General features: G+C 24.6%; 9 protein-coding genes across 9 annotated transcripts; 3 read left to right on the top strand and 6 right to left on the bottom strand.

Moving 5' to 3' along the window:
- Positions 1 to 2,534: 2,534 nt before the first annotated feature.
- Positions 2,535 to 4,060, bottom strand: OCT59_011869 (uncharacterized protein; the record flags this gene model as incomplete). The annotated part of the gene is made up of 8 exons (XM_025323541.2): positions 2,535 to 2,545; positions 2,619 to 2,663; positions 2,733 to 2,777; positions 2,849 to 2,893; positions 2,964 to 3,008; positions 3,097 to 3,392; positions 3,947 to 3,964; positions 4,056 to 4,060. The coding sequence occupies 8 exons, from the start codon at positions 4,058 to 4,060 to the stop codon at positions 2,535 to 2,537; spliced, it is 510 nt and encodes a 169-aa protein (XP_025175652.2).
- Positions 4,061 to 14,304: 10,244 nt separating this feature from the next.
- Positions 14,305 to 15,642, bottom strand: OCT59_011868 (uncharacterized protein; the record flags this gene model as incomplete). The annotated part of the gene is made up of 4 exons (XM_066134077.1): positions 14,305 to 14,651; positions 15,087 to 15,198; positions 15,275 to 15,491; positions 15,560 to 15,642. 4 exons carry the CDS (start codon positions 15,640 to 15,642, stop codon positions 14,305 to 14,307), a joined length of 759 nt encoding a protein of 252 aa, XP_065989376.1.
- Positions 15,643 to 32,552: 16,910 nt separating this feature from the next.
- On the top strand, positions 32,553 to 33,954 carry OCT59_011867 (uncharacterized protein; the record flags this gene model as incomplete). Its single annotated transcript, XM_025318613.2, has 4 exons — positions 32,553 to 32,807; positions 32,902 to 33,008; positions 33,078 to 33,212; positions 33,297 to 33,954. The coding sequence occupies 4 exons, from the start codon at positions 32,553 to 32,555 to the stop codon at positions 33,823 to 33,825; spliced, it is 1,026 nt and encodes a 341-aa protein (XP_025175659.2). The 3' UTR covers positions 33,826 to 33,954.
- Positions 33,955 to 36,114: 2,160 nt separating this feature from the next.
- OCT59_011866 (uncharacterized protein) lies at positions 36,115 to 38,242 on the bottom strand (the record flags this gene model as incomplete). Its single annotated transcript, XM_066134076.1, has 13 exons — positions 36,115 to 36,162; positions 36,256 to 36,309; positions 36,454 to 36,459; positions 36,570 to 36,669; positions 36,752 to 36,776; positions 36,865 to 36,886; positions 37,082 to 37,114; positions 37,207 to 37,231; positions 37,310 to 37,341; positions 37,435 to 37,507; positions 37,724 to 37,846; positions 37,920 to 38,044; positions 38,219 to 38,242. 13 exons carry the CDS (start codon positions 38,240 to 38,242, stop codon positions 36,115 to 36,117), a joined length of 690 nt encoding a protein of 229 aa, XP_065989375.1.
- Positions 38,243 to 45,869: 7,627 nt separating this feature from the next.
- Positions 45,870 to 48,244, top strand: OCT59_011865 (uncharacterized protein; the record flags this gene model as incomplete). The annotated part of the gene is made up of 4 exons (XM_066134075.1): positions 45,870 to 46,955; positions 47,048 to 47,628; positions 47,716 to 47,739; positions 47,827 to 48,244. The coding sequence occupies 4 exons, from the start codon at positions 45,870 to 45,872 to the stop codon at positions 48,242 to 48,244; spliced, it is 2,109 nt and encodes a 702-aa protein (XP_065989374.1).
- Positions 48,245 to 50,169: 1,925 nt separating this feature from the next.
- OCT59_011864 (uncharacterized protein) lies at positions 50,170 to 50,814 on the bottom strand (the record flags this gene model as incomplete). Its single annotated transcript, XM_025326546.2, has 2 exons — positions 50,170 to 50,630; positions 50,733 to 50,814. 2 exons carry the CDS (start codon positions 50,812 to 50,814, stop codon positions 50,170 to 50,172), a joined length of 543 nt encoding a protein of 180 aa, XP_025175661.2.
- A 5,218-nt stretch (positions 50,815 to 56,032) lies between these two features.
- OCT59_011863 (uncharacterized protein) lies at positions 56,033 to 56,344 on the bottom strand (the record flags this gene model as incomplete). The annotated part of the gene is made up of 1 exon (XM_066134074.1): positions 56,033 to 56,344. One exon carries the CDS (start codon positions 56,342 to 56,344, stop codon positions 56,033 to 56,035), a length of 312 nt encoding a protein of 103 aa, XP_065989373.1.
- Positions 56,345 to 61,542: 5,198 nt separating this feature from the next.
- Positions 61,543 to 63,759, top strand: OCT59_011862 (uncharacterized protein; the record flags this gene model as incomplete). The annotated part of the gene is made up of 4 exons (XM_025311040.1): positions 61,543 to 62,490; positions 62,580 to 63,169; positions 63,246 to 63,269; positions 63,357 to 63,759. The coding sequence occupies 4 exons, from the start codon at positions 61,543 to 61,545 to the stop codon at positions 63,757 to 63,759; spliced, it is 1,965 nt and encodes a 654-aa protein (XP_025175662.1).
- A 5,573-nt stretch (positions 63,760 to 69,332) lies between these two features.
- Positions 69,333 to 71,886, bottom strand: OCT59_011861 (uncharacterized protein; the record flags this gene model as incomplete). The annotated part of the gene is made up of 7 exons (XM_066134073.1): positions 69,333 to 69,409; positions 69,499 to 69,569; positions 69,652 to 69,694; positions 69,759 to 69,926; positions 70,146 to 70,375; positions 70,452 to 70,654; positions 70,759 to 71,886. The coding sequence occupies 7 exons, from the start codon at positions 71,884 to 71,886 to the stop codon at positions 69,333 to 69,335; spliced, it is 1,920 nt and encodes a 639-aa protein (XP_065989372.1).
- Between the last annotated feature and the right edge of the window lie 203 nt (positions 71,887 to 72,089).

The raw sequence follows: 72,089 nt of genomic DNA, 5'->3' as shown, positions 1-72,089 counted from the left end.
ACAAAAAGAAATGATGAGAGACAAAAAGAAATGATGAGAGACAAAAAGAAATGATGAGAGACAAAAAGAAATGATGAGAGACAAAAAGAAATGATGAGAGACAAAAAGAAATGATGAGAGACAAAAAGAAATGATGAGAGACAAAAAGAAATGATGAGAGACAAAAAGAAATGATGAGAGACAAAAAGAAATGATGAGAGACAAAAAGAAATGATGAGAGACAAAAAGAAATGATGAGAGACAAAAAGAAATGATGAGAGACAAAAAGAAATGATGAGAGACAAAAAGAAATGATGAGAGACAAAAAGAAATGATGAGAGACAAAAAGAAATGATGAGAGACAAAAAGGTGTGATGAGAGACAAAGAGGAGTGATGGGAGACGAAAAGGTGTGATGAGAGACAAAGAGGAGTGATGGGAGACGAAAGGAAGTGATGAGAGACAAAAAGAAATGTTGAGAAACAAAAAGGAGTGATGAGAGACAAAACGAAGTGATGGGAGACAAAAAGGAGTGATGGGAAACGAAAGGAAGTGATGAGAGACAAAAAAAATGATGGGAAGTAAACAGGAGAGAAAAAAAAAATAATGGAAAATGAAAAAATGTAATAGAAATAATGGGAGACGAATAATGAGAAGTAATATGAGATGAAAAATAATGAGACAAAAAATAAAAAAAATGATCATGATAGGAAGTTGGATAATGATAGGAAACCAAGTTAGTGCTCCTAACGGATCAAGTCGGGTCAGGTTTTGAAGATATACCCAACCCGACCAAAGTGAAAAAGTCTTGATTCTAAACCCAACCGTTCAACCGGATATCCTGGATCTAAACCCGAATTTTCAAAGGAAAAAAAAATGAGCGACACCATATTTTTGGCATTATAATGAAACCTTAATGAAATTATAATAGATTTAATAGATTTGTAATATTATGAAGCTTTGTTATCATTCATTTATTATAATTAATTAGTATTTGTTCAATAACTCGGGTCAATCGGGTCAGGTCATGTGGGTCACCGGGTCATAAAAATTATTAAATCTGAAGTCAGATCAGGTCACATGACCCAGGTTGACCCATTCCGTTAGAAGCACTAAACCAAGTAAAAAATAAACCATAAAGTAAGAAACGAAATATAAGATAAAAACGAAATAAAAAAAATTAAATAAAAAATAAAAAAAAACATACCTTTAGAACTGAAAGAACTAAAATATCTAAAAAAAAATGAAATAAAATTAGTGAAAAACGAAATATGAAACAGAAACAAAATAAACAAAATAAAAAAATGAGTAAGAAATGAAACGTAAAGTGAAAAACAACTAAAACAACTGAACCTTAATTGCAAAACTGGAAGGAACCAAGGAAATGAATCTATACTGAAAATGAGATTCGATAAATAAATAAACATGATGTGATCATGTGGCAAATATAAGGAGTAACGTAAAATATTTACCAAAAAAATTTACCTTCCGTTTATTTTATTTTATTTTATTTTATGTGAAGTTGGCAAGATCATCAAAAGAACATAGTTCGATACAAAGAAAGAATGTTCAACATATAACCTATCATCCGCCAAAATTTACCTTCCGTCCTTCCGTACCTTATATAAGAGAAGTAACGTAATAGATCATGTGACTTTACGTTACTTACTTTGTCAATTTCCATTACTTACTTTCTATATATTCATTAATTATGGTATACAAAACTTACATTAATCGCTGTAATTATACCAATTTTATCTGTTATCATTTAAACATATGCTGGTTTATCTTCAAATTTAATCAATTAATGTCATCATTTCACATTATATATTATTTTAAGAGCAGCAGTTTCTAAAGAACTTTCAAACCAATGTAATAGTATTAAGTCTACAAGCATGTAAGTTAATAGGCACCAAATGTTAATAAATATTCCAATTGTAAAATATCAGCAAGTTAATTTTTAAATTTACAATAATAAATCTTTTTTTGCATTAAAATCCGAATTATATTCATTCCAAATAATTTTATTCTTTATATTTTCAAAATTTAAATTGTTATTTATTTAATCAATGAATACAAATCTATATATAATTAAATATGAAGTCATTATGATTTAAAATTCTACCTAACATAATTTTTATAAAAAAAAATTTTGCAATTCAAATAATTATAAAAAAGCAAAAAAAAAAAATTAGTTGATTATCTATCTCCCTGGATTTTAAGAAAGCCGATGTTATGCAGAATTTTAAATCATAATGGCAAATTTTTTTTTTAAAAAAAAATAATAATAATTTTATAATTAAACTCGGCAACGGCAGCAAAAAAACTAAAAAGGATATATATAATTATAATTTTATTCTATTTTAGTTTTTTTTCTTTCACTCTCAGATTCGTTATTTTGACTTAAGAAATAATTTTTTCTTTTGCTTCCTGATTCGCTATTTTGACCTAAGAAAAAAAAAAGATTATATTAATTACGAACGAAAAAAACATGAAGTTATTATGCAGAAATTAATATTTACTATCTTCATTATCGTACAATCGATAAATATTGATTTATGAAGGTTCTATTTAATAAATTAAGACTTATTTTTAGTATTTATAAACTAATATTTTTAAAGTTATAAGTGTAATATTTACCATTCTCATTAATATTCAACTGAGAAATATTGATTTGACAAGATTCTATTGAAACTTTATTGTTAGTATTATAAACTAATATTTTTAAAGTTACAGTATAAGTGTAATATTTACCATTATCGTTAATATTCAATTGAGAAATATTGATTTGACAAGATTCTATTTAATAAATTGAAACTTTGTTATTAGTATTTTATAAATATTTTTGATGTTATAAGTGGAATATTTACCATTTTCATTAATATTTAATTGAGAAATGTTGATTTGCAAAGATTCTATTTAATGAATTGATCTTTATTGTTAGTATTTTGTATATTAAAGTCATTACATAAGTAAGTTATTTACCGCTCGTATTAATATTCAATTGAGAAAAGTTAAGTTGTAAAGATTCTATTTAATAAATTGAAGATTATTATTATTGTAATCATACTTCTAATTATATTTAAAAAGTAACAGTTAACAAATACTTAATTAATACCTGAATATTCCTTGCTTATTATGTTATCATTTTGTTCATAATAATCATCGGAATTTTTTGGTTTAGGTAGATTATTAAAATCGAGTAACCTACTTGTATAAATAGCTTCTGAATGCGTATTATATGATATCCCTAAATCAGATGAAGGTATAATGCTATTTAATGAATTTTCATTTATTTCATCTGCTTCCTTAATTTGTGTTTGTAACTCTTCATTTGATCCATTTTGCCATCTTCGTAAAATATTATTTATTTCTTTTGTTATTGGCCGTTCTGATGGATTGGCATCTAAGCACCTTTTAATTAAATGTACAATTAACTGTGGTACTTTAATATTAAATCTCGGTCTTAGACCTTGGCAAATTTTTATTGCCAAATTTTTATCATGGCCTAAATCATAATATGGAGGTAATCCAGAAATCACTTCATACATTATTATACCAAAACTATAAATATCAGCAGCTTTGGTATAATTTTTTCCTCTTAAAATTTCAGGGGCTATATAAGGCAAAACACCATATATGTTGTTTTTTACGTTTTCTAATGCATTATAATTTGCAGGTTTACATAGTCCCATATCAGTTATAGCAGTTTTATATTTAAACTTTAATATATTTCCAATATGCAAATCTCGATGAATTAATTCCTTTTCATGAATACATTCAAGTCCATTTGTAATATGTCGTAAATAATCGAACTTTTTATTCCAAGTAAGCTTTTTATATTCTTTATCTAAATAATTTCGTAAACTTCCATCTTCTGCATAATCTAAAACCATTATATAATTTTTCGTTTTTGGATCTTGTGTTATCCCATAAAATCCAACAATCGCAAAATTTTCCATTCCTACCTTATTATGTAATATAATCTATGTGTATGTAATATTATAAATATTTTAGTAAAACTAATAATTTAAATTTTATGACCATAAATAATAAATTAAATTAATCAGGTAATACCTCATTAATAAATTCTGATGCAATATTTTTTGAATTATCCAAACTTTTCAGAGCTACCAATATATCATTGCTAATTCTTTTCCAGTTTTTATTTAAATCATCCCAATCAGTTATAAATCCATCATTTAAATATGCTCTGTATACCTTGCCAAACCCACCTTTTGCAATATATTCAATATCATAAAATCTATCATAAGGTATCCATTCCAATGCTTCCTTTACATCTTTATGAGCTGATAACTGAGTATTTTGAATAAATTTATCAATATCATCATTTCCACTAGTCCAATCTAGGAATTTCTGTTGAAAGCGAATTGAATTACATATTTTATTGCACTCTTTACATTTATTATTCAAAACAATCATATAATTTTTTGTTTCTGAACCCCAAGTTATTCCATAAAGTTCATGTTCAATTTTAATCTACAAATGTAATAATATATTAAAAAAAGTAAAATATTTATAATTTTGTTATGTACTAATTAACTGAAAATTATACCTTATTTATAAATTCTAATGTAAGAATATTTGGAGTATTTAAACTCTTCAAATTTACAAACATATTGCATCCTTCTCTTATCCAATTTTGATTTTTATTATCCCAATATAAAATATATCCATCAGTCCGATTTGCTCTATAAATTTTACCAAATTCATCTTTTGCAATATATTTAATATCATGAAATCTATTATAAGGTATCCATTCTAATGCTTCCCTTACATCTTCATGAGCTGATAACTGAGTATTTTGAATAAATTTATCAATATCATCATTTCCACTAGTCCAATCTATGAATTTCTGTTGAAAGCGAATTGAATTACATATTTTATTGCACTTTTTACATCTATTATTTAAAACCATCATATAATTTTTTGTTTCTGGATCCCAAGTAATTCCATAAAATTCATGTTCAATTTTAATCTACAAATGTAATAATATATTTAAAAAGTAAAATATTTATAATTTTGTTATGTAATTAACTGAAAATTATACCTTATTTATAAATTCTAATGTAAGAATATTTGGAGTATTTAAACTCTTCAAATTCACAAACATATTGCATCCTTCTCTTATCCAATTTTGATTTTTATTATCCCAATACCAAATATATCCATCAGTCCGATTTGCTCTATAAATTTTACCAAATTCATCTTTTGCAATATATTTAATATCATGAAATCTATTATAAGGTATCCATTCTAATGCTTCCCTTACATCCTCATGAGCTGATAACTGAGTATTTTGAATAAATTTATCAATATCATCATTTTCACTAGTCCAATCTTTGAATTTCTTTTGAAAGAAAATTGAATTACATATTTTATTGCACTTTTTACATTTATTATTTAAAACCATCATATAATTTTTTGTTTCTGGATCCCAAGTAATTCCATAAAATTCATGTTCAATTTTAATCTACAAATGTAATAATATATTTAAAAAGTAAAATATTTATAATTTTGTTATGTAATTAACTGAAAATTATACCTTATTTATAAATTCTAATGTAAGAATATTTGGAGTATTTAAACTCTTCAAATTCACAAACATATTGCATCCTTCTCTTATCCAATTTTGATTTTTATTATCCCAATACCAAATATATCCATCAGTCCGATTTGCTCTATAAATTTTACCAAATTCATCTTTTGCAATATATTTAATATCATGAAATGTATTATAAGGTATCCATTCTAATGCTTCCCTTACATTCTCATGAGCTGATAACTGAGTATTTTGAATAAATTTATCAATATCATCATTTTCACTAGTCCAATCTATGAATTTCTGTTGAAAGAAAATTGAATTACATATTTTATTGCACTTTTTACATTTATTATTTAAAACCATCATATAATTTTTTGTTTCTGGATCCCAAGTAATTCCAAAAAGTTTATTAATCTATAAATAAATATTTTATTAATAAAACATTTAAAATTTTATAATTATATTATCAAATAAAAAATTTATAATACCTCTTTCATAAGTACAGATGTAATACTTTTTGAATAATCTATAACTTTCAGTAATACATATATATTTTTATCCTTTTTTACCAAATTTTGATTTTCATTATTCCAACTTCCACTATAATTAAAATAATTTATATTTCCATCAATCCAATTTGCCCTATATACTTCATCTTTTGCAATATATTCAATATTATATAATCTATCATAAGGTATCCATTCTGATGCTTCCTTTACATCTTTATGAGCTGATATCTGAGTATCTTTAATAAATTCATCAATATTATCATTTCCACTAGTCCAGTCTATAAATCTATGTTGAAAGCGAATTGAATTACATATTTTATTGCACTCTTTACATTTATTATTCAACACCATCATATAATTTTTTGCTTCTGAATCCCAAGTTATTCCATAAAATTCATGTTCAATTTTAATCTACAAATGTAATAATATATTAGAAAAATAAAATATTTATAATTTTGTTATGTAATTAACTTAAACTCATACCTTATTTATAAATTCCAATGTAAGAATATTTGGAGTATTTAAACTCTTCAATTTCACAAACATATTGCATCCTTCTCTTATCCAATTTTGATTTTTATTATTCCAACTTTCATAACTTTTATCATATATTATATATCCATCAGTCCAATTTGCTCTATATATTTTACCAAACTCATCTTTTGAAATATATTTAATATTATACAATCTATTATAAGGTATCCATTCTAATGCTACACTTACCTCTTCATGAGCTAATAACTGTGTATTTTGAATAGATTTATCGATATTATCATTACCACTAGTCCAATTTTCAAAATTTTGTTGAAAGTACATTGAATTACACATTTTATTACACTCTTTACATTTATTATTCAAAACCATCATATAATTTTTTATTTCTGAATCCCAAGTTATTCCATAAAATTCATGTTCAATTTTAATCTACAAATGTAATAATATATTAGAAAATAAAATATTTATAATTTTGTTATGTAATTAACTTATACCTTATTTATAAATTCCAATGTAAGAATATTTGGAGTATTTAAACTCTTCAAATTCACAAACATATTGCATCCTTCTCTTATCCAATTTTGATTTTTATTATTCCAACTTTGATAACTTCCATAACTTTCATAATATCTTATATATCCATCAGTCCAATTTGCTCTATATATTTTACCAAACTCATCTTTTGAAATATATTTAATATTATACAATCTATCATAAGGTATCCATTCTAATGTTACTCTTACATCTTTATGAGCTAATAGCTGTGTATTTTGAATAGATTTATCGATATTATCATTACCACTAGTCCAATTTTCAAAATTTTGTTGAAAGTATATTGAATTACACATTTTATTACACTCTTTACATTTATTATTCAAAACCATCATATAATTTTTTATTTCTGAATCCCAAGTTATTCCATAAAATTCATGTTCAATTTTAATCTACAAATGTAATAATATATTAAAAAAATAAAATATTTATAATTTTGTTATGTACAAATTAACTTAAACTTATACCTTATTTATAAATTCCAATGTAAGAATATTTTGAGTATTTAGACTCTTCAAATTCACAAACATATTGCATCCTTCTCTTATCCAATTTGGATTTTTATTAACCCAATACCAAATATATCCATCAGTCCAATTTGCTCTATATATTTTACCAAACTCATCTTTTGAAATATATTTTATATTATACAATTTATTATAAGGTATCCATTCTAATGCTAATCTTACATCCTTATGAGCTAATAACTGTGTATTTTGAATAGATTTATCGATATTATCATTACCACTAGTCCAATTTTCAAAATTTTGTTGAAAGTACATTGAATTACATATTTTATTACACTCTTTACATTTATTATTCAAAACCATCATATAATTTTTTATTTCTGAATCCCAAGTTATACCATAAAATTCATGTTCAATTTTAATCTACAAATGTAATAATATATTAGAAAATAAAATATTTATAATTTTGTTATGTAATTAACTTATACCTTATTTATAAATTCTAATGTAAGAATATTTGGAGTATTTAAACTCTTCAAATTCACAAACATATTGCATCCTTCTCTTATCCAATTTTGATTATTATTATTCCAACTTTCATAACTTTTATCATATCTTATATATCCATCAGTCCAATTTGCTCTATATATTTTACCAAACTCATCTTTTGAAATATATTTAATATTATACAATCTATCATAAGGTATCCATTCTAATGCTATTCTTACATCTTTATGAGCTAATAACTGTGTATTTTGAATAGATTTATCGATATTATCATTACTACTAGTCCAATTTTCAAAATTTTGTCGAAAGTATATTGAATTACACATTTTATTACACTCTTTACATTTATTATTCAAAACCATCATATAATTTTTTATTTCTGAATCCCAAGTTATTCCATAAAATTCATGTTCAATTTTAATCTACAAATGTAATAATATATTAGAAAAATAAAATATTTATAAGTTTGTTATGTACTAATTAACTGAAACTTATACCTTATTTATAAATTCTAATGTAAGAATATTTGGAGTATTTAAACTCTTCAAATTCACAAACATATTGCATCCTTCTCTTATCCAATTTTGATTTTTATTAACCCAATACCAAATATATCCATCAGTCCAATTTGCTCTATATATTTTACCAAACTCATCTTTTGAAATATATTTAATATTATACAATCTTTCATAAGGTATCCATTCTAATGCTACTCTTACATCTATATGAGCTAATAACTGTGTATTTTGAATAGATTTATCGATATTATCATTACCACTAGTCCAATTTTCAAAATTTTGTTGAAAGTATATTGAATTACACATTTTATTACACTTGTTACATTTATTATTCAAAACCATTATATAATTTTTTGTTTTTGAATCCCAAGTTATTCCATAAAATTCATGTTCAATTTTAATCTACAAATGTAATAATATATTAGAAAAATAAAATATTTATAATTTTGTTATGTAATTAACTTAAACTTATACCTTATTTATAAATTCTAACGTAAGAATATTTGGAGTGTTTAAACTCTTCAAATTCACAAACATATTGCATCCTTTTCTTATCCAATTTTGATTTTTATTATCCCAACTTTTACTAGTACCATAGTAATAATAATATATATTTCCATCAATCCAATTTGCCCTATATACTTCATCTTTTGCAATATATTTAATATCATGAAATCTATCATAAGGTATCCATTCTAATGCTACTCTTACATCTTTATGAGCTAATAACTGTGTATTTTGAATAAATTTATCAATATTATCATTACCACTAGTCCAATTTTCAAAATTTTGTTGAAAGTATATTGAATTACACATTTCATTACACTCTTTACATTTATTATTCAAAACCACCATATAATTTCTTGTTTCTGAATCCAAAGTTATTCCATAAAATTCATGTTCAATTTTAATCTACAAATGTAATAATATTTAGAAAAATAAAATATTCATAATTTTGTTATGTAATTAACATAAACTTATATATACCTTATTTATAAATTCCAATGTAAGAATATTTGGAGTATTTAAACTCTTCAAATTCACAAACATATTGCATCCTTCTCTTATCCAATTTTTGCTTTCACTATCCAAACTTTCATCGTCTTCATAATCACTTATATATCCATCAATCCAATTTGCTCTATATACTTTACCTTTACCAAACTCATCTTTTGCAATATATTTAATATTATACAACCTATCATAAGGTATCCATTCCAATACTTCCCTTACATCTTCATGAGCTGATAACTGAGTATCTTGAATAAATTTATCAATATTATCATTACCACTAGTCCAATTTTTGAAATTTTGTTGAAATCGCATTGCATAACATATGTAATAACATTTTTCACATATCTCGCTAGCATCTGATGGCTTAATTAGCCCAAAAGAATCCATGAGCAGAACTTTTGTAATTTATAAACAAATTCAAATTGAGGGGATATAAAAAAAGCTAAAACAAGTTGTGCGGGTTAAAAAGTGGAAAAGATATTGTTTCGGACCGAGGTTATATAAATAGAAAATGTAAATTATCACGTGATATGCATGTCATGTGACTTACATTGTTGGATTTGCGTAATACGATTGAATTATGCATTCGGCGTTGAAATAAGGTATAGAACCTGGTCCTCCACAAATTTCGAGCTCTTCCCATAACAAAAAAAAAAAAGAAAGAAAATTTTTAATTTAGCATTTCAGCGCACTGAGCGCAGTAACGGTAAGTTGTATTACACAAAATTCTTGGCAAACGGTGATTTGTTACTTCAATGTATAAATGATTACCATTTTAGTAAGTCATTGACACTGTCATACTTTACATTTAAAAATAAACTACGTGTCACCAATTTACACTAACTAAAAGAAATTCTGAAAAATATGAGTAGGTTATGAACACTTTTTAAATGATACATGTTGTAAATATTTTAATACCTATGATCTCTTTCATTATTTGTTTCAGGATATATGAATAAATAATATATTCAATCCTTTTTAATTCTTGGTAAAATTTATTAAACGATATAGCCATGTTATTATTATTCATTTGCACGTTTTTAATTTTCATTTTTTATTTGAAAAAATTTCTTTCATTTTCTTAATGAAAAGTCGAAGAAAAAACTTGGTTCGTATGGATCGTGTTTATGATTTCCATTTATGTTTAAGTTACTTTTCACAATAATCACTTTTTTTTATTTTTTTGTTTATTCTTTTTATTAACCTTTTAAGTTTGAATTTTTTTTATTATATAAAATCTCATCGTCGTTTATTAAATAAAACGTGACTTATAGGACAAAAAAAAATGTTTCAAAATATAAAATATTCGCAGTTTCGCATAAGAAATTAAAATAGGTGAATCATAATTGTAAAGAAATAATAGCGTATAACCAAAAATTGTTTAGTAAAAAAAAAAAAATTAAGAATAGAAATTTTAATTCTTTCAATTCATTTTTTTTAAAAAAAATCTGACAATTACGGTTACGGTCATTAAAATCAAAATATAATTACTTAAAAAATGCGTAAAAAATTTACAAATTTTTTTTATCCAATTTTATCATAAAACTTGAACTATAAATTATTTCTTTTGACCTGCTACTCTTATCTTAGCTATTTTCTATGTATGAACCTGCTGTTAATTAAAATACATTATTTTTTAAAAAGTTGTTTCTATGAAAATACTGTACGTGTATATTTATTAAAAATTCTTTTCAGCTAAACAATTTAAGGATCCGGTCAAAGTGATTTTTTACGAAATTAATTTTTCTTTTTTAACAGATAACCATTTCAGCTTGATAATCAAACGGGCGTTGAACTATTAATCAGAAATAATTTTATTACAGTAAAAATCTTTTTTAAAAAAAATTCGCAGTCGATCGGTCAATTACGAATATTATTAATCTATATAATCAAAAAAATCTATATACTGTAATTGATTAGCCTTTATAAATTAATTTTGAATTGCTGATCCGTATTCTTTATAGTTAAGACCCGCTTGATCGGCAAAGTCATGTTGTACATCTAATCCAATTCCGGTTAATGAAATTTTTAATCAGAATTTTTTTTTTCCAAATATTTATTATTTCTTAATTTTCATTTTTTTTTCTTGAACCAATCTTTTACTTTTGGTTCTTTCTTTTTTTTCAAATTTCGTCTTTTCTCTTTCGAAACACCTTTTTTTTTTCCCGGTTGGCTTTTTTCAAATCCGAAAATTTTTTTCCCCTTCTCTTTTTTCGGTTTGGCTTTATTTTTTTTCCGAATACATTCTTTCACCATTTAGGTTTGGATCAGTGATCAGATCGATGTTGTGGCGCCATGGTTTTTTTCCGATTCTTATTATTAATAATATCATTTTTTAGGTTGTATCAAGCTCAAACATAATTACTTATTTATTTATTTTTGTAATAGATCGTTATAATTAATTTTCCTGGGAATTTTTTTTTTCATTTTAATTAGTTAGATTTTTTTTTCTATAACAATAGATTGCTATAATGAATTTCTTTGAGATATGATAACTAACAATATATATGTATTTTTTTTCAAATTTCAACAGAGGATGTAATTTTTTTAATGCTACAATGGAATTTTTTAAGATAAAAAAAAAAGTTTTTTTTGTAACAATGTAACAATAAACTACTTATACAAAAATTGTTTTTGTAATGAATTTGTAAATTTCGCAATACTGCAACATTTGTTTCGTGAAATAAAATTTGCATTTAATAATAAATAATATTTCATATACTGTATAAAACTTGTAATTTATTAAAATTATTTCCGACTAATAGTAAAAACTAGACCTATTCACACTGCATGGTAAATAAAATATAACTGATAAGTGTGTTATTATTACTCTCTTACTTGATGGGCAAGTATTATCCCGGCGCAACGCGACAGGTTACACCTAGTAATATTATTTTCAGTTATATTTAGTGATTTGGAAAAATATAAAATATCCTGTATATTTATACGGATTTTGTTTAAATTTAGTTTAATTTAATTTAAATATCGAGGACAAAAATCTCATTCAATATATACTGGGTGAAATATTATATTTGTTGAATACATAAATTTGCAATCGTAAATACTAATGTTTGTTTAATAAATTATTACTATTCGTTAATTATGTAGCAATTAGCAGTATACTATTGTAAAGCGTGTGTATTCTTAGCATGATATATAATTTGTTTTTTAAACTCTCTTTAATGAGTATTTTCTGCACAGTGGTACAGATATTTATAAAGTGCACATACCAAATACCAAAGATATACAACAATAAAGTTCACGTCCACAGATCGCACAACACGTGCAATTTAGATAGATATAACCTTTATGACGAAAAACAAAAAATTAAATAGTATTCCTCGAGTTCATAAACCCGAAAATTTTATATCATGATTCAAATATGTATTGTAAAGGATTATTTATTTAAAGTTAAAATAGGACCTTTGAATTAAAATAAGATACGGTCATTGATTATAAAATATGAACGTATACTTTAGTAATTTTATTTAAACTTTGATAACATCAATATAGGGAATAATTTACAATGAAAATTATTCTGTATTTTGTGAAATTTTCTAACCCTATTTGCCAAAAAAAAAACTCCTGAAACATTTTTTGTATACGTAATTATTCATTTCTGCAATATAATATTTATTCTCATCATATTTAAAGGATATAATAAAACAAGTATAGAACCGATTTTGACCTTAATTTATTTATTTGTTTTATGTCAGATTTTGACCATAATGTAAGTTTGTCTGTTACAAAAAAAAAATGATCACCTGACTCTGTCCGCCACATGATCTCCAGCCAATAAAAATGCACATTTTATTTTATCTTTTTTCGCACTGGATTTACAGTAGTTTTCATCATAAGTTGTATTTAAAGGAATTAGATTATGTAGAATTGGAGCATAAAAATTATATAACATAGTTTGTATCTGGAACTTTAAAGAAAATTTTATAAGTTATTAATTTCTATATGTAAAGAACTAAAGTTAAAAGATTTTATTTAGAAAATACATTTTACTATTTTAGCCAATTTTTTGTCGTTTTAGAATTTTTTTTATATTTAAATTTTATTTTAGTCAGTGATTGAAATCAACCGGTTCAACCCATGAGCTAAACGTCTGATTTTTATGTTAACGATCTGTAAAATTTTTTACCTGATTTAGAAATTTTGGTACTAACTGAAATTTTAATTAATATTATCATCAGTCTTGAAAATAAACATAAGAAATTTACAAATTATCTATTTTAATTTTATATATTGAAAATTGTTTGTATGTTTAATCATTCTGATAAATGATAATTTATATTTTTAAAATAATTAAAAAAAGATTTATTTAAATTACAAACTAATTAATTTGTAAAATATTTACTACTATGATAGCCTTAGTGTTTAAATAATTCTAAGAGAATACATATATTTAATATTTTGATAAAATATAAAAAAAAGGAATTATTTAAATTACAAACTAAGAATTTTACTACTCTAGCCTTTAATGAATAAATAATAAATCTAAAGGAATAAAATAAAGAACAATTTTTGTTAAATGCATAATATCAAATATCACTTATAAAAAACTATAAAACTTTTTTAAAACACAAGTAAATTTTCATCTGTTTTAATATCTAAATAATTAAATAAGTGAAATTAATTTCATATAAACAATTTTCAAAATTAATTTTTGTATATACTATATTGCATACCTAATTACTTCAAATCTTCAATTTTATACTCATTCAAATCTTCACTTAATGACATTTCATTCAATTTTATACTAGCTTGTGAGTTTTTACTTTCAAGAATTTCATTCAATTTTTTACTAGTAAAATCAAGTAAGCGACCTGTATAACAAGCCTGTGGATGAGATTCAGTAGTAAGATTGTTATGCCCTATTGGTGCATTTATGAATTCCATAATATTGCATTTTAATTCTTCATTAATATCTTCAATTTTCCTGTCATAAGGAAGAAATATCCATTCTTTAATAATATTTAAAACTATTTCAGAAGATGGCCTTTTTAATGGATTTTCATCCCAACATCTTTTCATCAAATCTACATAACATTGTGGAGTATTTTCAATAATTTCAGGACGTTCACCTTCACAAATATCTAAACTAAGTTGAATACCATGTGCTCTATTATTAAATGGTGGTATCCCAGATGTAAATTCCCACATAATCATAGAAAAACTGTATATATCACTAGCTGGGGTATAAGGTTTGCCTCTTAAAATTTCAGGTGCCATAAATGGTACAACACCATAAATACTATACTTTTTCAAAAATGATTTTATAGGTTTGCATAATCCTAAATCACTAATATAAATTTTACTCTCATTATGATTTAAAATATTTCCATCATGAAGATCACAATGAATAAGATTTTGTTTATGTATATTAATAAGCCCAGAAATAATTTCATACAACATATATAACTTTTGATTCCAATTATTTTTGATTATTCTTGTTAGGTTTCCTCTTAAATTACCTTTGTTTGCATAATCCATTACTACCATATATTTCAAAGTATCCGGTTTTTTTGTAAATCCATAAAAATAAATAATATCATATGAATCTAAACAGCTTTCATGATATTTCCACTATAAAATAATAACATATTAATTAATAAATAAATTGTAAATTAAATTAAAAGAAATAAATAATATAATATCATACTTCATTTAAAAATTCATTTAAATTATCATTTAAATTATCATGACATTTAAGAATTATTTCTTTATCATTATTATTATTTAACCAAGTAGCTTTGTATATAGTACTAAATCCTCCTTTATCAAGATATTCAATATTTTTAAATTTATTATAAGGAATCCATTTTAACTTTTTTTCAAAAATAAATTCATCTATAATTGTATTTCCACTTTTTCCAAATCTATAAATTTAATCAATTAAAATTATATTAAAGTTTATAATAAATTAAAGATTAAAATTAACACTTACTCTAATTTAAATTGGAATTTAATATAATATATGTCATCAGTTTTTGTATAAATATATATAATAATAAAAAAACTATATTTCATAACTTACCAACTAAAGTGACAGAAATTTTTAAATGAAAGAATTCAGTTAATAAATAAATATTATATATAATATATAACAATTAGAAACAACAAATAACTTACAAGCTATATTATTAAATAATATTTATAATTTTTTAAATAAAGAATTTAGTTAGTTTAAATTATATGTAAATATTACAAATATGTAACAACAGAATAAACTTACGATCTAAAAGAAATTACAAAATAATTTTTTTAATAAAGAATTTAATTAGTTTAAATTATATGTAATATTATATAAATAAGTAATAATAGAATTAAATAGATCATTTGTAACTTACCATCTAAAAGAAATTACAAAATTATTATTTAAATAAAGAATTTAGTTAATTTAAACTAAATGTAAATATTACATGAATAGGTAATAATAAATAACTTACACTCTATATTATTAAATAATTTTTTAAATAAAGAATATAATTAGTTTAAATTATATATAAATAAATAGCAGAACTAAATAAATAATTTATAACTTACGATCTAAAAGAAATTAAAGAATTTAATTAGTTTAAATTATATGTAAATATTATATAAAATAATAAAAATAGAATTAAATAAATAACTTATTACTTACGATCTAAAAAAATTGCAAAATAATTTTTAAATAAATAATTTAGTTTAGTTTAAACTTTAAAAAAATAGTTTAATTTAAATATTATATAAATAAGTAATAATAGAATTAAATAAGAAACCTACTCTCTATGTTGTTAAATAATTGTTTAAATAAAGAATTTAATTAGTTTAATTATATGTAAAGATTATACAAATAATAGAATTAAATAAATAACTTACTCCCTATATTATTAAATAATTTTTAAATAAAGAATTGTTTTATCATATGTAAGTATTATATAATTAAGTAATAATAGAATTAAATAAATAAATTAAAGCTTACGATCTAAAAGATATTACAAACCAATTTTTAAATAAAGAATTTGAATTTAGTTAGTTTAAATAATATGTAAATATTATATAAATGAGTAATAATAGAATTAAATAATTTATAACTTACAATCTAAAAGAAATTACAAAATAGTGTTTTAAATAAAGAATTTAGTTAGTTTAAATTATGTGTAAATATAACAATAAGTAATAATAGATTGAATAAATAACTTATAACTCACCAACTAAAATAAATTACAAAATAATTTTTTAAATAAAGAATTTAGTTAGTTTAAATTATATGTGAATATTATATAAATAAGTAATACTAGAATTAAATAATAACTTACATCCTATATTATTAAATAATTTTTTAGTAAAGAACTTAGTTTTAATTATATGAAAATATTATATAAATAAAATAAATTATTTATAACTTGCCATCTAAAAAAAATTACAAAATAATTTTTAAATAAAGAATTTAATTAGTTTAAATTATATGTAAATATTATATAAATAAATAAAAATAGAATTAAATAAATAACTTATAACTTACAATCTAAGAAGGAATTAACAAAATAATTTTTTAAATAAAGAACTTAATTAGTTCTAATTATATGTAAATATTAAATAAATAAATAATAATAAAAATTAAGTAAATAACTTACTCCCTATATTATTAAATAATTTTTAAATATTTTAAATAAAGATTTAATTGTTTAAATTATATATAAATAATAGAACTAAATAAATAATTAATAATTTACCATCTAAAAGAAATTACAAAATAATTTATAAATAAAGAATTTAGTTAGTTTAAATGATATAAATTATATGTAAATATTATACAAATAAGTAATAATAGATAAATAGAATTAAATAAATAACTTATACTTACCAACTAAAAGAAACCACAAAATAATTTTTATATAAAGAATTTAGTTGTTTAAATTATATGTGAATATTATATAAATAAGTGATAATAGAATTAATTAAATAACTTACACCCTATATTATTAAATAATTTATTAGTCAGTTTGAATTACTATATGTAAATATAAATAAGTAATAATAAAACTAAATAAATAACTCATAACTTACGATCTAAAGGAAATTATAAAATAATTTTTTGAATAAAGAATTTAGTTAGTTTAAATTATATGTAAATATTATATAAAATAGTAAAATTAGAATTAAATAAATAATTTATAACTTACGATCTAATAGAAATTACAAAATAATTTTTTAAATGAAGAATTTAGTTATATAAATATTATAAATAAGTAATGATAGAATTAAATAAATAACTTACACCCTATATTATTAAATAGTTTTGCAAATAAAGAATTTGATTGATGTAAATTATATGTAAACATTATATAATAGAATTAAATAAATAACTTATAACTTACGATCTAAAGGAAATTACAAAATAATTTTTTAAGTAAAGAATATAGTTAGTTTATATTATATATAAATATTATTTAAATAAGTAATACTACTAGAATTAAATATTTAATTTACCCCCTATTGTATTATTAGATAAAGAATTTAGTTAGTTTAAATTATATATAAATATTGTATAGATAAGTAATAATAGAATTGAATAAAAAACCTACTCCCTATGTTATTAAATAATTTTTTAAATACAGAATATAGTTAATTTAAATTATATGTGAATATTATATAAATAAGTAATAATAGAATTAAATAAATAACTTACATCCTATATTATTAAATAATTTTTTAATAAAGAACTTAGTTTTAATTATATGAAAATATTAAATAAATAAAATAAATTATTTATAACTTACGATCTAAAAGAAATTACAAAATAATTTTTTACATAAGGAATTAAATTAGTTTAAATATTATGTAAATAATATATAAATAAATAATAATAGTATAAATAAATAACTTACTCCCTATATTATTAATTAATTTTTAAATAAAGAATTGTTTTAATTATATGGTAATAATAAAATTAAATAAATAGTTTATAACTTACCATCTAAAGATAATTTTTTAAATAAAGAATTTAGTTAGATTGAATTATATGTAAACATTATATAAATAAGTTATAATAGAATTAAATAAATAACTCATAACTTACCATCTAAAAGAAAAATTACAAAATAATTTTATAAATAAAGAATTTAGTTAGTTCAAATTACATGTAATATTTTAACAGTAAGTAATAATAAATAACTTATAACTTACAATCTATTTAAATAAAAAATTTAGTTAGTTTAAATTACATGTAAAATTATAACAATAAGTAATAATAGAATTAAATAAATCACTTATAACTTACCAACTAAAAGAAATTACAAAATAATTTTTTAAATAAAAAATTTAGGTGTTTAAATTATATGTAAATATTATATAAATAAGTGTTAAAAGAATTAAATAAATAACTTACTCCCTATATATATTATTAAATAATGTTTTAAATAAAGAATTTAGTTAAAATTATATGCAAATAAGTAATAATAAATTAAATAAATAACATAACTTACGATCTAAAGGAAATTACAAAATAATTTTTTAAATTTATATGTAAATATTATATAAAATAGTAAAAATAGAATTAAATAAATAACTTATAACTCACAATCTAATAGGAATTACAAAATAATTTTTTAATTGTTAGTATAAATTATATATAACATTATACAAATAAGTGATAATAGAATTATAAAAATACTTACACCCTATATTATTAAATAATTTTTAAATAAAGAATTTATTAGTTTAAATTATATGTAAATATTATATGAATAAATTATAATGGAATTAAATAAGTATAACTTACGATCTAAAAGAAATTACAAAATTTAGTATATGTAAATATTATATAAATAAAGAATTAGATAAATAACTTACGAACTATATTATTAAATAATTTTAAATAAAGAATTTAATTAGTTTAAATTAAACGTGAATAAGTAATAATAAAATTAAATAAGCTTATAACTTACAATCTAAAAGAAATTACAAAATAATTTTATAAATAAAAATTCAGTTAGTGTAAATTATATGTAAATATTATATAAACATGTGATAATAGAATTAAATAATTAACTTACACCCTATATTATTAAATAATTTTTAAATATGATTAGTTCAAATTATATGTAAATACTATATAAAATAAGTAATAATAAATAAATTATAACTTACGATCTAAAGGAAATAATTTTTTAAATGAGGAATTTTTTAGCTTAAATAATATGTAAGTAATAGAAATACAAATATTATGTAACTTACACCCTGTAGTATTATTAATTATACTAATTAGTTAGATATAAATATAAATTAATAAATTAAATATATTACTTACAATCTAGTTATTTAATTAGAAAATATAATTAGTTGAATTATATAAAATATCAAATAATTTTTAAATACTGTAACTTACCAGCTGTAGTATAATTAATCATTAATTAAACAAAGAAATTAGTTATTTAAATATTATATCATGTAAAATGAATAAATAAAGAACTAAAGATTTAACTTACAAACTATAGTATTATTAATCATTTATAAATTATTTATTTATTTGCAATATAACAAAGATAATAAGCAATTCCATTATTATTCATTATTATTCATATTATATAAGACCAGCTAGTAATTAAATTATTTACAGATATTAGATTCCTTGGTGCCACTTTCCTCAAATTCTTCAGTGCCATTTTCTTCAATTTCTTTAACATTACTGAAAGCTATTACTATATTTCAAGGTTGTTTTAAAAATTTGAATAATTTTAATTTATATTTTATATTAATGCTATATGTTTACCTTTACTAATACATTGACCCATTACTATATCAAAATTCTTTCAAGTTAAAGTAAATATCTTTTCTTTCCTTTTTTATTATTATTAAATATTAGTAAATATGGTAATAATATTTATGCAAATGTATTATGTGCAAAAACATTGAAGCATTGTATGTATAACAAACAAATTTTGCCGCTCATTGTTTGTTGTACAGCAAAAATACGAAACAGAGAAAATTTCCTTATTTACAAAGTGGTAATTGTATACAGTAAATCTTTACATTAACATTCCAATTATTAAATCTATGTCGAGGTCAAATGCCTGCCGTAATAGTTGCAATACTTTGTAAAGGTTGTGCCGTATTTGCCGTAAAGTTGTCCGTAATTAATACATGTCACGTGACTTGTATAATAGCCAAAATGATCGACAAATTTTATTTTCCTTCTTAGGACACTTGTGTAACTTTATGTATTGGAACAAATTCCTTATTTGGACATCGGCGTAACATCACGTGACATAATGCAAAATTGACCGAATTTGGCCGAAATTAAGAATGTACCGTAATTTCGAGCCATAATCCGAAATTAGGAACAAAAATAAATTTATTTTAACGAGCAAAATAAAAAACAGGTTAAGCGGGAGAAAAAAGTATAAGCCACTATCGTTTTATTATTTTTTTTGATATTTTTCTATCTCGCTTTCCTTTGAACTCAAACCTTTCCATAAAAGGTAATCATAAATAAAACAAAACAATGACCCAAGTTGTTATCTGAAATGCCACTTACAGCAAGCAACACTATTTTAGGCATTTTATTATTTACCCTATAAAGAAAATTCTGGAAAAACTCCTTTTATTCCAAAGAAACGTCATTTTTTGAAAAATTTTCTATATGGTTATAATAATAAAAATAAAAATAGTTAATAAATAATAATAAAGCCTAAAATGGGTCTGTGGCCTTTCCCAGAAAAATTTTATAGTCATACGCTGTTTTTATAATATAACACCAACAAATCAATGTACTATATTGCTGCTGTAGAAACAATAAAAATTAATTTCAACATTTTAGTCAAAGTAAATCAACTCTGGGCATTTAGAAAAAAGTTGAAATTCTGGTCATGTTTCTTGTCCCCCCAAAATGTGATAATCCTTGTCTTCATATTTAATTTTTATTTTTACAGTGCGGTAACCTATTAGATCTAATGATCAGAATTCTATAAAATTTTATCATTAAATAGTTTTGATAAACAAATTGATTAAGAAATAAATTTTTTTTTTTATTTTTAGCATAACGACAGAATAGAATCACAACAAAATATGTAGTTGCTACCCTAAATTATGATAGACTAAACTATACATTTAAGAAGTTGAAACCTAATCCCACACGTGGGACCGTCCCGCCTATACAAACCAAGAACTTTAGGCATGACTTGTTCTAGAAAACCCATAATTAACAATGTGAAGCAAAAAAATCCTGGTTAATTTCACGATTATTACAATCTCTCCCATCTTGATCTTCATTGAAAAATGCCGCCTGTAAATACTGTCATGGGCGGAATGATACTTTTTGTAGAAGACTGTTGTGTGGTTTATTCGGTTTATTCGTGGAGGGGAGAAGGTAGATAACGTACACCTTGCCAGTGTGTCGGTATCGGTGATAATGTTTCGCTTTGAGCGTTTGATTAAGCAAATAAATTTGATTGGTTAAAGTTTTATGAAAGAAAAGAAAAGACCTATCGGATTAAAATATTCTTAGTTTATACATTTCAATAGTAAGATAAATCAACAAAAAAAACTAGAAAAAGGCATTCTTGGTTATTAGTTTCATCAGTTTCATCTGTAATGAGTTACTTATGCCACTCCACACCAATTCTTCATTTAACATAACATATGGGAAGAGAAAATTGATTTAAAGGATATAGGGTTAATATGAAACAGTTATCAATTTAAAATGGAATAGCATTAAAATTGATGATTGCTTTAGATAATGGGTAAAAAATCTAACATATAAAGAATAAGGCAGAGATATCAACTATCAAATTTATTTGTTAAGAATGTATGCTACAATGTAAATTGGTCACATTTAAATTAATCAAGAATGAAATTATCATTGATAAATTAATGGCTAATGAACTGGATACGACGATAAGAGCGTTCCATAAAAAAATTTTCTTCAAACATTACCTACAATGCCTTCAACCATAATGATAGGTTATTCTATTATTAGAGAAGCAACACGTAGATTAATAAAAACGAAATTCTTCTCAGTTGCGGAGAAAATGAATTTTACTAAGGCTTGTAATGGTTATTTAGATGGATCGCGATCATAAATTTGGTTAATAAGATGCAATGAGGTAATTAATTTCAAAAAGAGTCAGATATATTTAGGAAAGACAAAAGGAAGTTTAGATCTGATTGGGTAGATGTAGATTTGGAGGGATTGGCGAGTATAGTAAAGTTGAAAAATGATGGAAAAAAATTAGGAAATAATAAAAAATAATAAAAGAAAATTAATAGATCACGCAATAAACAGTACCGTTGGTAACAAATAGGATATAGGAAAAATTATGGAACAATCAATATATAGGGAACTTATGTAGTACATGAAAAAATGAAAATGCTACAACTTCATTGGAAAAAATGAAGGCGTGGTATTGAGGGAGAATATGAATTTTTATAATTTAATATAATTAGTTAATAAAATATTTGTGCTAGGGTCCCGGACCCCATGAAAATTTTATAGTTTATTATTCTATTATTAAATTAGTCTTAAATTATAGGTTGGTTTTACAAGGTATAATTAGTCATCTTCAAGATATTTTTTACATACCTTCCATATTAAATCCATCTGTTTTTTATTGTTCAAAAAATTTTACCAAGTTTTGCATGGGTTTGGATAGGATCCCGAGTTATATATATGGTCAGGGGATAGCCACATTTACTATTAGCTCTACGCATTTCTTCGGGGCCAGCACTATGTAATGCTGGTCGGCATTATTCACAAATGGAAGCGATCTACATGATTTTGTGGCTCATTCTAAGCAAATAACCAGGACCACCTTTCTATGTATAGCTCGGGGTCCCGTCTGGATGCGTCACCTAAAGACATTTGAATTTGCACTTCAACTTCTTCAGAATAATTTTTATCAATTTTATCTTCACTATCCTCATCAGGAAATTTTTTTCCACTTAAAATTAACATGGAAATCTACATCGAATATTGTGGAAATATGTGGAAATCTGAATTTTCCAAATATCTTGTGACAATACGCGTGGTATTTTCGTCGTAGATCCACAAATTCGATTCAAAATTTCATGATGCAATTTTATGATATCATTGTCATCTAAAAATTCCTCAACTGATAATATTTTTTTAGATAAATATTAAGACCCTAATTATTATTGATTTTTTTTTCCTTAAAAGAAAATCAAAGTAGTAGTTTAAAAAAGAAATATTTGTTAGTAGTGGGATATGCCAATTAATTGAAATTATTTAAAAGTACATTTTGATAAACTCACTTGGGATGATAAGTCAAATTTGGCACTTCAATTGACTCGTGCCTGTCATATCACGGATTTTTGAACCGCTACCGGGATGTAATTATTTCATCACTACAACCATCTGAAGAAACTTGGTGCAGTCTCGACGTTACCTGGCCTCAGACTTTTTTAAGGACGTCAGAAAACTTAATGAACGAGGAAAGGCTGTATCGTATTTACATGATGAAAGAATTGTGCATCATGATTTAGTGATTAATTCCTTTTATATTATGAATATAAAGTATAATGTACAATTTATTCTCCTTAATTAAATGTTTTTAATTATCATACGTACCTAAAGCACTTAAATGATATATTATTTCATCAAGGTACATCAAATTATGAGATTTCGGATTATTAAGAATATATAATACTGTATATATATATAATTATTTATTATGATGTTCATGTTGATCCAAAAATTTCTGAAAAAAAAAGAACCAACCATCATCAGATGAGGCCATGCTCTTTAAATAAAAGGAGCGAAATTTATAGCATTGATATACTCTTATGGGAATTATCCATTAGTTGGCTACCTTTTGCTAATGCCTATCCAATCCATTCTTTGTATGGCTTTGGAAATTTTACAAGATCTTAGATTCCTGATATTATGTAAAAATTTATACCGGTATTAAAATATATTATTTATATACAAAATATATTTTTTGATCAATTAAGCGATGTATACAATTTACAATACTTTATAGAATGTTGGAATAACAAACCAGATAATTGTCCAATTATCAATCAAGTTATTACAATAGGTAAGCATACTGCATGTTGTATGGAGAATTATCTTTTTTAACCATATTAGAGTGAGGATATCAACAATTATTAGCTAAGTTAATGAAATAGCTATGCAACGTAAGGAATCAAATGATCAGACAACGGGCATCTTGTATCAGTGCTACCCTGACTAGAATTCTATAGTCCAGAGCAAAGTGTGGGTTTAAAGTAATCTGCAATGCTGGCTAAACTATTATAATGCCAGCATACACCAATGGCAGACAAATTATGAATACGAATGATTTTGGGCTAGATTATTATTGATTTTCAGATCAACTTGAAATCTTGAATCTTAATTTGAGCTCTAACTCACTCTCCCTGTAAAACATCTGATCCGTGTTTTATTTTTCCATGTTTTTTCCGTGAATGTATCATTTTAATGGAATTTATAGCCTTAAATCATGGAAATTTTCATCTCGCTAACACGGATATCCGTAAATGTATCATTTTCACAGAATTTTTATGGAAGACACGGAGAAATAATGGAAATATTCGGATAAAAATTTTTTATAGGGATCTTCAAGTCGTAATATTCTTGAGCCAATTTTTCCTGATTTAATATTAGTTTATTTAAATTAAAAGAATAAAATTTATTTAATGTTAGAAACAGTTTAAAAAAAAAATTGTCAAATATCTCCTCTTCCAATTTTAATAGATACACTCATACACAGGATTGCTGAAAAAAGCGCGGTTACTTCCAACAATTCTACTTCTGAAATTATTTCAAAATGACATAGTAATAATTTTATAAATTGTCCTCTCATTCTACACATCGTGATTATCTTCATTATATGTTAATATTACCTTGTCACTCAGTTATTACGTACATACAGAAAAATACTTTTAAAACTAAATTTATTTAACCTTCACTAAATTACCATATGAAAAAAAAAAATAGAAATTACTACAAATTTTAAATTAAAATATTCATTTCCTTACTAACAAAGTTAATTTGTTTAAAAGCACAAAATTGTAATTATTGGTGGTGAAACAATTTTTCATAAGATACTATATGGTTTTTTAAACTATGAAAATACTTTTATTTGAAAATTACTTTTTAATTAATTGAAATACTTCATAATCTTCTACATCAAACTTTCTGGAATTCCTATTCTAGGATAACGATCTCCATTATCAGAAGAATTAGTATACCACCTATTATTTTTACAAAATAAATTACCCATACTTGGTCCATAATTATATTCACAATAAACAGCTACATTGGTCTTATTAACATACCCTAATTTTGCAGTGGAAATATTTCTTCCATTTGTAAAATTAAATAAAAAACTATCATTCGCAGCTTTATAACCCGAGTTTCCATTCCAATCAAGTGGATTATATCCTCCAATTAATTGCGTTGAGTCTTTAATTTTTGCTACCCAAATAGTTGCTCCTTTATTGTCACAATTATTATGAAAAGTTTTAGTGTCAATTCCATCCCGACTTGAACGATATAATAATTTAAAATCATAAGGACAACTTTTTCTATCATAATAGGAGGATTCTTTTCTACCAATCCATGAAGAAAAAAGAGGAATGTGTTTCGATTCAATCAAGGTTGAATTTATTTTTCTTGAATTAGGTAAATTAACTTTAGGTTTTACATTAGGAACTATATGATATTCTAAGAGATCATGAATTAAATTTGGTGGTAAGATTTCCTTGTAACAATAAACTTTGTAAAAGAAATCTGTAGGTTCAATATCATAAAATTGAATAAAAGGAATAAATCTGTGCAATTCTCTCTCAATCCTTGTAATATCATCTTTATTCCATTCTGTTGGATTTTTCTGTATATTTTGTTGAGCAAAACTCCATTTTAATAAATACTCCCAAATTTCAATTTCATCCATATTTAAGTCTTCCCTTTTTAATAATAATTCCAATAAAAAAGCTTTTAATTGAATAAATTTTTCAGAATCAAATAAAATTTTAGGTTCATTACAAACTTTTTTAAGACAAAAATTCCATAAATCTGTAAACTTTTCATGTTAATAAATAATTTCAAAGATTTCGATTGGGCTCTGATTTAAAAATTCGGTTTGATGTTCAATCAAAAATTCTTGAATATAAATAACTAACGAATTGATATATAGTTCATCCACTACCATCAACAACTTTAATACATCAGGACCTTGTAAATTCTTCAATTCAATATTTCCACAATAAATAAACCTAATAAAATTAATAGTTAGAAATATTTTATTAAATAAAAAATGTTAAATTATTTACATAGTATATTACCTAAGAATGATATTAAATAATTGTGGTGAAATGTTTGGCTTTCTAAAAATAAATTTTCCATCCTTTTTCTCGACCCGTTCGTTAGAAAATTCAGAACGAAAATATTGAGATCTAGCACATAAAATATTTGAATGAGCATGAATTTCTTTGACATTTTGATCTTCTCCGACATAAATAATAACATCATATCCAATTTCTGTCTCAAAAAATTTTTCATAATCGCTAGATAACTCTGCCAAAAATTTTGAAGACATTGTTGAAATAATAAAGCAGCAAAATTTAAAATTTAAAATTTCAAGTCGAAGCCCTATTTATATTATTTTACGATGATCATGTAACTGTAAATTTCTATAAAGGGAAAAAAGATTTTAATTGCTGCGCATTTGTGTTTATTATTTATTTTGTATGTTTCCACGCCAGGTGATAGCTAACGTCCCTTCCGGCCCTGAAAAAAATGTGTATAACTAATAGTAATTTTTTTTTGGCTGATTTAAGGGGCCTTGTCAAATGTAAATTGACGCCTGACAGCTAACACGGTAATAAACACTTTTTTTAACATTTTATTTATAAGTGTAGTTTAAAAATAATTTCGAATGAAATGTTTCTGATTACATTTTTTTATGTGATAAAAATTTAAGGCTGGAATATTTAATGTCTAATTATACCTTACATATATCTGACGCACGTCAGTAATCACACTGAAACAAATCGACACCTGAGGTATAATATATATAATGATATAAGGCTATAAGCGTTGTTTTCGAATAATATCCTTATGTATTCCCTCACTTCTCTATACAAATAAATTGATGGTTTTCAAGTTACAATTTCATTTGAAGAAACTTTTTTTTTTTTGAAAACAATGTATTACATGCTTTTTAAAGTCATCATATATTCGCCAAAAGGTCAAATAAATTATTGGCAAGAAAGCTGAGATTTAAAAATTTTGATAAATTTTTTTATTGTTTTAATGCACATTATTACGAAAATAATGGTAATAAAAAATTTGTTCAGTATGAAAAAAAAGAACTATAATTTATGTAAAAACTAAATAGAGAAGATTATAGATCAAAGTGCAAGAACTAAGAAAGAGAAAGAACGTTGATTTTTTGTGAAACAAAATGATATTAAGCAATAAAAAAAAATAAATGAGACTGATAACGATCAGCTGTGCCACCACAAGATCCAGAATAAGGTGTCTAACCTCTCAGGTCTAGGATAAGAATCCTAAACTCGGGCTTCTCGTTGTAAGTATAGCTTTCATATACAGTATTATCATATACGTAGAAATCGTATAATATTTGTTTTTCAAAAATTTTTCATATTGCATACAAAATAGAAAATACACGATAAAAAAACTAGTATAATAAATAAAAAAGATAAAAATATTGAAATAAAACTATGAAATAAATAAGTCAAATACAGTAATTGGTTTTACTAGAATAAATCTACTATTCTTTAATTTCTTTGTCTATTTCGTCACTTATTTTAATATGCTTTCCTATTTTTTTTTTAAATAAAAAATAAAAATTAATATAATATAATAATTGCTTTTGCATTGTATAAATAAAAGCTTACTTACCATTATCTTGAATTTCAACATTTAATTCTTCAATATTTCGCTTTCTTAAAGGATTAGTTTCTGAATTTAATGAATTTGAGCAATACTGAATGTTTGAATTTTGAATAATAGAATCTCTATTTGGTTAAAATATAATAATTCAAATTAATATCATCAATATTAGCAAAATTTTTATTCTTTTTATTCGTACCTTTGAGTATCATCTATATCTAGCTCATATTCTTTTGTAATGTATTCTAAAAGAAACAAGAAGGTAAATAATTAATTAAGTTCTTTTGATATTAATTATACTTGTTAAGAATTACCATTTATATCAGTATTTGATTCTTCAATTAATGTCTCAAGCTTATTATCTAAGATAATTAAATAATTATTGCTAATATTGTTAATGCTAACGATATTATAAACGTAAAAGAAATAGAGTACATACTTTGTTTTCATATTAAATGAAGTCATTGAAGAAATAACAGAAGATTTGGAGATCAAAGAATTTAATGGTCTACTTGTATAAATTGCATGCGAATGACGAGGTTTACTGAATTCGGGACCAAGTGATTTTGATTTTATTAATTCTAATCGTATCTCTTCAGCTTGATTAAAAATATGATCATCATCTTTTGTTGTTAACCAATGATTAACAGTTTCGCAAATTTTTTTTGCCAAAGGTCTCTTTTTAGGATCAGAATTCCAACATTTTCTCATTAAATTAGCAAAATCTTCAGGAGTATCATCCGTAATTTCAGGTCTTTTTCCATCAATAATTTCATAAATAAAATTACTATCATGTTCTATATTAGCAAAAGGTTTACAACCAGTCGTTAACTCCCACATAATCATACCCATACTATAAATATCAGATGCTTTTGAAAATTTAGCACCTTTAAATACTTCTGGTGCAATATAAGGTATTACACCATATATTTCATTATTTGATGAAGTATTATTTGCAGGTTGTGATAATCCTAAATCTCCAATCAGATATTGGTCTACTTTACATGAACCATTTTCAATTATTTCAATCAAGATATTTCCACTATGAAAATCTCGATGTATGAAGTCTTTTTCATGAATAGTTTGTAACCTAATTAAAAAAATTTTAGTTAATATCTTCATAATATTGATATTAAAATTATAAATAATGTACCCATCTGAAATTCTCCATAAAATATATAATTTTTCCTTCCATGTAATATTTGTAAAATTATCATGTAAATAATTATATAGATTTCCTCCATTTGCAAATTTCATTATAAACATAAATTCATTTGTTAAAGGATTTTTTGTAATTCCATGACATCTAATAATACATTCAAATTTCTCATCATAACATTGATATAGTGATTTTAACTAAAATACAGAAATATTAAAATTAAAAATTATTAATATAATAAAACATTCCAAAAATATACTATAATTTTTACTTACTTCATTTAAAAAATCGTTACTAGGATCTTGAGAATTTAAAAATCCTTTTACAGCAACAACTTTTCCATCAATTTTAGCTTTATAAATAATACCAAATCCACCTTCTGCTATTTTTTCTAAATTTTTAATTTGTGAATATGGAATCCAATCAATTTTTAATTTTGAAGGGGAAGAATTCAACTTATCTTTAATATAACTATATATTTTTAATGGATTGGTATTTTTAATATAATCATCAATTTGAAAATCATAATCAATAATTAATTTTGTAATACACAAAAATTTATCTATAGTATCATTGTATCATTTCCACTGATACTAATATTAGTAAATAATAATCTTTTACATTTTTTACATTGAGATTGACTTGTAATTCCAAAAATGATATTTGTTGTCAAGCAATATCTACATCCAGTATAAATTATAAAGCAATTTGAACACCATTTTTGACAATTAGATTTAAGTTCTAATTGTGAATTACAAGCTAAACATTGATAATAAGCATCCCACCATGGTAAATAAAGGATTGCAATAGGCTTTTTAATTAAAGATGATTCTAATGATTCAAAAAAAAATTGGGAATGATCATTTATAATAATTTTTTGATCATAATTCATTATGTCAAACTTATATTTTGTAACTATTTGTCTAAAGAATGAAATTTCAGAACAATAACTACACCATTCTTGAATATTTTCTGCACAAAAACCCAAGGTTCTAGGTTCATGTTTATCACATTGAGTATTTTTTGTACTTACACATACATCTATATTATAGTTATTTTCTGAATATTTAATATAAATGAATAAGCAATATTTGCAATATTTTTGTTCAAATAATAGTGTTTGAGAATATTTCCTTTTACAATAATAACAATAATAACAGGTTTCTTCTTCATTAATAAAAGGAATAAACATAATTGGCATAGCAGAATTCCCATCATTATTCTCCAAATTTGTAATTTGAGAATGTGAAATTAGATCTGTTGATGATTTTAAAGGGAAGCAATTAAGACCTTTAATAAAATTATACACTTCTAATGGATTAGAATTTTTATCAATGTTACTTATATAATTGGAAATCTGATTAATATGATTCCGAGTTAAAAAGGATTCTTTGATATCGGTTACATTGATTTTGATAAATGATGTTCTTTCACATTTTTTACATTGAGATTAATTCGTAATTCCGAAAATAATATTTGTTGTTAAACAATATCTACATCCAATATAAAACATACAGCAATATAAACACCATTTTTGATAATCCGAAGTAAAATTTAGTTGTGAACTACAAATTATGCATTGATCGTGTGTATCCCACCAAGGTAAATAAATAATTAGAACAGAATTTTCAGTATTTTCAGCTAAAGTTGATTTTACCCATCTACAAGAAATTTGATAACAATCTGAACATAAAAGAAAATGTTGGTCGATTACTTTTCCACATAATTTACAATTATCATCAATATGAGATGGAGAAGGTAAGTAATCACTAATTACTTGTTTAAAATATAAAATTTTGGAGCAATTTTCACACCATCCTCGAAATTCTTGAATTTCGTATTTATCAAAATCTTTATCTTCATGATTATTACATACAATACTATTATCCGTATATATGATAACATCGATTATGACCCATTTAAATAAATAGAAGTTATGTAATTGATCTATTGAGGGAGTAATATTGTCATTATTATTTAGTATAAGCTTAATATATCCAGATATGCACTTTTTACAATATTTTTGGTTAAATAAAAGTGTTTTAGAATATTTATTTCCACAATCACAGTTATCCTTGTTTTTATTGAAAGGAATAAATGAAATTGGTATAGAACTAGATTTTAATCCTTTTGCTTTTATCTATTTATTTGCACTTTTAGCTAAAGAACCTTCCATTATTAAGTACTAATGAGACGAAAATTTATTTATCTATTTCGGAAATATAATTCAGAATTTTTATGCATTATGCAGATTTCGAATTTAAGAATTCAATGGATATATATGTAGTAATACATTAATTATCTTTTTATGGTAAACAAGTCGGTCTCTGTAATACTTTTGCAAATGCAGATCCGAAAAAGTCTAGTTTATTATATATTTTAAGAATGAAACACAATTGATAAATAAAAATTTAATTTTATTCTTGGTTTATTATTAGTTTACAACTTCTTTTTTGTGACAATTATATATTTATATGATCATGAGCTAAAAAAGTCTGATTTTATTTAGTAACAAAACATGAAATGACTAAAATTTTATTTCTGTATAATTCCTGTATTACGACTATTTTTTAATGGTTTTTCTAAAGTTCTCATATTCTTCTATCGATTATTTTTTTTTTTTTAGAAAATTTATTTTATTGTTACGTACAAAGCGAATATTTTAATAAGGATATGTGCATTAATTTTGGCTAGAATTAAAGAATTATTAACAGTTAATACATTTTTAAAAATACTTTATGGTTTTAAACTGCGGTCCTGAATGAACTTTTGTGAAATTTTTTTTTTTTTTTTAACTTTTGTGAAATGTGAGCTCATACAAACTAGGTTTAATTAAGTAATATGATTAATACTTTTTGGGTAAACGTGTAACAAACTAAATTTTAACTTTAAAATGACCTCATGTTGATCAACGTTCAACAACCATTTTTTGTTTTAGTATTTGCTGCTGATTCGTTTACGATGAATTTACAAAAAATTTTTAAACAAAGAAATTTTTCTTTTTTAAATAAAAATATTATCAATAAATCATTTACGACTAAATTTAATTTAAGTCAATTTCATACATCTAATACATCTAATAAAGAAACTATTTTTATTGATTCTAGTGATAATGTTAAAATTGAAGTTATACATTATCCTCCTACTAAACAAACGGTAAAAAAAAAATAATAAGAAAACGATTACAAAATAAAAAAAATTAAATTTTATTTTCTATTTATTATTAATTTTTTTTTTACTCATTTATTAGAATTATCCGCCACTCTTATTTATTCATGGAGCATTCCTCGCTGCTTGGTCTTGGGAAAATTTTTCTAATTGGTTTTCAAATAAAGGATATGAATGTTTTTCTTTGAGGTTAGTACCATAATTGTATGATTAATTCAAAATTTTACATATTTAAAACATGATTTCGTTCATATATAGTTTCCGAGGAAATGGGCAAAGTACGAAAACTCCAATAAGGGATAAATTTTGGACGTTGGAGGAATTGGTAAATGATATATCATCTGTGACTGATGAAATCACTGAAAAAACTAAGGAGAAACCTATCCTTGTTGGGTAATTATAAAAAATATATATATGGATTTTTTTTATACTAAAATGTATTAAATTATTTAATGAGTAAATTATAATTTTAACTAGACATTCAATGGGTGGAGGACTTACTCAAAAATATCTTCAAGATAATCATCATAAGGTGTCAGGAGGGGTTTTACTTGCATCAGTATCACCATTAATTAATAAATCTGGTATCTTTTCAAGTAAAGTGGATTGGCTTACAATTAAAGCATTACTTACATTAAATCCATATTTAATTATTGAAACTCCTGAATTAATGAAGAAAGCTTTCTTTTCTAAGGCATTTCCTGATTCAATGGCTAAAGAAATTCATCCAAAATTAGACAAAAATTGTAGTGTTGTTGGACTTGCTGAATTTTCTAGATCCTTTGTTGATTATAAAAAAATTAAATGTCCAATGATCGTAATTGGTGCTGGAGAAGATGCACTTGCTGATAATTTAAAACACGTAGAAGAAACTGCTGAAGCATATGGTGTTGGTTATGATATGATTGAAGGTTCAGGTCATGAAGTTATGTTAGATCTTAAATGGGAAGATGCTTCTAATGTTATTTTTAATAGAATTCAAGAAAGAATTTTAAATAAGAAATAATGATAAATGATATTTATTTATTTACTTATTTATTGTTATCTTATTTATTTGTTATTTTTGTATATTTTATTCATATCATTTAGTAAAATAAATATATTATCGCAGTTTTCAGAATTCTGTATACGTCATAATTACTTGATGATTATAATTACAGGACAATTACAGGACAATTACTGGACAATTACCAAGTGATTATGATTATAGGACGATTATAGGATGATTATAGGACAATTACAGGACAATTACAGGACAAAATTATCCAGTTTTTGTCCAGTAATCTTCCTGTAATCATAATCTCATAATCTTTTTTATTAGATGACCTGCAGGGGGTAGCACAATTTTGAAAAGCGCAATAATACTTGTAATAATCATTGAATGTTGTTACCTGGTTTTCAAATGACTAAAAGCACTTAGAATCCGTTCATTTTAGGATGAAGAAACATTTTTGAGAGATGTATAGTGTAGTGTATTGGTACATACTAGTTTCGTGGAACCCTGAAGACCAAGGTAGTTTATCCATAGGTGAATAAGTAGAGAATACATTTTTCTATTCAGAATATTAGATGAAAATGCAATATCGCAATCCGAAGTTTGGTACGTAAAAATCATTATTTTTAATTTTACTTTTGTTTCACCTTATTAAAAATTATATGATTATGCGTTTATGTTGTTTGTAGGAATTGACTATAAGGGTTCTAACATTCCATTCAACTAAATAAATTCAACATCTTTACTTCCTTTCACCATTAAGGATTTTGAATATACAGTAATAGAAGTATTATCAGTTTTTGTTTCGTTTCTAAGAAAACCCTGTATATATCAGCTTATTGATACGCAATTATTTTGGTTTGTCAATTTCTAAGTCTGTCTTTTACTTGTTCTTGAGTATTGTTAAATTTGGTCAGGATGAAGAATAAATTTTAAATTAAGTTAAAATTGAGTGGAAGTGGATACAATTATTTTACGCTGAATTATTAACACTGAAATAGATGTATGTTTTTAACATTGATGAACAGATTGAAACAAAAAAATAAAAAGTGAAAATAATTAATAACGAAAATTTGTATTAAAATAAATTATGTATAATAGAAACAATCTCATCGGTATTTTAAATTAGTTCAGATAGAAATAATTAGTAATTTTTTACTAAGAAAATTTATAAATTAACAAAATTTGAATTTATTTAATTCTGGTCATTCTGACTACTTAAGTACTATGTAATTAATTTATACATATTAGGTGAAATTTGTGCAATTTTAAAATACAAATACATTATATACATATGAGATTGACAATGCAAAATGTCTTAGTATGAGTTGGAAAAGTGTTATGAAAGGTGAAGTACAGTACATGATTTCAATCAAAAGTTTTTACAATAAACTTTTCGATCTTATACATCTAATTTGGCATTGTCCAATAGCCATATAAAGAAGATGCAAACCATAAAGTAAAGATATCATACCCATCTTGTATTTTTCAGAAGAAGTCTACCATATATTTTTATCTTTCTGTTTAAAATAATGGTAAACATTGCCTGTTTTTAAATATTTTGGCTAAATAAATTAATGCCTATATTCCGACATCATCGTTTTCTAATACAGCTTTTGAATCAGAAATACATTGCAGAAACTTTTAAAATCGAAACCATATCGTGACCATGTCAAAATTTTATCGTAGGAATTATAACCAAGACTTGGTCACGATATGGTTTTACACTGCCACGATAAGTTTAACATAATCGTATGTATAAAGTTACTGCATATTAAGGAAATCGACACCTGATTTAATCGAGTCATACAAAAATAGTATTGAAATCGTAAATACAAATTAAAGTTATAATTAACACATATTTAAGTTATAATAAATATATGTATAAGTTATAGTAAACAAATATTAAAGTTGTAGTAAAGTTATAATTTATTTATTTTAAATATATTGTAAAGTGTTCTATAAACTTTATTAAACAAATATTAAAATTGTAGTAAAGTTATAGTTAATTTATTTTAAATAAGTTGTAAAGAAATATTAAAGTATTCTATTCTAAAACTAATCATACTCAAATCTATTATTATTCAACAAAGTTATTTTATTAATATAAATTATTCTATAAATGTAAAATCCCTTATTAACTCTATGAATGATATTCATCCCACACATCCAAAGTTCCCAAAAAATAGCCGTCTAAAAAAAAGAAAAGAGAGGATGTTAGTAACGTTTCGTTAAAAAATAATGTTTACAAAAATCCACTCACCGAAATCCACATCTGTTCAAAACGAAAAGCAGTCTAAATTACAAAATGCAAAACACCTTTGAAACCCATATAACCGATCCAAGATCCTACAAAAAAAAGCAACAAGAAATGTTAGTTAACGTTTCTAAAAGAAAAATAAAAAAAATTGTTTCGAAGTAAAGTGGAACTTCAAAACTTACCCCTAATTGTATGTATTGCATGTCAGATGAACTGAATAAAATGAAAGAAGCTGACTAAAAAATTGAAGAGACCTGCAAAATAGACAAAAGAAGAAACGGTTAGTATCTTCAAAACAAAATTAAAAAATAAACTTAAAAAAAGTTTCGAAATGAACCGTTTCGAAACTTACTGATCAGGACCCAGGAAGCTTAATTTACCGGTACCTGCAAAAAAAGAAAAAAAAATCAAAAAAAAATCAAAATAATTAAATATATACAGTATAAATAAATAAATTTTAAAAAGTTTTGAAGCAAAGATTTGCTTCGAAACTTACCAATTTATTCCAAAACGCCAATGAAATCAACGTCAAGAAATCCAACTGAAGAAATCCAAGAAGCCAACTTCCAAAGTTCAACGCTAAAAGAACTGGAAGCCTACAAAAAAAAAGATAAATTTTTTTTAAAAAAAACAAGCTAAAAAAATATTATTACGGATAAGTTTCAAATAGAAACTTACCATATCACATATTCAAGTCCTAAAGCTGAAAGAACCGATACATACAAAAAGAGAGAGATTAAAAAAAATAAATTAAAAAAAAAAATGGTTTGAATTTTCGAATCAAAGCTTACCAGACTCAAGTCCCCGAAGAAACTGACATCCACAAAAAAAAAGACAAAAAAATTTTTAAAAAAAACAAATTTTTTTAAAAAATTGCAAAGCTCCATTGAGTCCATGCGTTCGAAGACCAGATCCTGAAGAACCAGCAGCCTACAAAAAGAAGAAAAAAATGGAACGTTATATGTTTCGTTGAAAGAATTATTTACAAAAAGTAAAAAACTCCATCACCGAATTTCCCTCCTTATAGTCCAAGCTGGCACTCTACAAAAAATACGAAAAGAAATGTTAGTTCGTTTCCCATATTTAAAATAAAAAAAAGTCCTCTTCCTCCTTCCCCTTTCCCCATTTCTTACCTTAAAGTACGTACTCCTATGTGTCCTATAAAAAAAATACCAAAAAAATGTTAGTTTGTTTCTTAAAAATAAAAAGAAAATAAATCCCCCTTCCATTTCTTACTTTAAAGTCTGGTTTGTGTTCAAGCCGGCATCCTATAAAAAAAACAATGAAAAAGAAACGTTAGTTCATTTCTTAAATTTAAAATAACAGAATCCTCTTCTTCCTTCCCTTTCCCCATTTCTTACCTTAAAGTCCTTACTCATCTTTCTATCAATGTCGGTCAATTTTCTTATATCTGATATGTTCCTCCTACACGTCCTATAAAAAAAATAACAAAAAAAATTTAGTTTGTTTCTTAAAAATAAAAAGAAAATAAATCCTCCTTCGTTTCTTATTTTAAAGTCCGATTTTGTGACCACCAGCTCCTGCAAAATAAAACAATAAAAAAGAAATGTTAGTTCGTTGTTTATATTAAAAAAAAAGATAAAATAGATTTTAAAAAGTTTTGAAGCAAAGATTTGCTTCAAAACTTACCGATTCATTCCAAGATGTTGATTTACAGCAAGGTACCATCCTACAAAAAAGAACACTGAAGCCAAGTGGCGTCCAACGCCAAGAAATCCAACTAAAAAGTCCAATGCTGAAGGAACTGGATACCTACAAAAAAAAAAGAGAAAATTTAAAAAAATAAATTAAAAAAAAAATATGTAAGTTTCGAAATGAAACTTACAGTACTTCAAAGAAAAAGAGGCGGAAAAAAGGCGTGAGGAAAAGGTAGAAAGGAAGGGGAGAATGAAAGGGAAAGGGAAGAATGAAAGGGAAGGGGAAGGACGAAAGGGAAGGAGATGAAAGAGTCTAAAAAAAGGCAGGAAAAGGTGTGAGAAAAAGATAGAAAAGGAAGGGGAGAACGAAAGGGAAAGGGAAGAACGAAAGTGAAAAGGAAGTACGAAAAGGAAGGGTAAAAAAAGTTTAATTTTGCCATTGTTCAAAAACGTGATGATTCACATGATCAATCGGCAAAAATTTTACCCGCAAGATCAAATAGTAGATCATTACTAATTTAGGTCGAATAATTAATTTTGGCCCGAATTTTTATAAGGTTTTATTAAGATTAATATTGATTAAATAAAAAATTGTCAAGTAATATTTAATGCATCGAAAAATTATCTTGAATTGGTTTTTTTGACTAAATTTTGATGACAATTACCATCTATTCACCACCTATTCACCACCTATTTAATAGCATTTTACAACTTCGTAAAGATATGTTATCGAAAATTTCATGAGATCGTTTGATACCATGTCGTCACATGTTGGTCAATAGATCATTGTGATTTGATGGCGATTTCTTAACTGCATGGTAACAAATCACGGGTTTCTGCAATGTATTAAGTGATGTTATTCCTAATTCTTTCATCTCTTTGTTCGTTTTTGCGGCGAACCTTACAAATAACTCTTTAATATCCTGAGACAATCATCTAAATTCTTTCGGGCAATTCAATTTTTTAGATAATCCTCGTTTCATTTTTAATAAAGTTTATGAATCTCAAATCTATTATATTCATTATATCTATGAAGAATAAAGAATTTGAAAGAATTTGTATAATAGAATATGCATTTCTGCTGTATAATATGTCCAAAATATTTTATTTCAATTTGTGTTGAAATGCATTCAGGCTATAGCTAGTCATGACATAGGAATAATGAAATGATGTTTATTACTGAGAAATATAACTATTAGGCTAAGTTTTACTATGATACTATATTATTTAGTTTCAATCATAAATTAGTTAATTATTTTTGGGTTATTTTCTTGAGTAAGCTAAGTTAACAATTTTATATAGTAATTTTTCATATCTTGATAAATATATAATATATAATTTTGATACTTTTCTAAGGTTTACAGTGTAACATGTTATTACACTAATAATATCGCCATTTCTTCATATTTTAATACTTTTTTAAGTTGTCTACCATAGTACTTGTAATGTTACTATTACTTCAATATTTTTAGTTAAGAAAAATTAGAATCTAAATTATTTTTTTAATAACATAAGTAAAATAAAAGAAAGAAGATATCTAGAATAAATATTTATTTTATCTTTCTTTCTTCAACTTAAAAATATTCAGTCGTAGCGTCTCCTCTGAGTAAGTTTATTAAATCCTGAAGATTTAATTATATACTAATTATAATTATTTTAATTCAGTCATATTTTTAAACAATGTATTTTGAAGATAAATGAAAGTATAATTTTAATTATCTTGCTTTCTTAAAGTAAAAGTCTTAATTGCAATAGAAAATTTTATATAAATGATTTAATTTTAATATTCTTTTTTTTTGGTTAAATAACGTCAAGTTTGACGTTTTTTTGATCAAAAATCAATTTTTAGTATACTACTCATTGTTTCTTGTTTCTCTATAATAATTTAATTATTATGCTTAAGTTTATTTTTTTGATTTTATTTATTACTTGGAATTCATTCTACTAATGTTAACTATACATTTTTAAAATTTTGCATAGTAACTAAGTATTATTCCACTATCTTATTGATTATCATATTGATTCTGAGTTTAAGTTCAATTTTTCATGAATTTAATTTACTTTATTAACTGAAACCTCTTTCTTTATTAAATTATTAAATACAAAGGAATAAGACTTTCAAAATATCTTGGTAAAATTGAACTATTTATTAAATCAAAAAAAAAGAGTTAAATTGATTTGAATTCAACAGGAAATATTATGAGATTATTATAATCTATTATCCCTTATACTAATTCTCATCTATGTTAGTAAAACTATACAAGATACAAGAACACATTATAGTAAATGGTAATAATTGAATATTAAGTATATTAAGATCTAAATTTATTAAATTTAAAATTAGTTTTTTATTTAACAAAAACCACTTTAAATAATATATATAAAAATATAGTTACTAATTGTCTTATATAATTTTTATTGAATCCTTAAATTAGAAGTATTTTCTTTAGTTTTATTGTAAAATATAAAGGTAAATAAATCACAAATAAAAAAAAAACGTTTATTGGATATTATTAAGCCAAATTATAAACTTTTCTTATCCAAATATGGTAAGAAATGATCAGTAAATAATTTATTTAATTGAAAAAAATTTTAATAATCCAGATCTTTTAAGTACATTTTTACCTTAATTTAGATTAGGCCACTCCAATTTAATAGTTTGTTTAACGTACCCCACCCCCCAAAAAATTTTTGAAAATAAACAAACATATGTTATATCACGTGACTTATAATAACATCACCGATCTGTATAATATTTAAAAGAATTTCTTTCCAGTGTAATTGAATCTACCAAAGAAAATGGTATAATTAATAAAAGTAATATATGTAAACTTATTAATTGCATTATCTGTAATAAATTAAGATGTATTTTTAGTAAAAATGCATTGAGTGATAAAGAAAAAACTATGTTTATTTTTAAATGTTTACTTAATTTGACCCCCTCCCCCCCTCAATTTTTATATAAAGTTAGGACGTTAAACAAACTATTAAATTGGAGCAGCCTTATCATCCAAATAAGTAATGGAATATCATGAGTGATTTTCACAGGGCAGTCATTGAAAATTATGATATTACAGTGACTCCGTGAATATTATAGTTCCAACTTTTTAATGTACTTTTGAAAATAATAATGATAGACTTACTATTTTAAAATTGATAGACTTTTATTTAATATTGATAGACTTTTTTTAACCCATCTTTTTAAATAAACATCATCCATGAGAATATCAAGAAAAAAATCATCATTAGAAACTGTGGTATAATTAATATGATAAATTGTGTAATTTATTTGCTTGTACAACTTATACCATATTACCTGAGTGTATTAACAAAAAAATTTTTTTCTAAAGATGTAATCAAGGTCCACAACTGCTGTTCCTTCTAAGTCTACAAAATTCACATTACTCCTAAAAAGTCAGCTATAGCTCCTAGAAGGATCACAATCAACTTCTAGTCCATGGTGAAACAATAGATTGTTATTTCAAAGTTACAGAAAATAATAATGACACTGTTGAAAGGCTTAAAAGAATTTAATTGGGAAAACCTGATTTTGATAAAATTAAAGCAAGGTTACTTACTAGATTATGGATTGTTAATATTTCTTTCAACTCAAACAACCTTGATGATCCTAATGTGAATATTATAAATGTGCTAAATGGCCAGAAATTCCTCCAAATACAGTTGGAGATGTCTTTACTGAATAACCTGTTGAAAATCGCGTACACATTGTTGTGTTACCCAAATCTATTGGTAAGTGAATAATAAATATTATATTAAATTGAAAGGTTGTGCAAATACCTAATGAAATTAATGAAAAAAAAAAATTACCAAAATCAAAATAATTATCATACACCTATAATTATCTATTTTAATAACTGTTCTCTTAATATGCATTACTTAGAAGACTATAAACTTGATATAATGAAACAAAAGCTTGAGATAGAACATAATACTGGTAAGGGAATAATAGAATTCATGTTGGCTATTAAAAAAAAAAGTTGAACATAACACAATAATTATCATGATATATATAATATTGTTTTTACTGTTTTAATAAGACCAAGTAATATTTTGTGCATCCGGCAGTACCGAGGGAAGTATTAATCTCATCAGGAGATTAAATTATGTGTATATTAATGTAGATTTATCAAATATGGGTAATCCCGAAAATTTACACCTTGAAAAAACTCGTAAATACACGATATTGTTTAATTTACACTTAAAATATAGTATTTGATAATTCGTGTCTAAAATAATTGCATAGATTTTTTATAAACAGATATTTTCAAAAATCTATATTCTGAAAAATTGTATAAATACATAATTTTGAGTATTCTATATATAAAATCACAGTCTAAAATATTTCAACAAATTTCCATCTAAAAAAAAATTGTGTAAATTTACATAAACAAGTAGTTTCGGATATTCACATTCTAAAAAATTGTACAAACATATGATTTTAAGCAATCCATACATAAATACAACAATTCGAAATATTTTGATAAATTTGCGTTTAAAAAAGTAGTGTGGATTTATATAAATAGATAGTTACACCATTTTATGATATAAAAAAACATGTAAATATGCAATTTTGCGTAACTTACTCAAAAAGTATGATTTTTAAGATAAATATAAAATATAATACTGTAAATTATAAAAAAAGTTAAATAACATAGTGGTTAAGTTGCGAGATATGATATATAATAAAATAACTCATGGTAATCAGTTCGATTCCTAAGGTAAGCAAAAAAAAAATAAATAAATAAATATAAAAAAATTATGCCGAGTAAATAAAAATATTAAGGAAAGAAATAACAAATGAAGGAAAGGAGAGAGGTGAAGGGAACATGAAGAAAAAGAAAGGAAGAGAAGAATTTTATCGTGTATTCCCTTATATTTAAAAATACAAAAATTTTTTTATTAAATTAATATAGGAATTCTCATTATTAAGAATATTTGTGATTTTACACGCCCGTATACCCACGTAGGTGTCGTGAATTTGCGTGATTTTTTACATACGTGTAATTTTGCAAATCTACACCCTTTTTAAACTCCTGATGGCTTCATACAAATGAAGAAGTGAGAGAAGCATTTCAATATATCGATGTTAATACATGAACTACCATTCTCAAAGATCCCACAAATGATGGTATGGAGTATATGATTACAATTAACTTAATTAACTTGAATTAGCAATCAACTATGAAACAAGATCAGGTTGTTCTTTTAATATGATTATAACCTCCATAAAGTTGATATAATGAACGAAGGTTTGAGATAGAATGTAATGCTGATAAGTGAATAATAGAATTTCATGCATGTTAACAAGAAAAATTGGATATATCACAATGATTATATTTTTATATATTTATGTATTTATCTAGTTCGAATATGCAAGTTTAAAAATATTTGACATTTAATTCTAAGTCTTTGCAATAAAGAAATAAAACGCACAAAAAAATTATTCCACTACCCACATACTATGCCAAAATTCTGCTGATAATAATTTTAATACTTAAAAGGAAAATTTAAATTTTGTATTGATTTAAAAACTCGCAAATAATAAAAATAAATTAAACCAATTAAATATAATCAAATATTGTTCAAGTTGTTCTTATAAAGCTTCCTAAATCTACAAAATTTTATTATTTTTTTTTTTTTGAAAACTTAATTCTTGAAAATTCTCATTCAAATACAATGTATTTTTATTTATAAATTAAACGGTAGTTTAACTTTCTATTATTTGACTAATAACGTATACCGGCAAAATTGTAAATACGCTCAATTTTTCTTTTGAAAATGAAACTTTTTATACTAACACTGTTATAATACAACATTTGTAAGTGTAATTTTTTATTATACTGTAACGTAATGATTAAAAATAATTTTTTTTACATGTAATTAAGAGAAACTCTTACTCTTTTTTCATATGATTGCGTTTTACATATCAGTTGAAAAGGAAATGGATAATAAAAAAGAATAAATTCTTCCAAGATATTGTAAAAGTTCAAATACGTCAAAATTATATTAATAATATTAATTATGATATTTTTTATCGTAAATCGGAAATCTTTTAATGACTTTTTTTAACAAGTATTGGATAGATTATATTTTACTATAATAACGAACAAAACAAAATTTAAATTTGGTTTGATTTAAAAATGTCGAATTATATAATATTTTTTTTTATTTTGAATTAATAAATTTTTTATTGGGTATTAATTACTTCAAATTATACTTTTTATTGATTTAAGATATAGTATGTATTAAATGGTCAAAGACTGATAACTTCATCAGTTATAGTTCGGTCAGTGACGTGCAACTAATACTGATTTCAATATTGGATGTCTCATAAAAATATCTTAATCGACTGAACAAATAACAGTAATTAATTTTTAGTGTTAACATGATAGCAACAAATGATGAAATAATATACTAAGAAATTGAAAAGTCTCATCACACATATAATGACAAAGTACTGAAAAATTCACATCTGACATCATACATACTATAAAGTGATACGGTCCTTCATAAGGTCCGTAAGGGGCTTTTTTAAAAGTGAACCATGGTTTACCCATAAAATTGTTCATAGCATCTTGCCGTAGCGTACCATCCCATGGCTCCTATCGCAGCATGCTGGTACCTGGCGTCCTTATCCCAAACCATTATAAAATCTTAACATCCCATACTTTAACTTCATTTATAATTTTGATTTACTTAAATTTATTTAAAGTTACAATTTTTTTTTTTAAGTTAAGCTTTTTGTAGAACCATAAAAACTTTTCAATCTCGTATCCTATATTAACGTGAACGTCTAATATAACAACGAGCTTACTAAAAGTAAGAGCCTATTTTCTAACTCGCACGTAAAATTATACCACATTCACCACTGCTCCACAACCACCATATCACACGTCGCAGTCATCGCACCATTATACCATAACCACAAGGTAAGAGATTAGGGTAAAGTATAAGAATAGGGGTAAGGGAAGAGGATTAGTGTAAGGTATAGGGAAGTTATTAGACAATGAACATAAGGAAGTATAAACCAGGAAAAGAACTGGGTAAGGGTTAGGAATTAATGTAAGGGAAAATGTTGGGAAATAATCAGGATTCAGGGATTAACTACTTTAATTAGGGGAAGGAAAGAGATTAAGGTAAGGGAAGAAGTTATATGATAAGTAACTGAGATAAATAAAATAAAGAATAAATGAGATTGCAAAATAAAAAAAAATTCTTTAATATATTAGGTATATTTTTTTATCATATAAATTTTCATATAAAAAGTGTATATTATAAAATTACTGTACGAAATCATTTTTTATTGTATATATAAAATTATAGTTGCGAACAATTGTCTTGATTTCCAAAATCCAATAAACTTTACTTATTATTGCTTAATTACCTATTTCGTGAATCGTGACTATAATACTTTTAAAGACACTAGATGTGACTAAATTTTAGTTTTCTTGCCCCTTAATTATCGACAATGTAAACATCGTACTGATTGTCTCAATTAAATAGAATATAAATTAACAATTAACAAGAAAAAATTTTAAAGCAAGTGAGAACATCCATCAATTGCATCAATTGGGATCTTCAATATTATCTTCATGTATTATTCTCTTTCCTGCTTAAAGAAATATTACGACATATTTATGCTAATCTCATTTTTCATACAATTATTTAATCATTATGGAGTAATTTTAATTTTTTTCTACCATATAATATATAAATATGTTCAATAAAATACTATGAAAAAAAAAATAAAGTACTGATAACTTGTTTCAAATCAAAATTTTATTATTATAAACTTCTACATTTTTGGTTAGAATCTAATACCATGACAAAAATTATCTCAAGTATGACTGAATTAGTTATGTTTCACTTGTACAATTTAGACTGATTGCATCCAAATATGGCATGATTAAAATCTTATCAATATGACTATTATGAGAGATTAAAATCAAATTAATTGCATATTACAAGTCATCGATTATCAATCTAAATTTTTTTATATATTTCATAATCTTATTTTTTTTTTCAAGGTCTAACAACTTCAGTTTTTCCTTTATTTTAAATCACTACAAATTTTACTTTTTCTCAAAATTTACTTTTTCTTCAAAAAAAAAAAAACAATGAGTAACCCTCAAATAATCCTTGCTGATAATTGTAAAAAAATATTAACTATTTTAAATAATATTGCCAAGAATGAAGATAACACTCCTCTTATAGGTTATCCTGTTCTTATTGGGTCACGTGCTACAAAATGGCATAATTCTTCTTTCCGTGAACCTAATGATTGGGATTTGGTGGCAACTCCTTCACAAACAACTTTATTTATTAATAAAGTTGAAGAATCTATTGCAACTTTTAGAAAAATAAAATTAATTCATTATCCAGGAGGTGGTCTAAAACTTGTTGGAGAGTATATTGATCAATCTACAGATGAAAAATCTATTAGTTTTGATATTGAACTTGTCTCTGAGAAAGTGGATCTCAGGAACATGAAATTAATTATGAGTTTGAATAAAGAAGAGAGTGATGATGAAGATGAAAGTGATAAGGATGATGATCAATATTACAGACGTTACAGACGTTATTTTAAGAGATATAATTTTGATGATGATTCTGAGAATTCTGAAAATAATAATGATGATGATTCTGAAAATTCTGAAAATAATAAGGATGATGATAATAAGGGCAATACACAAGATGATGATGAAATCAATAAAATTGAATTTGAAATGTTTGATGATCCTAAACCAAAAATAAGTGCTCTAATGATTTTAGAATTATGTCGTAATATTGAAGATAAAACAATACTTCCATTATTGTCAAATTATTTATGTATTGTTGCTCCATTGAAAATCCTTGAAGCTTTGAAAACATCTCATATTTATTGGCCAGAAGATTTTTATAAAAATATCTCAGATTTACATTGGTTGAGAATTTTATTAGATTATAATAAAGTTTCACCAATTCAACCACTATGTAGTCCACAACGTGATGAATTAATTGAACTTATGTTGAAAACTCGTATTAAAGAAACTGAAATTATACGAGGTAATCCAGGTGCACATATCAATTTAAATATGTCCAATGAAGATTTCTTAGAAAATGAAGATAATCTTTTTGTACAAACACGTGTTCCTCATGATGATTTACATGAACTCGTTAAATATGGCGATCATCCGATTTACCAAGGCTTAAAGGATGACCAGGTATAAAGTTTAAGGAACTTAATAAAGATTATTGTGTTTTAATTAAAATTTTATTCAAAAACTAATTGCTTAATTAAATAATTAAAATATAGTCTAAAGCGTGGATAAAAAAATCACTTTTTGAAAAACTTGACTATCAAACAAAAATTAATTGTGTTAAAGAAGAAGCAATGGCTATTGCACTTGAAAGATATCTTATTCCAATGATCTCCAATAATCAAGAAAATTCTTATAAATCGGCACTTGTTAGGATCTGTACTACATTAACTAAAGGCTGGTATCGTAAATTTGCAATTGATAATTATCCTCGACTTTCAAACCTTGATAAAGATTTATTATCAATTGCTAATAATATAATTGAGAAATTTCCTATAAAACAAAAAAAGCCAGATATAATATTACTTGATCCAGAAACTCAAGCTATTTTTGAGTCTATTCGTCCATATACCAAAACAATTTCTTCATTTGATGAATTTGAGATTGATAATCGTGGTTCTGAAGTTGAAATTGAAAGAACTGGAATTAAGATTACTTCTCCTGTAAATGATGACATATCAGTAACAGCTATTATTACAACTGTGTGTATATCTATCACTGAGGAAGTTTGCACTCCATCTGCTGATTGGACAGCATCTGTTGTAATCTTACCTACTAATGACATGGAAATCTTAAGGTAGAATTTATTAATAAATTATTTTTTTATTTTATGTATTTTATTTATTTATACTTACTTAGTATTTAAACAATTATTTAATTTAAGTGTTGATGAAAATAATAAAAAAAGGTATGCTTTCTATTTATCAAGAATAATTATATTATTTTTACAATAAATTGATGCTAATCATAAACCACATTTCAATTTTTATTTCAGAAATTTGTCTAATTTTTCATTTATAGATCCATTGAACATTCATCCTTATTATGAAAGTTACTGTTCAAAATTTTTAAATCTTACCTCTAAGAATACATTTGTACTTGCAATTGACGCAAGTAGTGGTAGTAGTTGGGGAGTAGGACAAGATGTTTGGAAATCAAGATGTGTTGAAGCTAAATCAGCTGATTATGTTGCTAGTTTACTTGAAATCCCTGATCTTACTGGTGATTTATTATTTAAATATGTATTGGATTATTTGAAACCAACTTTAAAACATAATGGTGAGACACCACTTAAAAATTGGATCAATACATTGAAAGTTAAAGGAGATATTCCAATGGTACCAAACCAACATCTTTGGTATAATGCTTGGAATTATAAATTGAATAAAAAATCCAAAAAATCTCACCATTAGCTATGAAAGTATTAATAAGTAATTATTAATTTTCTTAGGGGAACAAGATTGATTATCAATGAAATTATAATAAAGTGATTATATAAAAAATAGCAAATAATAGATTAATTTGTGTTATATGATTTGTGATATGTGTATGTGATAGTGTAATACAGTAGTTGCGATAAACATAATTGACCAGTTCCTCGTTTATTAGTTTGATAAAAAATTATATAAAATTCTCTAAGCTATTACCTAAAAAATCTACTGGTCGGAACGATCGATCGAACATCTATGTCACATAAAACCATGAATCAAAAAATTATTGTTGATCGTCAGTTATGTTGAAAAATTCGGACCTTTAATGACAAGATGAAATCATTTGAAACATTTGAAAATATTATTGGTAATATTATGAACGTACATGAAATTTCAAGAAAAAATTTTGTATATTTTTAACATCCTTATTATTTTATTTATTTAAATCAAGTGGAATTATACTTAATTAAAAGCTTTCTATATTGAGTATTTGAGTTAAATTTAAAGATATAATATTACTACAAATTGGATTTAATATTAATCGAATTGATATCTGATCAAAATCTTGACAGCCACTTGCACGACTAACACAAGATTGACAACAAAATCTCGACAATCCAAAATCTCAACTCCCGACAAGTCATTATATCGTTCAAATGATTTTCGAGATTTCGTATCAAAACCAATCGAATTAATTAATTTTATTATTATTATTATTATTATTATTTTATTTTTTCAAAAAATTCGCTTTGGAAGGAGCCTTCAAGGCGCAAAATTTCTTCGCTCGACAAGTCTCGTGTAATGTATAAATATTGGATAAATATCACATGCTTTATCTGTGATTTATCAAACGATAATTTGGTATTGTCATAAATTGACATAACCCCGATTAACCCGTATGTGTTACCAAAGTGCCATAGTAACTACCGCAGGGTGCTTTGTAAGATAAGATTTCACAAAAAAGTAACCTAGGCAATTCGACTAAATTACCAATAACTTTGAATCTTTCGAAGACTCCTTGGATAAGAGCCGTGGAATACCAAACGTTACCTAAGAGTGTAAAGGTTACTGAATAAAAATGACAAATAATTCATTTCCATTATTACTGTATTGGCTACATAATGTAAGCTTCACACGGCTCTATTTTTTATTCACGTAAGTGAAAGTGTCTAAAGCCATGTTAAATATCTTCAAAATATTATTTTACATGCCGTAATTATTTATTATTTACTTAGGTTTATTTGCAAAAAACTGATTAAATTTGTAATTCGTGTAACAATCGGAGCATCGCCTCGAATCATACATGTTGCCGAAATTTTCCGAAAATATGGCCGAAGCCGAAATTTAAACATGGCCGAAATTATTTGGTAATTCTGGGCAAATTTGCCAGAGTTGTAAATCACGTGACATAGAATAGGCTACACAAAATTTATAATGTAGGCCAAAATGTATAGTGCTGGCCAGACAATTTCGGCCTGAATTTCGACTTTCGGGAATGACTGGACGAAACTGAAACCTGAAATTATGCCGTAATTGCTGAGTTTCGGCAACATGTATACCTCGAATATTCCAAAACTGCGTTTCTTACATGGGATTTCAAGAAAGTTGGTTTTTTGCCTTAATTATAATTATGTTAAAACTCATCAATTAAGTTGGTATCACTTATCCGACCTTAAATATTTTAGATTTGTAGATTTTTACAATGCTTATGTATGAAATTTTAATTGGATGAATAAAAAGCCTATAATTTATTGATATATATATATATATATATGTTTTTATAATAATTTTCATATTTCGTTGCGATAAAAAAGAATCAGGATATCAAAAATGATGATAATACATTGTAATCAAACCTTTTAACACGAAAATTAAATTAATTAATCATACACCTAATTTTATAAAGATTAATTGGGTAGTGGCCAATAATGCATATGGAATAAAGGCTTGCAAGAGCCTACGCAAATTGTTTCAGAGGCATAATAACAATGAGAATATGTAGTCATTGACACTATAATTGCATCTCCCGGAGTTAATTTTGAAGCATCAAAATTGTCAAATCGTGTATATGCGTAGTCTCCTTCATAAAGTTGATCACATTTAAAACTACTCCTATCACAATCATCATCTTTTTGTAAGATATTACTCCCATCGTACCCATTTACCCATGTACGATCTCCCACAAAAGTAAAAAGTGGATCTTTTGAGCCATCATCTTTATAAATCATATAATTTTCAAGTAACATTACGCCCTGTTGCAAACAACATGGGTAAAGATTAGGATCATCTCTTTTATCTGGCTGAACTAATTGTAATCGGACCACCCCTGCAGCCGGAAATATAATTTCTGATACAATACTTCCATCATCTTTTTATTATAATAGAATAGCGTAAGTATAAAAAAAAAGAATTAATTATTAAATTAGCTATCTTGAATAAATAAAGAAAAGTTTTTTTTTAGATAGCTTACTATCACAATCGCCGTAAGTTACAAAAGCAAAAGTTTTGAAGAACATAAGAAATAATACAATAATAAAAACTATAAGTTTCATGATTAATGAGTTGTTTGTATAATGAAATTAGAAAAAAAAATAACTATCATGGGAAGTTGTGATTCTGTTAGTTTATTTATACATTTTAGAATTGAGAGTATAAGAAAAAGATTATCATATTCATATTAGGCATCCATTATTTGTATAATTTAATAACATGTTTAGAGATCCCTGTTTGGATAGAACTGAAATATTACGAATATTACGAATGGATATGAGTAAATAATGCTAAAACTCAAACCTATATTCAACACTTTTTGAAATTTTACCCCTTAATAACTAATTATACCAAAATGGGTTTATTATGGACTGATCTACTGATCAGAAATGATTTTACCTTTCATTATATGAAACAAAAAGAACTCTCGTCAAAATTATATTATTTTTAATTTAATATTCATTGCACTTGAATTTAAAAAGGAAATAATTCTAAGTCTGAAAGAAAGTGATCGGATGCGGCACGATTTCTCTTCCCGACAGGACATTTTCCAGTCAGGTTTGGCAAAGTTATGCGGAGTTATGCACGAACACGTGACCAAGCGGACAGCGTTAGGGTCAGCAGACATCATCCATTATACATATGAAAAGCATGTAATTAAAGCGTGTTTATCATATTTACTTTAAAAAAAATATAACGTAATAGGTTAATGATAAATCAACTAACATCATTTTCCAAAATGATTCTATAGTAAATAATACTAAATTCTCATTTCCATTTCATCCGGACATTTCGCCGAAAGCCGTTTCACCGAATAGAAAGAAGTCTTATATTGGTAAATTTCATGATCAGAAATAGATTTGAACATTAGCCTATATGATTTTGAAGTTTTTGATTTTTTAATTAATTGAAGAAAGTTTTGTTTTTTTTTAAAAAAAACTATATATATAAATACATATTATATAAATATTTTGTGCATACAAGTATTATATGTTATTAGAAGACTATAACACAAATATAATTGCTATTCGTGAATATTTAAACGTGTTCAGTAAAATAAAGTTATTTATTTATTACGTAACAATTAATATCAGTTACTTGAATATTAAAGTGATATTATCATAGAAGAAAAGACACTCAAAAATAAAAAGAATTTTTTGTTTGAACATTTATTTAATTTTTAAAAATAGGTGACGTGGCAAAAGAATATAAATAGAAACTAAAAAATGAAATGTTATATACGCTTGTGTATCATCCATTTAATATATATTTAACGGTGTGATGGTTTTCAGTATGTTCTATAAGAGGAACTTTAGGATTTTCACGTCTAAGTTTTATTTTATACATTTGTCATTTGTATATTCGGAATATTTATTAAGATTCCTGATGTAATTTGATAAATGAATAATAAAAAATTTTTATTTCCATTGCGCAATTAATATTTTTATAAAATAATAATCGCTATCATGTCTATCATTTTCGGCGAAATGGCTTTCGGCAAAGTGTGCCGTAATCAGATGAATCATTTCAACTTACATCATTTAGTAATACTGTTTATTTTTATTAGTATTTATTCTTCATTTTCGGTTAGCAAAGGAAGGAAAGTTAATAACTATCAGAATTCAAATAAAATAAATTTATATGGTGTAATTACACGCCCATGCTTACGCACGTTTGCCACCACGTCATTGAACATTGTTAACTTTATTCATAATAACAAAATATACAAAATAATCAAAATTATCCCGAGTTCATGCCTGGTGCTAAATAAAATATAAGATAAACCTAAAATAAACTAATAAAATTAATATTCCTTAATCCCAAATTCCTTTATCATTACTAAATTCACATTATTCATAATTTACAATTCCGAACTTCGATAGTTTCCCTTAAGTAACATAATTTCCCGTATAGCACCTTTCATAAATTCATTAATAACATTTCCAAAATCCTAAATATAACTTTCGAACTGCGATAATTCCCCCTAAGTATCCATAATTCTCGTATATCATTTCACATAAATTCATTAACAACATAATATCAAAGTGACATAAACATTAAAATATTACTAATTTTACCACTTATTAATATTTATCGATTATTTCTCCATATTCTAATAAAATACTAAGCCTCTTTTAATTCCAAAATATTCACTTTTTATACTTTTTAAGTTCCCACGTAGTTCCGTATCCTGTATTACTCGATTTAGATATTCCAAATTAAAATTAATTTTAATACTTCATTATCGATTTCCCTTTATAAATTCTTATTGATCACTTGTAATTCTCCTAAATTTCATAATTATCAAAATCAACTTCTTATTATTAATTCAAAAATTCTTGATGTCCGGCATCATTCAATTCCGAAGTTCATTGTATTATCTGATCTACAATTCCTTTGTCACAATCACTTTCCTTTGTCGATCTTTTTACTATTGTCATCTTAACAGTGATATACATACCCCTTTACTCAAACAAATAAAACTAAATAAAAATAAGTGCATGGACGTTCATCATAGTTTAAGGTCATCGCGGACCGCAACAAATAAATAAAATCAAAATTTTCTAAGTATCTAAACTAAATATAATACTGCGCCCTATACTAGGTAAATTCCGGCATTACAATGGACATGCTAGTGTCAATCATACATGATAGCACTAATAATTCAAGTTATTGAAATGAATTACGAAATCAATATCATTAAATGTACTATATTTACTAAAATGAAAAAGGGAACCTGACGATAGAATCCCGATAAGACACAAACCTGGCATTGTATTTCTTATAAAGTCTACATAATGTCCTCATATAAAATTTTATAAATTTATAAAACACATATAATTTGTTTATTTTTTTACGTGAAACTAAATAACTAAGAAAAATAACCTTCCTGCATAAATAAATAAATTGAATTGTGTAACGTGAAACGCGTGATATACCTGATACGGTTAATGAAATTATCAGGAAGATACGATCGGCAATTGAGCCTAGGACCTACTTCCTTCCTTTTTTGGAATACAACTTATTATTACAACGGCCAATCACAATAAATAACACTATGAAATTTAGATCATCTGATTGCTAACAACTTTGTATCGTGATCTGTATATATTGATAATTAAACCAATAATACTAGTGCATTGATCATTTCAATGATCAAAACATTGAATAATAAAAAAGCTCCGAACAGTTCCAATTTTCAATTCTTTTTTAATTGGTCAGAATTGTTTTCACGTAATAACTCACCATCCAGTGATCATAGAAAGACGATTAAGAGCTCATTGGAATCCTCTTATTGAGAGCTTTCAAATGATGCCAAAATCATCATTTTAGCATCGATAGATGGCGAGTTATTTTGACACATTATCAAAAAAAATAAAAATTGGAACCATTTGGCCAGGAGCTTTAAACAATACGCAAAATAATATTATGTACTGATTATTGACATTTACTGAACATTATTCACTCAAGAATTGCTCATTGTATTGTTCAATGCTATATTATTTTTTGTAGAATTATTTTACTTTTTATTCAATACTTATCAATTTTTAAACTTCACAAAAAATTTAATACATATTTAATCAAAGGTCATCTGATTTAACTTCAAGAAACTTTCAGTTAGTAAAGTTAATCCAAAATTAAATTTTTCATAAAATTTTATCCATTTAACTTTTATAAACCTAAATTAAATATGTGTTATATGTTCAGATAATCCAAATTTATCAGAAAATAAAAAAATTTTTTTTATTATATTCAAAAACAAAGATAATAACCAATTCTTTTTTTCAATCACTTTTCAATCACTTTTTTGTTAAAAAAAATTAATAAATATATAAAGTGGTTATTTTAAACAGTAAGTAAAAAAAAAAATTATTATTCATAAGAAAAAATTATTTTTTTTATTTATTTTAACTTCAGTTCCCTACTTTTTTTTATATAAAATATTAAAAATATAAGCTTTAATATAAGATTTTTTATTTTTTTTAAGTTAATAAGATTCTAAAATTTTTTTTTTGATAAGAAATAATCAGTTTATGCAATTAACAAGTTCATTAATATCTTGGCATTCACATATGCTAATCAAATAATTTTAAACTCATTTGAAAGGTAAGAATGTACTTTATTTTAGCATTACTAGGCATGGTGATATCAACAATCAAAGATAAAAATTAAAAAAAAATATATTGAATGCATTTGCTCAGCAACCAGTGAATCAATTCATTTGTTTTTGGATTCATTAGATAGGTCTTAATTTTTCTCTTTTGGATGAATATAAATTCATCCATTTATCTTACATAGACATCAAGTTATTTGCAATTTTGTTCCAAGAATTTTATAATGATTATTTAAATTTTAATAATGGTGTATTAAAAAAAATATGATTAACAATTTTATTCATAGATTATTATTTTGTGCAACCAGTAATTAGGTAAAGTTTGTTTTTTAGAATCAAAAAGTGCTAATTCCAAAAATTGGCATATATGAACAAATGATATGCTTGGGGGACGAAGTCCCCCTTATTTAAGAAATAAATAAGTTAAAAAAATTAAAAACGTATAGATGATCATGCAGATCTTGTGATAATCAATTAAAAAAGTGTTAGACGAAATTTTTTTTCAAAAATTTAAAATTTTTTCTTTTTTTATAAAAACATCATAAAATTTTTTTTACATTTTTTTCTATTTGTAAGATTAAATATTTGGATATTACATAATTACAAATTAAAATTATAAGTGTATTTCTTTTAAAAAATACTGTGATATTTCATAAAAAATATTTTTTTTTACTATTTTTATTTTTAAACTACTTGAATTTATAATTAATGAAAGAATTAATTTAAAATTCATGTTATTTCAAATTTTTGTCAACTCAGTTCTTAATTTTTATATTACATTTTTTTTTATATAAAATTTTTTTAAATTAAACTTCTTTTTCCAAACACACTATAATCTCCACTTTGGACAAATGAAATCAACTTTATTTATTAATTGAAAGTTGTTCAGGCGGGTTAAAAGCACTTGAATATTAATTTTCATGAATGTAGATGTAGTGCTTAGGGAAGATTGCATTTTTCTTGATGATATTAACTCTCTTTTCTGTTTTTTTTTAATTTAGAGCGTAATATCTCCACTTTGGACAAATGAAATCAACTTCATTTATTAATTGAATGTTGTTCAGGCAGGTTGATTCTACTTGAATATTAATTTTCATGAATATAGGTGTAGTGCTTAGAGAAGATTGCATTTTTCTTGATGATATTAACTCTCTTTTCTGTTTTTTTTAATTTAGAGCATAATATCTCCACTTTGGACAAATGAAATCAACTTCATTTATTAATTGAAAGTTTTTCAGGTGGGTTGATTCTTCTTGAATATTAATTTTCATGAATATAGGTGTAGTGCTTAGAGAAGATTGCATTTTTCTTGATGATATTAACTCTCTTTTCTGTTTTTTTTTAATTAGAGCGTAATATCTCCACTTTGGACAAATGAAATCAACTTCATTTATTAATTGAAAGTTGTTCAGGTGGGTTGATTCTGCTTGAATATTAATTTTCACGAACATAGGTGTAGTGCTTAGAGAAGATTGCATTTTTCTTGATGATATTAACTCTCTTTTCTGTTTTTTTTTTAATTTAGAGCGTAATATCTCCACTTTGGACAAATAAAATCAACTTCATTTATTAATTGAAAGTTGTTCAGGTGGGTTGATTCTACTTGAATATTAATTTTCATGAATATAGGTGTAGTGCTTAGAGAAGATTGCATTTTTCTTGATGATATTAACTCTCTATCTTTTCTGTTTTTTTAATTTAGAGCGTAATATATCCACTTTGGACAAATGAAATCAACTTTATTTATTAATTGAATGTTGTTCAGGTGGGTTGATTCTACTTGAATATTAATTTTCATGAATGTAGGTGTAGTACTTAGAGAAAATTGCATTTTCTTAATGATATTAACTCTCTTTTCTGTTTTTTTTTTAATTTAGAGCGTAATATCTTTACTTTGGACAAATAAAATCAACTTCATTTATTAATTAAAAATTGTTCAGGTGGGTTGAAACCACTTGAATATTAATTTTCATGAATGTAGGTGTAGTGCTTAAAGAAAATTGCATTTTTCTTAATGATATTAACTCTCTTTTCTGTTTTTTTAATTTAGAGCGTAATATATCTACTTTGGACAAATGAAATCAACTTCATTTATTAATTGAAAGTTGTTCAGGCGGGTTGATTCTACTTGAATATTAATTTTTATAAGATTTCATTTTTTTTGTAGCTGTATTAACTTTAAAACACTTATTACAACTTACATCATTATTTTAAATCATAAGAATTAATTTATATTATTGGCTAATTATAATCACATTGATACTAAGGATTTTTTTTCATTTTTATATTTGATTTAATAATTTAATAAAATATTATTAAAATCAAATTCATATAAATGCAACTAATATTAATAATTGTAATTTAAGTAGTAAATTCATTAACCAAATCATGTAAATTCTATGCTTAAAGTATGTAATTTCTGTGATCAAATCAATATAAATTCAGCATAAATTATGGTCAAATCATGCAAATGATGCATTTTGTAATATGGAATTGTGCATTTTCTGTATTCCTATATAGATTAGAAATATTATTTTTAAGAAAAAATTGTATAAAACCTTATCAAAAACATGATTTTTTATAGGATCTAATTATAATAAATTTTATTATTCAGTAATATTTTAGTGATTTTACATACAATTCAATTTATTTATATCAAAGAATTTTTTTAATTATAAATGTTATATTTGGGGGATGAAGTCCCCGGCAAATCGCATATTCTAGTTGGCAATTTTTATGATCCCTGATAAATTGGTCACACCTTTATGATAATAGCAATAATTAGAAATCAATTTTGCTGAAAATCTGTATTTTAAAAGCCCTCGTAATTATTTATGGTGCAGATTTTTGAACCTTATGTAGTTACGTCATTTTTTTCAATGTCCCTTCAGTAGCGTCAACATTATCATATGACATCATAAATGACTTTTGCCATATGGATTTTGACTTTTAGACTTCACATAAACTTTTGACGTAATTACTTTTAAATTTTTTTAGGCTTTATATAATAAACTTTTAGTGTAACTACTTTTAAACTTAATATACTTAATATAAATAATATAAATTTTATTTTTTATTTGAAAACTGCTTTTAAGTTTCAAAATTTATCATATCGCCATATTCTACTATTATAATTTCAGAGCTCTACTCTATAAAAAATAAGAAAAGGTTAGCAATAGTTGAAGGAGCAAAAAAAATTCTTTAAATGAAATGAAATACAAACCTTAACATTGAAATGGACTTGAATCATTTGTTCATCAATCCATATCTGTAAAAAAGACTGTTAGTAATGGCCAAAAAGAACAAGAAACCCTCGAATAAACAAATGAAACGAAATACTTAAATGGGACTTCTAAAGATTAGTGTCCCTAGCACACCTGGCTATCGGCTAATCTAAAAGAGGAAATAAAAAACTAGAAGTGGAAAGAGATAAGGTTATATGGGAGAAAAAAAAACCTACTTCACTGTTAGCGTGAATAATAAAGTTCAAGAGGTAAAAGGAAGGAAGAAATCAATGGGATGAAAAATTTATCTATCAGTCCATTCCTGTAAAATGAAGGAGAGAAAAAAATAAACTTTAATAATTGACATAAAGAAAACGTTCAAATAAAATAAAATAAAAACAAAACTCTACCCTTAATGTTTTTTAAAGTTTCAAACCATTCACCTGTTGGTCCATTCCTATAAATAAATAGTTAATAATAGGCCAAGGAAACAAAAAGTCAAACCAAAAATGAACAAAATAAACCATCAACTTTAATGTCTTCTAAAGCCTCAAACCGTTCGTCTGCCAGACTGTAAAAAATAAGAAATGATTAATAATGGGTTAAAATAGTAAAAAAGAAAAAAAATATTTATAAAAGAACTCCTATGAGAAGATCTGAATGAACTGAACCCAATTTCCAGTAAAAAAAGAAAAAGAAAGTCCATTTCCCTGTCCCTATTGAAAAAAAGAAGAAAAAACTGTCAGTGAAACCTTTACATAGTTACTTTTAAATATTCCATTAATAACATTTCACACACATATATATTATTTAATCGGATATCTGAGATCAATCCAACATAATCCGATTATTCGTCACAGATAATCAGATGACTAAACGATAGTATTTCGATCCAGATGAAAACCACCATCTGGATAAAATAATCATTTATTTGGATAAAAACTTAATTTTGTAAAAATTGGGATTAACCCTGAGTATTAAGAAATTTCAGCACTACGATTATATTCGTAGTACTAAGAGGTTATAAATCATAAAATACTGATCACTAGTTCATGAAATATTTCAAGTTATTCGAAATCTGCAATCCGCGGTATTCACCTGAATATTCACGGTTTATCTGGGCTGACCCGGGTCAAACCGCATATGGATCAAAACACTACTAAACAGATTTAGATTCAGATAACAGATGACGGATTTAATCCATTCTGAATATTCTAATGAGATTTGATACTAACAGGTTCGTTATAACCAGTGGCGACTAAATATATTAAACTATTTGCAAATTTGTTGAGTAAATTCACTTTAAAGTTTTCCAAATAATTTTGCTCACCGCTTGTATATATTAACATATTATCAAACATTAACTTTAATCCGATTTCATTTGTTCGTCAGTTATATAAGACAAGCGATGCAAATAAAGTAGCATCATAACTTTAGTAAATACCTTGCTGAGAATTTTTTGTTAGCACTTCCGTGATATTAATTAGGTCTTCGGAAATCTGTACGAAAAAATATTAGTTTGCAAGCTTCGAAATTGTTTTCTTGTAAGTACTACGAAAAAGTATATTTCATTTATTCTCAAATCAGTATTATTCATCTAGTGATGTAAGTCCATGTACAGTATGTTATCTTAAGCAATAGCGCCATTCTTCATCTTCAAAATTAATTTAATAAAAAAAAAAAGATAATCTCTTGAAAAAAAATCATCCTACCTGAATTGTTGCCCGAACTTCAATAATTTTTTCGTCAACACTGCGATAGGCCAGTTTCTTTTGAGTTCATAACGTTATATTGTTACTTTCTATATCAGAATTTTTATACAGCTCAGAGAAAATAATAGTATGTAAGGAAAAAGAGCGTTACTGCGCTTGATTAATTTGTAGTAAAAAATGCCACATTAATTAGTCAAATACAGTGTAATGCCCAACCCTGTGGTGTGGGTCATCACCACGTTGAGTCGTTAACAAAATAATGTTTTAGTTAATAATAAAATATGTTAATTATATAAAATAACTATATTAACTTTAAATCTAAGAATCAAAAGAGATTCTTAATCTTCTAAAATCGAAATTTATCTACTATTTATACAAAACAATGAATCTATACATCTTCTAAATATATCATTTACGTCCTTTTCTTAATTTAGATTTTCCATTTTTAAATCTCTCATCTCATCTCTAGAATAAAGATTTTCTTCTATCGAGTTTCTTCTTTTTCCAATTGAGGTTTTCTTTATTCGTAATTTTATCATCTTCTTATTTGTAAATATCTCATACTTTAATATGTTTATACTTTAATAACATTTCCTCTTGAATAATTTCTATCAAATTAAATTAAACTGCTTCATATATGTTCTATCAATCCTTAATCTAATTAAGGATACACTTTTTCATCATAAGAAAAAGGCAAAAAGAATCGAATATAATAATAAGTGTAAAAGGGATTATTAATCTTATCTTTCGGACACTCGGATAAATGCTTATTATATAGATATTTTACAGTGTTATCGTTCTATAATTCCATTATCAAAGTATTCTCTAAGCTAAGTCTGGGATTAAACCTCAGATCAAATCCCGGATTTATCTGGGGTAAAAATGGATTAATCCATATTTCATCCCTATTTTATCCCGGATCTGATTTCTATTATATCCTGGATTTGATTTATCCTGGTGATATAAATTTAACATTCTGAAATTAAATTTGGGATGAAATATAGATCAAATCTGGGATAAAATATGGATTAATCTAGGATTTGATAATTGGGTGTTAATTTTTGGTGAAATTTAAGGGATGAAATATGGATCAGATCCGATGCCCTATACAAACATTTTTCTAGTTTTCATTCTGAAGAAGAGTAGATACGTGATCAATTTTTATACGTTACAATTATTGCATCTTAGTTATGTCTATGACGTGACTTAACTAAGAGTTACGTCATATATCATATATTCATATGTTTACATGTTTAATTATAGATAGTTATAATATAATTAGTAGTAGAATACATACTTACAATGTGTTTTTTGCAAAAATAATGGGTTATAATTATTATACTTTATTAAATATCAAAATTTTATCATTATTAATAAATTTTAATGTGTAAAAGTTTAATTGAAATACTTATTGTATTGCAACAGAGTAAATCAATATTGGTTTAAAATAAAGTAGAATTTTCAAAGATAAAAGCTGATCAATTATTTCTAGACAAGAATATGTAATTATTAATCTTCATGATGTAATGTTTGTACTGACTAAATAAGTTTATATGACAAGCATTTAATGATTAATAATAAATCATATTATTATAATGATTCATACTTCAAATAATTATTAAAATAATATATATATATATAAGATAATTTTTTTTTCAGATATAACTTCTATTTCAACTCTGAACCTTTACTTTTTTCTTTAAAAAGTTACATTTCTGCTAATTTTCAAAAAAAAAAAAAATGATTAAACCTCAAATCATTGCTGATAGTTATAAGGAAATATTAATCATTTTAAATAATATTATCAAGAATGAAGGCAACATTCCACTTATAGATTATCCTGTTCTTATTGGCTCACGTGCTGCAAAATGGCATATTTATTCTTTTCGTGAACCTAATGATTGGGATTTGATGGCAACTCCTTTACAAACAACTTTATTTATTAATAAAGTTAAAGAATATAATGCTACTTTTAAATATATAAAATTAATTTATTATCCAGGAGGTGGACTAATACTTGCTGGAGAGTATATTGATAAATACACAGCAGATAAAAAACTTATTAGCTTTTATATTGAACTTGTCTCTGAGAAAGTGGATTTCAGAAACATGAAATCCATCTTTGAAGGTAATTCTGAAGATAATATGAAAGTTGATGATATGCAAGATGATGATGAAATCAATAAAATTGAATTTGAAAGGTTTAATGATGTTCACCCAAAAATGAGTGCTCTAATGATTTTAGAATTATGTTGTAATATTGAAGATAAAACAATGCTTCCATTATTGTCAAATTTCTTATGTATTGTCGCTCCATTAAAAATTCTTGAAGCTTTGAAAACATCTCTAATTTATTGTCAAGCAGATTTGCATAAAAATATTTCAGATTTACATTTGTTGAGAGATTATGTAGCCCTGACCCAAACGAAAAAGAAGAATATAGCAGAGGACTTATATAGTCCACAACGTGATGAGTTAATTGAACTTATATTAGAAACTCGTATTAAAGAAACTGAAATTATATACAGTAAACCAGGTGCATATAGTATCAATTTAAATATGTCCAATGATGATTTCTTGGAATATGAAGATAATCTTTTTGTACAAAAATGTATTTCCCATGAGGATTTATATGAACTTGTAAAATATGGTGATCATCCAATTTATCAAGGTTTAAGAGATGGCCAGGTAATTACATTAAGGAAAATAATGATTATGTGTTTTAATTAAAATTTCATTTAAATACTAATTGTTTAATTTAAATAATTATAATATAGTCTAAAGAATTGATAAAAAAATCCCTTTTTGAAAAACTTGACTATCAAACAAAAATTAATTGTATGAAAGAAGTAGTGATGGTTATTGCACTTGAAAGATATCTTATTCCAATGATCTCCAATGATCAAGAAAATTCTTATAAATTGGCACTTTTTAGGTTCTGTGCTAAATTAACTAAAGGCTGGTTTCATCAATTTGCAATTGATAATTATCCTCGACTTTCAAACCTTGATAAAGATTTATTATCAATTGCTCATAATATAATTGAGAAATTTCCTATAAAACAAAAAAAGCCAGATGTAATATTACTTGATCCAGAAACTCAAGCTATTTTTGAGTCTATTCGTCCATATACCAAAACAATTTCTTCCTTTGATGAAATCAGGGATTATGATGAATCAGATAATTCTTACACTGATGTTAAAAGAACTGGAATTAAGATTACTTCTCCTATAAATAGTGATGTATCAATAACAGCTATTATTACAATTATAAATAATGAATATAGAGATGTTTATAATACGTCTAAAACTGATAGATGGACAGCATCTGTTGTAATCTTACCTACTAATGACTTGGAAATCTTAAGGTAGAGTTTATAAATAGATTATATTATATTTTTATGCATTTTATTTATTTATGCTTAACAATTATTTAATTTTAAGTGATGATGATGAAGATGAAGACAGGTATGTGTTCTAATTTATCAAGAATAATTATTTTATTTTTAAAATAATTTGATGCTAATCACAAATCACATTTCAATTTTAATTCAGTGATTCGTTTGACATGGATCATGTGGGTATTTCGTTTAAAGATCCATTGAAAATTCATCCTTATCAAATAAGGTACAGTGGAAAATTTTCAAAACTTAACTCTAAGCATACATTTGTACTTGGAATTAGTTCTGAAGATAATATTTGGGAACCAGTAAACATTGAAGTTAAATCAGCTGATTTTGTTGCTAGTTTACTTGAAATCCCTGATATTACTGGTGATTTATTATTTAAATATGTGTTGGATTATTTGAAACCAACTTTAGATTTTGGGGAGACACCACTTGAAAATTGGATTAATGAATTAAAAAGTAATGGAACTATTTCAATTAAACCAAATCAACATCTTTGGTATTATGCTTGGAATATTCGTATCTCTAAACAACGTTTGACACTGCGCTAAAATCACGTGATTCATCCATCATCGTTATTGAACATCATATGACGCAAAAGTGAGAAAATGTATCGCCACTATGCTTTTTTAATTTACTGTAAAAACAATTTCACTATACATATTTTACTAGTATTGTAAACATATAGCCAAAATGTAGTAATTTAACAATGTTGTAAACACACTTTATTTGCATATATATTTAATAAAGCAAACAATGTTATATATTACATACTACGCTAGCTAACTATTAAATTATTCATTATTAAGTATTGATAATATAATTCTTTATATAAAATGTATAAAAGTATCTGAAAAAAAATTATTTAATAAACATGTTTTGCTAAAGGTAATTTGAAAAAGTCTAAAAAAATGAAACTTTTCCTTAAAACGAAATAATCCCAAGAAAGGGAGCCTTCTACCAAAATTCTACACATTTAAAGACTCCAAAAAACAATCTGTCTAATAACAAGAAGTTTTGAAGAAGCTGAGATCTAAAAAAAAAAAATAAATTAAACATCAAAAATGTTTCTAATTAAAGAAAACAAAAAAAGTAAGTTTTGCAAAGAAATTTACCATCTCCAATCTCCAGGTACCCAGCCAAAGCCCTTATATAACTACAAAAAAAAATGTATAAAATAAGGATGTTTCCAATACTAAGAAAATGGTAAATTTCATTACGAAACTTACCATTTCAATACCCTATTCCACTATTCGAAATTGTACAGAACCTATAAGTAAAACAAGTAAAATAATTTTCGTGATGAGGGAGCATTTTAAGTTCTTGTATCCACTATTCTGTATCCAGAATCAAAGTCAAATTTTCATTTTGATTCATTATATGCCAATAGTAATACAATTCCTGTCAAAAATAGTTACTACTGAAGTCTCACATGTCAAAAGGTCCGGACATCTGAAAGAGAAGTATTGAAACGTAGAACATAAAAAAAGAAAAGGACATGACTGTTTTTTTTAAAAAAAGATGAAATGTTAGTTAAATGTTTCGTTAAATAAAAATGAAAAAATTTAATTTGAAAAACTTAAAAAGGAAAAAATCTAACCGTTGAAAATTCACACGTGACCTGTCTAAAAACAAAGAAAGAAAATGAAATGATAGTCAACAACTTATCAAAATAAAAAATTTAATTCAAAAGAATTTAAAAAAGTAAAAAGAAACCAACCATTAGAAATTCACATGTCCAAAGGCTGACCATCTAAAAAAAAGAAAATAAAATTTTAGTTAACCGCCAGTTAACGTTTTGTCAAATAAAAAAAATGAAAGAAAAAAATAAAATTTAACTTACCACAAGAAATACAAAAGAACTGCCTAAAAAGAGAAAGAAATGAACTGTTAGGAACCGTTTGTTAAAAGATGGAAGAAATAAATAAAAAACTTTACCAAAATGTCTCCCAAGGTAATTTAAAAGAACCATCTAAAGAAAGGAAAAAAATGAACCATTAGAACCGTTCATTAAAAAAATAAAGATGAAAAAAAAAGAAAAAAAATCTTACCGGAATTCTGATATCCCTTTCTCTACCAATTTCTTCTTCATTGATTTTAAATTCATCATATTTGAAATAATGAATGTACTCATTCTCTAGCTTTTTTTCAATCCATTTTTTTACCGTAGTTATTTTGTCATTTAAGTTATAATAAACTTATTTTTTTTTTAAAAAAAAAATCATTATGAACTCAATTTTCATTGCATAATGCAATGATTTTTGTCTAATAAAGAAAAATATCAAAATGTTGCTAACCGTTCAGTTAAAGATTTTATTAGAGAGAGCGAAACAAGAGGAAGAGAAAAAGACGGGGAAGGGAAGGGTGAGACTGTGAGGAAGGAAAAGGGTTTGTTAAAGTTTAAAAAAACGTGGCTGATCTGTTAAAATTGTCACGTTAATCACGTGATACATAATTTCATATAAATAAGGGCCGAAATTTGATTTTTTTTATAATTTTTTTTAGATATGTATATCCATTAGTGCCTATAGGGGAATATAAAATAATAAAAAAAAAATGGCATTCAGAAATATTTTAAGAAATTATTATTAAATTTTTTTGTTTTACATTAGCTGATACTTAAGTATAAATATCTGCGCATAAAACAATTGATTATTCAGTATAATATAGTATCATCATCGTTACTATGCAATTATAAGCATTGTAGTCGCATAATCAACATCAATATTATGAAATAAAAAAAATAATACTTAAAAAATTTTAATATAAAAAAAAGCCATATTTATGATATAGTCACAATGTATTAAACAACGCAATCACAGTATTGTAGATGTATTGCAATTTCGTATTAACGTACAATACATTGTTACGTTACTAAAATAACAACATGACACTATAGTGAAAGCGATGTCATGAAATCACGGGTTTCAGCAATGCTACATCAGCAAATCCAGTAAGTATTCTCTTAATAATCATTATTATAATTATTTTATTTACATTTTGTTAACATTTTAATACTATGATTACATGATGCACAGTTTGTGCTTAGATGTTCAATTGAGTGAATTGAGTAAGTTACTATTTACATATTTGTAATTTTACTAATATTTCCTTTCTAATTCATCTAATCTATTTTTTTTTTTATAGAATTAAATGAAATTTATCAAGATAGTAAACATAATATTGAATGAGGTTTTCTTTTATGTGAAAGTTAGAGTCAAATAGTTTAAATTACTAGTTTGTATATTGAAGTTAATTTTACTTTTATTTTTCTTTCATTATGCTTTATAGATTATTATCTTTAATTTTTTATTTACGTAGTATATCATAGTATATATATGCAAGTTGCCTTAGTCCTTGGTAGGGCGTTCTAAACTGTTATGTGTGAAACTTGGAATTAAAATTAGAATAAGTGAATAACTGAACATTTATTGTTATAAATAATACTAATAAATAACTATACATTGTATTAAGAAATATCAAATTTTGTATTTATTAAAACTAAAATCCAAATGATCGTGTTATAATCTATTATACTATTTTACTGATATTCTATTAGTGACATATGCTTGTCCAGATGCGAATATGAATTCAACGATACTATAGCATATGGTTATTGTTAATGCTTGAGCTTTAAAAATCATTCTGGTTGTAGATCACCTTTCGAATCGAAATAGATGACGATGGTTTAAAGCATTATAAATGGTAAAACTTAAAAGAGAACTTCCCATGCCAAACACAGATGGTGAATATGTAAAGTTTTATCAAATTAAGTATAAAATTTAATAACAAATATTTATATCCTATATTTGTAACGAAAATATATATCTAATCTTTATATAACATAAAATATTGTGAATTTGAAGATGACAGGCCAGAATTTCCGTAATAGTTTCTATTTTAATAACATTAGCTCCGAAAAAAATAATGCAACTATTAGTTTCGAAGCAAGTGAAATAATAAAAGAATTAGAAAACGACAATATGTCGTGTCAAATTAAGAATTACTAGAATCCATATTCGCTTTCGGTATTTTATTTATTATCTTATAAAAAATCTAAATAATCTAACCGTTAGATATGTACTAGTATTAGTAAGTAATTATCAAGTATAATTTAATTTTCTTATAATATAGGGAAAACTGATTTCAAATTATTATATCATTCAGGTCGGGCCAGAGAGCTGGTTAGATGAATATAGGGAGAACTAGCTAATAGTAATTTTTTTTGGCTGCACCTTACCTCTATATATATAGCTCGGGGTCCTGGAGAACTAGATTATTAGTTATCAATGAAATTAATTATAATGAAGTAATCATATAAATTTTTTTGAATAACGAATAATAATAGATTAATTTGTTATTACATGATGATAATTCGTGATAAGTGTTTATGTAATAGTGTAATAGTTGTGATAATTATGACCAGACCATTATATCAAATTTAATACTATATCTTAAATTATATTTTTCAAGTTCATTTATTTCACTCATATCCGATTGGAGAATAATTTAATATAAGTCAAATTATGATATTATTGAATCGCTATGTTATTGAAAAAAATTCGAACCTTTAAATGATCAGATTAACCATTTGAAAATATCATTGATAATATTATAAACGTATATGAAATCTTAAATAAAATTTTTTTTATTTTAAATTCTATTATTTATTGAAATTATATTAAAACTAAAAGCTTTCTATATTGGGTTAAAACTAATAATAATATTACTACAAAATGGATTTAATATTAGTCAAATTAATTACTAAATAAAATAAAAGTAAAAATAAAAGATATTTTTGTAACTTATTTATTATTATGAAAATTTGTAAAAAGTTAAAGTTATGTTTATTCTCTCAAAAAAATCTTCCTAACTTTTAAAAAATCAATAATGATGAAATCTTGTTATTACTTAAATTTCTTTAAAATATGGTATAAGAAAAAAGAAATCATGCTAAATTTTGTCTAAAGCTTAAATCCTTACATTTTATTTTACAACTTTACTAATTGTCATGTTAAAAACTTTTTATTAGAAAACAAAAAAACAAAAGAAATAGTTTACTGATTATGAAATTATCATCCTAAAATTCGTGGGATTTAGCAAACTCTAACATCTCATCTTAATATTACGATATTTTTAATATACCTCTCATTTGTAATTTTTGCTTGTCCCACCTATTCAAAAAATGCGTGAAAAATCTTTTCTTTGTTCAATTAGTTATTTATTTTATTTATTTTATTTTAACTTTAGAAAGATGGGCCAGAATCTTTTGCTTCGATCAAAATTTAATTCGTCACGTGTAATAGATAAATGTCACGTGTTTGGTACATGGACCGTTTACTCATGACATTTATTGCTTCGGTGCTAGTATATCTTTGTAATAGTTACTTAAGCTGTATTTACTTTGTGCGGTAAAAATGAAATAATGAATTAACATTATTAATCATCATAACTGATTATTTTGTAACATTCTATAGCTTTCTACAAATATCTTGAAAGACCGGTCTTGAAATTTTCTAGGAACTGTGCCTCTAAACTTTTGTGTCGCAGTAGATTCGTTAAGGACTGAAAAGTGGTAAAGTTTGGTTTTAATCCAATCAGCCAATTCAAGATTAGATTAGTTTTCATGATCGAAATCTATTTTTTTCTTTTCTCGGTCTTTGGCTAATTTGGTCTCTGCTAGCTTTAGAAAAAGCAGAATAGAGACCAATTTTTGCCAATCCCGCTGCGACACAAAAATTTTAGATGCCAGATCAGGGATTTTTTCTATAAAGGCCGTACAGGACCGAATAAGACCGAAAGACCGGCTGAACATCTTTAAATCAACCTGACATAATTTTACGACTTATGCATCTATTAATCAATGATGACATGGACGATAATTCATTAGCATTAATACTTCATCACAACCATCATGATCAAGAATGTTTATTATAAATTTAATATATTGAAAGAATATGTGTGTTGGCAAGATTTATCGTAACAAACACGTCTTGTGATATCTACATATAAAATGAGTTATTCTTACAAAAGCTTAATCACTAGCTAATCATTAAATAAAATACACATATCGATATATAATATAAAATACATGTTTAATATGAAAATTATATTCTATCTCTTACTAGTACTTCATTATTGTTTTTTGAGAGATGGTGAAAGAAGTCCTTGAATAACTGGAATTAATTTTAATGCGTTTTCCTATTTTTGATTGATTAAAAAATAATTAATAAAAAAAAAATTATTAACAAAAAACATTCTTTAACATTTAATCAAATAAAAATAATTACCATTATTTTCACAAGAATTAATACTTAATTCTTTAATATTTCGCTTAGTTTTGATTACGTTGGATCCATTACTAATATAAAAATTGTATTTATTTATTAAAAGGCTTTCGTTGTTAAATTTAATAATTTAACCAATATTTTAATTTAAAATACCTTTCGATATCTATGTCAAATTCTATTTCATTTGAAATGTAATCTATAAAAAAGATATTTAATTTAATTATCCAAAGATAATTTTAATAAAATAATATCGTACATACCATTTGATGAAAAATTGATAGATGAACATTTAGAAATGTAAGAATTTAATGATCTACTTATATAAATAGATTTTGGATGAGGTTTTTTGGCAAACTTGGGACCAAGTTTCTTTGATTTAATTAACTTTTTCCTTTTTAATTCAGCATGAGTAAAATTCTTAGCATGATCTTTAATCCATGAATTACAAATATTACAAATTTCGACTATAGAAGGTCTTTTTTCGGGATCAGAATCCCAACAACTTTTCATTAAATTAGTATAACATTCTGGTGTATCTTCTGTAATTTCAGGTCGTGCGCCATCAAGAATATTAAAAATAAGACTATGATCATGTTCAACGTCAGTAAAAGGTTTACAGCCTGTCGTAAGTTCCCACATGATCATACCCAGACTATAAATATCAGATTCTTTAGAAAATGCAGACCCTTTAAATATTTCTGGTGCAATATAAGGTACTACTCCATATATTTCATTATCCGAAGAGGTACCATTTGCATGTCGCGATAATCCTAGATCCCCGATTTTACAAGTTTCGTAATAAGATGGTAAATCTACCAATATATTACCACTATGTAAATCTCGATGTACAAAATTTGTCCGATGAATATTCTGAAGTCTTTTAAAATAAAAACAATTAATAAATCAGTATAATAAATTAATCATTTACTAATATATTTTTAAATTATAAATACCCAAGTGAAATATCATATAAGATTGATATTTTTTGTTCCCAATTAATTTCTGTAAATTTCTTTTGTAAATATTTATGTAAATCTCCTTCCGATGCATATTGCATAACTAACATGTAACCATCCCATTTGGGATCTTTTGTAAAACCAAAAGTTCTAATAATATTATAACTAAAACGATCATAACAATGATGATTCGACCTTAACTATAAATTTCAAGATTAAAATTAAATTGTTTTATAATATTAAAATAATAATAATAATAATAATAATAATAATAATAATAATATGAATTATTAAAAATATTTACCTCATTTAAAAAATATTTGTTAACATATTGAGGGTTTTTAAATCTTTTTAAAATGACAACTCTCGTATCATGCATATCTGCTTCATCATATTTTGAACAATCTAGCAAAGTTGCCTGATATACGATACTAAATCCTCCTTCTGTTATTTCTTTTACATTTGTAAATTGAGAATATGGTATATATTTCATAAATTTTCCTGATCCAATTTTATCACTTAAAGCATTATAACATATTTTATATGGAATGTAATATTTATCAATACATTTTAAGTTGTTAACAACTTTAGATATATTCAATTGATCATGTCTTATATTGAAAAGAAAATCATCTAAAACACTATTCCCACTATAAATATTAGTGAGATCTAAAATAATGGTTGATACTCTCTTGCATTTTTTACATTGAGATTGATTTGTAATTCCAAAAATAATATTTGTCGTTAGACAATATCTACATCCGATAAAAAATATGAAACAATTCTTACAATACTTTTGACAATCTGATGTGACTACTAATTTTTCATTACAATAACAAAAAGGTGTATTTTCCCACCATGGCAAACAAATCATTTCAATAATATTTTTATTAAAGGTCGATTCTATGCGTCCAAGATGAAATAGATAACAATCTGAACATAATTTAAATTCATCTATAATATCATCGTCTATTCCTTTATATAATAATTTTCCACATAGTTTACAACATTTTTCACTTTCGAACACGTTTTTGTATATAAAAGATTTCAATTGCCGATAAATATAAGTATTATATCCAATTATTTGTTTAAAACATAATATTGTCAAGCAATTTCTACAGCATTCTTGAATATTTTTTGGTACTTTCGTTCTATTTATTTCATGCTTACTACATTCTAATTCCTTTGTTAATAAATATACGTCCAAATATAAATTGTTATCGGTTATATTAGTTAAATAACACGATAAACATTTTTTGCAATATTTTTGATCATAAATAATCGTTTGTGTATATTCTTCTCCACAATCAATACAATTTTTATCATCCTTAATAAATGAAACAAAAAAAATCGGTACGGGGCTAGATTTTAATTTTGGAGTTGGGTCAAAAGAACTTTCATCTATTGTATTAACAAGTTTAATAAGTTCCATTTAAGTAAAATAAATAATTTATTATTTTTAACAAAATCAAAAATTAAATTGTATCAATTTAAATATTATGCAAACTTCAGATAAAAAAAATTAGCTGATCACGGTAATTACTGTATCTGGTATGTAATTGTAATTGTCCCCTGATCGCCACCATTTATGGGTAATAAATTACGCCATATTCCGATTTACGGAAGATTAATTTT

Source organism: Rhizophagus irregularis, chromosome 2, assembly GCF_026210795.1.
Source record: "Rhizophagus irregularis chromosome 2, complete sequence".
Lineage (NCBI taxonomy): Eukaryota > Fungi > Glomeromycota > Glomeromycetes > Glomerales > Glomeraceae > Rhizophagus > Rhizophagus irregularis.
The sequence above is the reverse complement of the archived record's forward strand: the minus strand, read 5'-3'. Positions and strand labels throughout refer to the sequence as shown.